The following is a 72,089-nucleotide window of genomic DNA, read 5'->3' on the forward strand; positions in this document are numbered from 1 at the left end:
AAAATCTTTAACAAAGAAGAGTCCATCCTGGTCTGAGATAGTTGGTGCTTGTTCTTATAATTTGAACCCATAGCTAGATAGTATCTGGTGAACTGACGCTGGTTAGCTATTGGTTGGGGGTTAGTCTGCCCTGCTGGAGTTGATGCTGGTGGTTAGTGGACTTGCCTCAGTCATTGATTTGTTTTTGCTCTTCAAGTCAAAAATGAAAGTAATTAATATTTGGGACACAATTTTAAATGCCAGTAGGAAAGGAGCAAAGGCATTTAAGGAAAGGAGCAAAGGCATTTAAGGAAGGAGTAGGGAAGGGGTGTGTGTATGTGTGTGTGTAAGACCCACTCTTGCATGTATTCAGATTTCATTTTTAAAGTATTTTAAGAAAATGTGTTGTGGTTACATTATAATATTCTTAATAATTATAGTGATGTTACCTACATCTGCCAATCCTACACTGTTTTTAAATGAAAGGATTATGCCTCTGGTATTCATATCTAGAGCATAAGCCAGTTTTAGCATTAAGAGAAGAACCAGAGAGTTAGCCAGAACTATAATGGATCTTGAGGAATTATTTGTTTTCTTCTTACTCTTACATCTCACCCTTCCTCCAAGGAGCTCAGAATGGCATTCATGATTCTTCTCCCTTTTTTATGCACACAACAACCCTGTGAGGTGTGTTAGGCTGAGAGACGGTGAATGACCCAAGGTCAGCTTCAGGGCTGAGGGAGGATGTGAACCTGGGTCTCTCCAATCTCAGCTAGACAATTAATGAGAAGCTCTTCTTCCTTGCTGTCCTTAAATGGCCCCTGATGGATATATCTTGGGCAAAGGTAACATAGATAGAACGGTATCTAGAAACCGTGGGTGCATCAAACCTCCCTCAGTGTTTAACGACTTTGTTTACGAGCATCCAGTGCCTTCACTAAGGAACAGCAGTAGTAAGTGCTGTGCCAACACTCATCACATATCATATCATTGACAGAGAAATGGCTATAGGGTGCAGCGCTAACACTTATCATTGAACTATTATAAGTGTTAGATGAAAAGTCCACCTTTTGGAAACTATAACAAGGAAGGATATTCTAGTTGCTATACACCCTCTAAGTGATTAATGTTATATAACGAGAAGCAGCACGTCTGACTTGCTCATACATGCCTCTCTAGTGTGCCAAAAGAAAGTGTGAAAGATCTCAAAACAATTAAGCTAGGGGCTAAAATTAGGTTAGATCTTTTTTTAATTGCAGTAGGGAAATTGTTACATATATACTCGAATAGGTAGTGCGGGGGGATATCTCCACCTTTGTGTTTTTCAGATGATCCTTATCAAAACTGACAGCTTTTCTGGATATGTCGGACCCATTCCTAGCATTCACAGACCAAAAGGAACATTATGTGGGTAGACTGTAGCCATAAATACCTCTGTACAATATAAAATGAGAAAGGAAACTGAAAAAGAACCAGGAAGATTGAAGAATGTCCTTCCACAGACAAATTACTGTACAGGCAGTGTTTTGTTTAAAGGGGGTGGCAGATGAAGGGAATGGTGGAAATCTGGATAAAAGAGTTCCAACCATTTGCAAAATGGAAGCAAGGGCTTTGCACAAGTGATTATAATATCGCACAACCCACAACATATTAGAAAAAATGAGATTGTGTACTGTATGTCACTCTAATAAATTCATGTAGAAATAAAGTGAAAATAATATGAACAGATCCCAAATTGAACTCTCCCGATATACCTTACAATGGCAAACTCGCCGGGGGAGGGGGGGAATCCCATGTTAGAAATTCATGTTAGAAGCTTGGCTCAGAAAGGAACATTTCAAAATGGGGCACAAACATGTTTTCTTCACTGGAGCAAATAGTTAGGTAAGGACAGTTTACATCTGGAAAATGGTGCAGCCCTTCCTGATTTCTGTGATCCCAGTTCAGTTTCACTGCCCCCAGGTCTGCTTTTAAAATAAATGCAAACAGATGAGATATCCAATTATCTAATTCAGCCTTAAGTGGGCTATTTCTAACTCTGTGGGTCCCAAGCTTATATTGCCCAGGAAAGCTGTTCTGATTGCTTTGGTCCTCCTCCTGCTTCTGGTTCAACATGTAATAAGGATGGGGGCAAAATTAACCTTGAAGAGCCAATAATTTTTTCAGGGATATGGAGAAATTCTAAGACCCTTCACAGGAATGGGTGTCTTACCCTTTACAGAACGGGTGGGGAAAATATTTTCAGTCCAAGGGCCACATTCCCCTTCTGGGCAACCTTCTAAGGGCCACACATGAGTGGTGGGCAGTGCTAGAGCCAAAAGCGGACTGAGCAACAAATGTAAATTTTACCTTTGTACAGTAGGCTAGCTTCTACACACACTCACATACCTCTCTATCCTCCATGCGGGCAAATGAGAAGCATTACTGTCGTTCAAGGGCACATCCCAGCCAGGTAAAAACACTCAAGGAGGATGGAAAGCAGGGCCAGTGATGGGCGTGGCCTGGGGAAAGAAGGTGTAGCCTGGGAAGAGTTCGGAGAGCTGGATAGAGAGACCTGGAGGGCCACATTTGGGGCCTGGGCCTGAGTCCCTCACCCCTGTTTCAGGGTACATATATGGTATGACTGGTGACATTTTTGTATATCAAGACTTAGGTGGCCATTTCAAGAATGGACTATGGAGTCAAACAACTTTGGTATTAATGATTTTTTCTTCTTTTCAAACGGTACAGCTTTCCATCTTCTTGCTGTTTCTTAGTCCCCTGAACACTAGGATGTAGCAGAGTCTTTTGTAGACTTGATTTCCCTGTGAAGGGAGGATATCGGAAACTTGTGGTACTTTTCTGAATTTTTTTAAAGCAGCCCATCCCAACCTGGTGCCTTCTGGATGTTTTGGACTACAACTCCTATCAGCCCCAGCCAGCATGGCCATGACTAACTTAGGTTCATTCATTTCTGCAGGTCAACTCTGAGTAAAAGTTAGCTGAATACAGCCTTATGTGTTGGGAAGCCTGCTTTGGCTAGCCAGTTGAACAGCCTCCAGAGCACTAGTTTAAAGGTTAAAGATATGAACCCAGTCAATTATACTGCTTAGATAGAAATTTGTCTCATTTTCCAAATTAAAGGAGGAAAGGTCAGCCTCTGATGTTTTGTAAATCAATCATTTAAAGTGGCAGATGGCTGTTAGGGTGATAATATAAAAGCCTCTAAGCGTTTTCTTTTCTTTTCTTTCCTCTGTTGGAATAGAAATCTGAAGATTTGGCAGGTTCATAAAAGAGGAAGATATCATTCTTTCCCAATCTCTCTCTCTTTAACACCTACTAAAAATTATTTTGCCAGTATCTCAAGTGCTGTACGTATTTTAGTGTGTTTCGTTTTCTTACATTGCTCAGATATGCTTGCTGCTCTCCCTAAACTATGTCCTATCTTATCCAAAGGGATATTATTTATTTATTTATTATTTGATTTATATCTCACCCTTCCTACCAGCAGCAGCCCAGGGCGGCAAACAAAAGCACTAAAAACACTTTAAAACATCATAAAAACAGACTTTAAAATACATTAAAACAAAACATCTCTATAAACATTTTTAAAAGCTTTCAAGACATCTTTAAAAAAGGTTAAAAACATACTGTTTTTTTAAAAAAAGGTTTAAAAACTTATTAAAAAGCAATTCCAACACAGACACAGAATATTGAATTTGTTTCAAGACATACTTTTGGGGGAGTGCAAGTTCCAGCTACACTATTGCAGATACTAGGGGTGAACGAATCTGTCAATTTCAGATTCTTCTCTCCTTTTTCCAATCTTAGATTCAGTTCTCCATATTTCCACATTGGTTTGCAATTTGTTTTTTTAAGAAAAAAAAAAGTCCTTATGAAAAGTCATCAGCGTTTTAGTGTGAATTTCTCCTAAAATACACATTTTTGCATGTGATTTTGCTTAATATACACCTTTTTACAAGAATTATAATGCATTTTGTAAGTAATTCTCACCAACATGGAGAAATGACAAGTTCAGTAAAATATTATACATTAAAAAAAAACATGGTCAAGCATTAGAGAATACAGAATTCTTTATAAGAATGAATAATAAGGGAATGCAGTGTTTTGAATATTTTCAGTTAAGGTACATTTGTTAACTTCATAATGCTTCAAAAGATAATTTAATAACAACTAGAGCCAGTGTGGTGTAGTGGTTAAGGTGTTGGACTACGACCTGGGAGACAAGGGTTCAAATTCGCACATAGCCATGAAGCTCATTGGGTGACGTTGGGCCAGTCACTGCCTCTCAGCCTCGTGAAAACCCTATTCATAGGGTCGCCATAAGTTGGAATCAACTTGAAGCCAGTACATTTACATTTAGCCTAGTTTGAAAAATTAATTTCACAATTGCAGAACACTAAAGGATGATTATCTAAATATATATTGGGCTTGATGGAAAGAAAAAAGTAAAAGAAATAATTCTAGATTTAAAACCTGGATGGAGTAATTACTGTGGGGTAGTGATTAATGAGAAGCTATTTTTGTAAATGAGCTTAAAGTTTCAGTTTCCAGCACTGTGAGGGGAAATCACTCTAACGTTTTATATAATTTACATTTAACTCCTTTAAAATTGAGCCAAATGAATAGCTAAATGACATTATACAGGAGATATGCTTTACTTGGAACATATTGTGATACTGGACTTTATTTGTTTAAGTTAAAATGCATTTTAACTTACTCTGGCTTGCACAGTAAACTTACAGTTAATTTACTTGTGTGTGTGTGTTTAACAGAAATGCTAATTTGCTGACTGGTATTGTTTGTAGAAAGCTGCGTTTGCAAAATAGCTGGGAAAATCAGGCTTTGTTGCAATATCCAGCTGTGCTAAAGAAAAGTATCAAACTTTGTTGCAACGTCCAAGGTGAAAATGGGAAAAACAAGTTGTGAATAACAACTCCAAATATGGAACTTGGAAGAGAGGGGAAGGTACCAGTGGGCATGGTTAAAGTGATGTAAGGAAAATGAAAGTGATGTAGTTATGATGATAATGATGCTAATGTAATTAACATAACAAAGCTGATAAAAAGGCCAGCAATGCTTGATTTTGCCAGAACTGGCCAGGCTACTTCTCCACGTGCACGTGTTAGCAATAAAGATACTCCTTCTCCATCATTGTTTCGTTGTTTCTGAGACTCTATTGGGGTGAGTATTGGGAGCAAACTCAAGCCACCAGGACCCCTAAAAGGGACTGGGGCATTTTGTTGGTAACAATATGACCTTCATATATGGTGGGGATACATATATTTTTATATGTAAAAATGTGTTTATAGCCCAACCTATTAGAAGGATCAAATGTTGGTTCCTTTAACTTTAAATTGCTTTTTAAAAATGTGTTTTTAAATTTGTATATTTGTTCTTAATGTTTTTAATTGTTGTAAACCACCCAGAGAGCTTCGGCTATGGGGCGGTATACAAATGCAATAAATAAATAAATAAATATCACTGAGATTATTAGGAGGATTACTTCACACACGTTACCCTTTTCACTGTAGGATATGTTAACGATGTAATACGAGTTGCTGAAAAACAAGTACTGGTGAATAGCTTAATCATTACAGCATGTATTGAGGTGGCAAAGTGATATAAAAATGCACAAGGTATGCAGATGACTGGTTAAACAAAGTAGGGAATACATGATGTATGATAAAACTTACTCATTTAGTACAGATTAGAGAAGGTGAGTAAAGGCTTACTAATATAAAGGGTTTTACTTTCAACTGGAATTTGTCATTAAAAAAAAATCATAGCCACTAGTATTTTACATTTTTGAGGTAAAATCAATAAAATGAAATGGAACTGTTTTTATTGTGCTATTTGTATGATTATTTTTTGGTTTTCTTCTTTCTGCTTCCTGTAACTTCTGTGTTTTCAATCTAATTTGCCATGTCATTTTCAGCTATTCTGCTACCCCTCAAACAGATCAGACCTGCCCAATTTCAGATTGGGAAAAGATCTCAATTTTATAGACAATTGCAAAGGTATAAATACTCAGATTATTAACTAATTTATATTTTCTAAACTACACACTAAGCATAACAGAATGGAAAAGGTAGGGAAACAACACTGGCGCCTGCACTAAAGTACATGTGACAGTTCTGTGTCAAATGAAAAAGCAGTCATTGTAGGAAGGGCCACCTGACTTGTTGTTCCTGTTAAGATGGCTGACTGTAGTTAGAGACAGGGTTGCCAGATCGAAATTTTAATGTAAAGCCAAGCAATACTAGAAAACAGCCAACAACAAGCCAAACAAATTTTAATATATTTTTCATACTAGTCACATCACATGAAGAGCTCTAGATCCAGGTCATTACTATCCTCCCCACTGGAATGAGTGGAACATACAGCATAAACCTTGTCCGATGTGAATTTTTTTAGCATTTCTGGAGATGCAGTGAAGTCTTTGCAACATTTGCTTGAAAGCAATAGTTCTGCCCTGATTCGCACAATTGCATCAAGAAGATTCAGCTGCATTCGTTTTAACGGAGGATACAAGAGAAAATATCCCCTCAACTACAGCATTGCTGACAGGGGTTATAAGGCAAGTAAGGGCAAAGGTGGCAAGCTCTTTAAATGCCTGATGCTGAAGTACACCAATCCAAAACTATTCAGTGTCTACAGGAAGTCCATCTTTCTTAAATGGAGCTTCTTCTTTCCAATCGACAAAAGGCATTTGTCTGTATTGTTCTTCAATTTTGCTGACGTTGACGTTGTTTCCTGCATGGTGTATAAAGGGTAACTTGGAAAACATAGGCCTTGAAATTTGATTTAAAATTATCACAGGGCTCAATTTTGATAAACTTTCAAATGTATCTCTCGCCGACGGAAGTCTACATGTAAGTTGCCTGAGAGCTTCTTCTAGCATAGACATACATCTTTCTTTGACATTTTTTATTTCTAGATGAGCCTCGGCACTGTTGTTCTGCTGTAGGAACTTATTACATGCTGTTAAGAATTTGACACCAAAATCAACTTGATGAATATTTTTTTCTGTCTTTTGGCATCATACAGTCTGTTCTGAAGACTCTTCTGATGTAAGAATATTTGTTGGTACAATTCATGAGGATCAGCTTTGGTTTGCTGAAAAAGGCTGTTCAGTCTTTCAAATTCCTGCACAACAGGTGTCGCAAACTCAAAGAACAAGTAGTTTTTGTAGTCTGACAACATTTCCTTTAAAAGTCTTGCTTTGAATTTTGTAGCAAACTGTGATTGGGCTGGTTCAGCAGAAGTGAAATAAGCCTTTAGCTCTTCCCAGTTCATCAAAATATTAAACATAACCTTTCCACATAACCTTTCCACGCACAAGCCACCGCGTAAATGAAGGTTTTTCAAAGGGAAGGGGGGGCAGTTCGGGTTGGCTCAAATTCTGTAGCTGTGTTCATCACTCTAAACAATTCTTTGTATGCTTCTCGTCTTAATTCACTATGGCGAAACCAATTGGGTATTTCTGACAGTAAAAATCCAATATTTGATTGTAGCTTGGATACTGCATATTGAATGCACAGTGCCAGCGAATGACAGATACATTTGAGTTACACACAGAAAGGAGATACAGCTTTTAGTCTAGACCACACAGAGTTGTTGCACCCAACCATGTTTGATGCACCATCCGTTGCAAAACCAATGCAATTTGCAAGACTCTGGCCACATCTTTTTATTTCTTCGTCAATCAAATTGAATATCTTTTCTCCTGTAGCCTCTTGCACCAGAATTAAACCTATAAATCCAGTTACAATTTCCTTTTTCCTATCGCTTAAAAATCGAAGTAACATACACAAGTGTTTTTGTGTTGAAATGTCAGTAGATTCATCTATATTGATGGCATATTTCTTGTTCTGAAAGGGATGTGACCATTCATAACATACTTTTCTATTTCCTTTTGAGATGGAAACTCGGTTGTGATACATCCAGTGTCAAGGCCTACATTATGATTACCCCTCTCATCTTCCAAATTCACTTCCACATGTGTCTGTATGTCTGTTACTTTCTGTTTTCCATTTTCATTTTCTGCATCTGCCCCTTCATCAAAATACTGTGCATGATTACCCAAATCAACTGCTCCTTGTTTGGGGATGAGGTTTCCAACAGTTTCTTCTTGCTCCAATTCTGTAGATGAGTTCAATGAAAATTTTTTTGAAGCCGCACTTAATCCAAATTGAAAGAGCGTTTGTTGACCCCTTTTTTCATTTTCCGCTCGTTCTTTCTTGTCTTTTCTTTTCTGGGCTCCTGATTTGTGAGAATACATTTTAGAGAGATGATTTTCTCATCGTGATAGGGTTTAAAGGTTCACACTGCTTACCTTATATGAGCCCTCAAACCGCATTTTTCCTTTCATACTAAAGGGGAAGGGTTGATTTAGCTTCCTAATGACCACGCCCTCTTAAGGTAAAAGTATCTCTTCCTCTTGTTACCTTGGCCACCGAGCATGCTCAGTTTCTTCCAGAGTAAGTTTCATAAAAAATGAAAAAAATCCTCAAGTTTGATTATTTGTATTTTCAGAATCCAACAGAAATACAAATATTTGTTTGAACAATGTTATGCTTTTTTGCACAAGTTAGGGGGGAAAAGAAAAAAAGCAACATTTGTAGTAGGCTTGCAGAATGGGATCCAGCAGGAAATGACATAACAAAGAGAGGAAAAGGGAGCTCCCCTCCTTTGGCTCCCGGGCCCCCTTTTTGACCCCAGGCCCAGGTAAGATGTTCCCCCTGCACCCCCCTGTCATGGGCCCTGCACCTGGGTACTACTTGGTACAGCACAACACAGGCAGGTGGGTCAGGGTGGGGGTGTTGCTCTGACGATCTATAAGGATTCCATCACCCTCACTAGGAAACCTCTTTGCCTTAAATTGGGATGGGAGGGACTGCATCTGGTGTTGGGCCACAGAATCAGCTTAGGGATGGGGTACTGCCCACTCCTCCTTGACCAAACTGGCAGAGGTAACCATTTTATACCTGCAGCTTTTAATTCTTGTTAGTTTCATGTTTTTAACCATTGCTTTACGATTGGTATTATGTTATTATGTTTTTAAAATGTAGAGCAGTTTATAAATTCTGAAATTTAAAAAATGCAGATTTTTTTGTGACAGTACTCACTGGTACAGAGTACCAGCACCTCTTTTTTTTTGCTGCCCAGCCATTTTGTGCTGGCATCCATGACACATTTATCAAAATATGAGTACCTGCACCTCATTTTTTCCCAAAAAAGTGCTGAATAAATGTATGATGTTCAGAATGCATTGACGACTCTAGCATTCATTTCTTTACTAGCAACAGATGAACCAAATAAACACCATTCATTTCAGTTTGTCATTCATTACAAAACAAATGCACACCCCTATTGCTCAGCACTGGCACAGACAGAGGAGTAAGGTGGTAGTGCGGGGTTTGCACAAGGCAAAAATATGGTAGTTCAGGAAATAAATATGTTAAAAGAAAATAAATGTTTTGGAGAGGAAGGGAGAACAGAATAGACATGGGGATGCTATTCTAGAATTTACCCTCAGTCTAATTCTAATTACAAAAACCTAGCCCTAACAAAAGTGTCCTCATAGCTTGACCGTAATATTTTCTGCATTGTTGAAATATCCAGGGAAAATTTATTCTGTAAAAGTGGAACATCTCTTGAGGCAGTTTTCTTATCACAGATACAGTTCAGCTGATCTATAAAACTGAATTGAATAGAATATAGAATAGAAATGCCAAACAATCCAACCAATTGATGCAAAAGTTCTACTTACACGCAATACACATTAGCTAGAACTGGCCGTGATGCAACACTTCTCCTCCCCCCCTCAAAACTGACTCACTTGCTTTAAGTGTAGGTAGCTGAATAAGCCCACGGGAAGAGACTGCAGTCATCAGATCTAATCCTCTTTTAAAACTGCTTGTGGAATGAAAAGATGTTATTCTCTTGGGGCAGAAGTGCAGTTCACCTTTACACTCACACAGAAGAAGAAAAGCTGAATGGAGGTGATGATTTATCAAGTGGTAACTTGCCATGGTGTGCACCAGTAAGCAGCTTTGCTGCCTGCACCATCCTACCATGCTGTGAGCATTTTTCCACACACAATTCAGTCAAAAAGCTATAAGAAAATAACAAGATGGCCCATCTAGTCCAGCATCCTGTTCTCACAGTAGCCAAACAGATGCCTATGGGAAGCCCACAAGCGGAGCCTTAGTGCAAAAGTACTTTCTCCACTCTTGAATCCCAGTAACTGGTATTCAGAGTCATACTGCCTCCAGCTGTGGAGGTAGAACATAGCCATCAAGGTTAGTAGCTTTGAAGGGCCGGTGCCAGAGGGTGGCTAGATCAGGCCCTGGCTGAGGGCCCCTGGGTCCCAAGGGCCCTGAAGGGCCCCTCCTTAGGGTGGGTAGAACTCCCTTCTGCGATCCACGACAGACACTGCCGCAGATAGCGGAAGGTAGGTAGGTATGGCGTGTGTGTGCCAGGGTCCGGGTCAGCCTGGTGCCCAAGGAATTTCTGAAATTGTCTAACCTCCTGGCACTTTGCAGTTCAGCAGAGATAACATACCAGGTATAGTCATTTTTTATAGATACAGAGAACAGGAGGGTGCTTGATCAAGGCCAAATCATACTTGATTCCTCTCACCAGTGTGGGACAGTAAAGGTAGAACATAGAATCAAGGGAGTGGTAAAAATTATCCTGATCACTTGGTAGAGTGGGCATGTGTCCTACTTTGCAGAGAGCAATTGTCTCAATGAAAGGCTGCCTAGTCCAAGTCCAATTTAAAGGTTAAGAACCATAAGTACTTTAGCATGTGTTTTTTAATTTTTTAAATTTTTTTAATTGTGTTTTTAAATTGTTTTTTGTTTTTTAAAATTTGTATATATTTTTAAATGTTTTTTAATTGGTTTAAACCACCCAGAGAGCTTCGGCTATGGGGTGGTATATAAATGTAAATAAATAAATAAATAAGTAGGGAGACCTCAGGGGCCTTGAAGGTGCTAATTTACAGCCAGCACCTGTACAGCAGACTGAGTACCCTGGTCACAGTCTTCCTCGCTATGGTGGGATGTATTGTATTTCTGTTTAAATTATAGCAGTTATTGCCTTTCTGGGCAATAATAATTGTTATTTCTAAATGTACATCTACACATATACAATTATTACTATTCTTCTTATTAAATAATAATACATTTATTAATAACCTCCAATTTGAACCACAAAAGGCTGTCTTCACCATGATATGATATTGACCAATAAAAAGGCTTTGAAATTAATAAAAATAAATTTGACACAGATTTCTAGGATGAATAATGAGGGAAATAAAATTTTCTAGATTAGATTCTTTGTAGAAACATTAGTAACATAGGAAAGAAGCAAAGTAAGAAGAACACCAACAAACATACAAAAATATAATTCTCCATATTTGGAGATGGCAGGTGTTGCCACCACTCCCCATATGCTCAGAGGCACATGTTACCAAATTCTTCCAAGCTACACAGCAAGTAGATTGGACTATGAAAGACCAACCCAAATGGTGTTTGCATTTTGACAACTTTGTAGGGCAGTACAATATCTCAGAGAGGAGGTCAGGTGTCCTGCTCCCCTGGTGCATTCACTATAGCTGCCCAATTTCCCTGATTTTTAAAGTTGGATAGAAATATGTGTGGGCTATAGGTATGTTCTTAAACCACAAGTTTTTTTGCCTATTAGTGAATTTCTCTGCTTTTTAATCCGGCAGGTAAGAAATGGGATCCTGTGCAAGTTTGCTGAGAATGGATTGATCATTTGCATGCTTATAGAGTTCAGTGGGATTTACTTCCCTGCAATCATGCTTAGGATAGATGAAACTGACCACATGGGATAGGGAGGGGAGGAGGAGGAGGAGGAGGAGAGGTGGGAGGAAGGGCAGAAGGGAGAAGGGGAATGGGAGCAGGCAGGGGTGGGGAGGAGAAGGACAGGTTTGATCATTTGCATGTTTATTGAGTTTAGTGGGATTTACTCCCATGCAATCATGCTTAGGATAGGTAAAACTGACCAGGGGGGAGGGAGTGTGGGCTGAAGTGGGCAGGGGATGGGGAAGAGGGAAGAAGGAAGGGGAGGAGGAAGGGAGAGGAGAGGAGAGGAGAGGGGAAGGAGGGGAAAGGCAGGTCTGATCATTTGCATGCTTATTAAGTTCAATGAAATAGGTAAAACTGACCATGGGGGAGGAGAAGGGGGAGAGGGAAGGGGAAGGAGTGGATAGGAGGGGGCAAAGGAAGGGGAGGGGAGGGCAGGTTTGATCATTTGCATGCTTATGGAGTTCAATGGTATTTACTCCCATGCAATCATGCTTAAGATAGATAAAAGTGACCATGGGGAGGAGGAAGGGGAGGTGGAGGGAGGGGCAAAGGAAGGGGGAGGGAAGGGGAAGAGGGAGGGAATAGGAGGGAAGAGAAGGGGGATGGGTTTGATCAGTTGCATACTTTTTGAGTTCAATGGGATTTATTTCTGTGCAATCATGTTTGAAAATGGAAATGGACTGCCTTCAAGTCAATCCCAACTTATGGTGACCCTATAAATAGGGTTTTCATGGTAAACGGTATTCAGAGGTGGTTTTACCACTGCCTTCCTCTGAGGCTGAGAGGCAGTGACTGGCCCAAGGTCACCCAGTGAGCTTCATGGCTGTGTGGGGATTTGAACCCTGGTCTCCCAGGTCGTAGTCCAACACTGACCCGGGGAAGGGGCAGGGAGGGTAGGAAGAGGGGGAGGAGAGGGGAGGAGAGGAGATTGGATGGGTGGGCACTGGGCAGAGGGGAAGCCCCTTTCCTTTCCAAAAGGAAAACATTTTGAACATTGTCATTTCTTTTCAGTGTTTCCTCCACCTTTTTATTCTATACCAGGCACATGAAGCCTCCCACCCAAATTTAAAGCAAAGCTGTCCCTGGCCACATCCACACCAGGCCTTTATTTCACTTTGGACAGTCATGGCTTCTCTCAAAGTATCTTGGGAAGTGTAGTTAGTGAAGGGTGCTGAGAGTTGCTAGGAGACGTCCTTGTCATGGCCCTGTCAGAGGACTCCTCCGATGAGGACGACTCGGGAGTAACAGCAGCAGACCCAGGAGCAGCAGACCCAGAAGGAGACACGGAGGAGACTCCTGAGAATCCAGCTCCTTCTCCTCCTCAGCTGCAGAGCACCCCAGATACAGCAAAGGCCCTGCAGCCAGACGCAGACAGTGAACAGGATACTCCCCCCTCACCTGCAGAACGTAGACAGCAGAAGGTCAGGCAGAAGAGAGGCAGGCCTGGCCCCTTAAGGCGCAAACGCTGAGGGCTCACACCTGCTGTCAAACCTGCTCCTTATAAGGCACACATTGGCCTCAGCTTGTTGCTGACTGCAACATCAGGCGTGGCTTCGTGTATTCCTTGTTTCCTTGCAACGTCTCTTGGACTGACCCCTTGGCACTTGACCCTGGACCTCTACTGACCTCGCTTCTGGACTTCTGACTCGGCAAGTAAGCTTTGGACAGGCCTGGCCCTTATCAGGTTCCCTCCTCATAGACCTGGCAGATTTACGACCAGACTGCCAGCTAAGGACTTTCCTTCCCTGCCAACGACCCAGGAATTTCCAGCCCCCACCGGCACTGCTGACTCAGTGCAGAGCTGACAGTCCTGTTCCCCTCACAGACCTTCAATCAGCGTGGCTGGCTGTTAAATCAGTCTGGCTACTGGAGCTCTGTCAGGGGAATAGGAGTCTCCTCTCAGCACCCTTCACAAACTACACTTCCCAGGATTCTTTGGGGGAAGCCATGACTGTCTCAAGTAAAATCAAAATCTGGTGTTGGTGGCCCTTGATTAGGCAACCCGGCAGCTGGGAGTCTGGCTTTTAGAACACTGACAGTTGGTTCTTATTGAGCATGCCTGACACTATCATTGAGTTCAAGCCAAAATTTCTTAAATTAATTAAAAATCAGCCAGGCATTTTTTAAACTTTTAAACTGCAGAAGATGAAGGGCAGAGTATGGGGCAAGGTCAGTAATTGGATTACAGGTACTCTCGTGTCTGTATAATTTGCAATTTGTTTTTTTAAGTCCTCGTGAAAATTTATCAGTGTTTTAGTGTGAATTTATCCTAATGTATGTTTTATGCAGTTCCTCCCCAATATAATACATTTATGTATGTTGTTTCCACTTATACATGCATTTTAATCACTTTTTACCCTAATATATGAATTTTCATACACATTACTTAATTGGGGACTTGTACTGCAAAATTCAGAGAAGTGCAAATTTCCAATGCTCACTGTGTTTTGGTTCACATATTATTTCAAGAAGTGTTATTTTGTAGGTTTGCCTTTAAATGTGAAATGAATCAGATTCCTCCCCCATCCCTAGCTCAGAATGCTGAGCCATAGAAAAAATTAAGGGGGGGGGCAGGCAGGCATCAGCAGTGGAACCTGGTACCTGCCAAAGGGTTCCAAATGCTGATGCCAGCCTCATTTTGGGTATAGATCACAGCTGATAGAAACGGAAGGTGGAAAAGAAATGCAGGAGGAAAACAGCATGTCAAAAAAACCACCCCACAATCCCTGCTTATCAATTAACTTTTAGTAAAATCAGCTGCAGTTGTGGTCACTAGAACAATTGTGAAATGTCATTATAAACACCAGCCACAAATAGGGAGCAAACTGCTTCAGTCACAGAAACAGAAGGTCTCAGATTTCATATCCATAACCTTGCCAAGTGACTGTAAATGCATCTTTCCTTGAATGAAAGGACGGAAGAGCCTATTTCCTGAAATACAAATTGCGCAACTGAAAATATAGATTACCTTTTACAGGCTATTATAATTAGATAAAAAATAAGAAGTGAAGTCAATAAGACAATAAAACAAAACTGGGGTTTGTTTCTGAGGCCACCCCCCCCCTGACAACCTGACACTTTCTTTATCTATAATCTTCCTGGTATAAGCAGTGTTTCCATATTTTTATCAGTGAGTAATGGCCTTACTCATTTCAGCTGTGAGTAATGATATTGTAGGATGTGAACTGAGAAACACTGCCCAAGGAAAAAGCAATGAAAAAAATATGAGTTATATTCACTGTAGAACATAACAGTACAGTTGTTGTGAATTCCAAATTCCATATGGAAACATGCACGATTTGGGTATTTAACATCCTCCCTCTAATTAAACAGTGATATTTTAAAAGTAAGTAGTTAAAACCTAACTAACATGAAGCTCTCAGAACAGAACAATTAATTAGTGCGCATGGTTAAGATGAACTGATAACACAAGACTGGTGAATGAAAACAGTTCTCATGTTGCAGAGTTTCTGAGCAATTACACAAAGTATAACCAAAGGTTTGTGCAATGCTCTACTGAAGGTTTCTCTTCAAGACTTTTGTAGAGATAAGCGCAAAGCTCCATTACTTTATTCTCAAGAGACTCAGAACAGGAGGTGGGCCTCTCTAAGGAGGCAGCGGTAAGTTGCTTGGATGAGCAAGCTCCGCTCTGACTCTCCCTCCCTGGGTGGGTGTTGTGTAACAGCAGGAACATAGGAAGGTGCCTTATACTGAGTCAGACCCAATATTCCATCCAGCTCAGTATCAGCTACACTGACTGGCAGTGGCCTTCCAGGTTTTCCAACAGGGAGTCCTGGAGATCCCAGGGATTGAATTTGGGGCCTTCTGCATGCAAAGCAGATGTTCCACCCCTGAGCTATGGCCCTTCCCAAATACTACACGTAGAACGCAGTAGGGGGAAAGCATGGACAGTTTTGGGTTGTTTTTCCTATTTGGCATTCCTATTTGGCACCCCGAACTGTGGAACAGTCTCCTCGAGGAGGTGCGCCTGGCACCGACACTGATATCCTTTCGGCGCCAGGTTAAAACCTTCCTCTTTTCCAAAGCATTTTAATTTAAATTAATCTGATTTTCATATTTGTTGTATTGATTTTAGATTGTTCTTATTTTATATGTTTTTATTCTATTATATTGGGTATTTTATTGTATTCTTTGTGTTCACCACCCAGAGAGCTATTGCTAGTCGGGCGGTATATAAGTCTAATAAATAATAATAATAATAATAATAATAATTCTGAAACTACTTATCCAATAGCTTCATTGATTGCTGATGGAACCACCACATGCTCTTTTAAGCTTGCTGGAACTTGTCATGCCCCCTTGAAGAGTCTAGAAGGGGCATAGATTTCTCTTTTATGGATCAATGAAACCTCCAGCAATGTACCTTTAAGAAAACTGCCTGGACTACTCCTTCCTGGCTGTTTCTTATGATAGGAGTGAGGAATATCATGGATATATGGATTATCCCTCCCACAAATGTTGGTCAGCCAAATTGATGGAAAGTATCCCTATTCCCCTCACAGAGCTACAATTCCCAGAGTTCTCTGGCAAGAGGAACTGAGTGTTAAACACTCTGACAATTGTAGCTCTGTGAGAACAGGAGTCTCCTAACAATTCTCAACATCCTCCACAAACTATGCTTTGCAGGATTCTTTGGGGCTTCCATGACTGTTTAAAGGGAATAATAGTGGAATAAATGCATGGTGTGAATGTGGCCTTAGAGTAGAATCTGGAAGAAAAGCCCTCCTCTGAAGCTGCTATCAGCAGTGGGAAGAAAGTTCCCCTTAGCAGGGGTGAGGAGATTTCCTCCAATGTAAGCCAGAAGCAAATATCATCTTCAGAAGCAGGATTTTACTCAGGACTACAGAAGGGGGAAAGGTATAAACCTGCTCCCTGTTTGTTGCATTCCTAATATTATCAGCCCCCATAGCTCATGCCATTTGCATGTTTTTTTAAAAAAACAACAACCCAACCTGGCACGTTAAACACAAAAATTTATTTGTGGCCTATTGCCGAAATAAAACACAAACACCATTCATTGGGTTGAATCATGGGCCACTTTATTAAACGGAATCAATTAGAATAATGAACCTGCAGAGGGGAAATCAAGTGCAGGAGCATTCTGATGATCCAGGCAAAGCCTGCTTGCAGCCATAGGGCGACTAAACCTTGCCTGAGCCCGGGGCTGCCCTATGCCAGACCCCAGCTCAGGCCACACCCTGAAGATGTGTAGGGGGTCCAACCCGCATCACCGCCCCCCGGAGCCGTGAAACTCCGAGCGGATGAGGCACGTTGGCCCCAAAGGTGGCCCGTGTTCTGCCCCCTGGGCCGTATAGCCCTGAGCTGCAGGCCCCCGGACCGCCAATCACCCCCAAAGGTGCCTAAAGGTGTCACCTAGCTGCCCTTTCCCTTCAAACCTTTTCCTGCACTTCTTTGCCACAAGTGACCATTGACATATTAAAGCTAGAAACAGACCAATCAGCCTATTAACCCCAAAGGCACCCGTGCTAACCCTTGACCCGTCCCCCCAACCACAGTGTGGAGTAGGCAAAAGAAACCTGCCAGCAAAGTGAGGCAGGCAGGCCAAAAATTCCTAGTCAGCCCTGTAGCGACCAAATGAATCACACTGCAGCAGAGGGAGGGTTGGGCGGGCGCCGCCAAAATTCAAAGGAGGGCGGGAGGCTGGCAGAGTGGCCTTAAATGGCCTTCAGCCGCCCCGCCTCCTTCCTGTGTGTCACGATGGCGCGCCGCGTGCACGCCCGATGGCGGCCTGAGCTTCGGCTGTGGCCACAAACTTGCCCCTTTGCCCGGAAGTACCGGGCACGGAACGGGATTGTGGCCTATTGCCAAAATAAAACACAAACACCATTCATTGGGTTGAATCATGGGCCACTTTATTAAACAGAATCAATTAGAATAATGAACCTGCAGAGGGGAAATCAAGTGCGGGAGCATTCTGATGATCCGGGCAAAGCCTGCTTGCAGCCATAGGGTGACTAAACCTTGCCTGAGCCTGGGGCTGCCCTATGCCAGACCCCAGCTCAAGCCACACCCTGAAGATGTGTAGGGGGTCCAACCCGCATCACTGCCCCCCGGAGCCGTGAAACTCCGAGTGGATGAGGCACGTTGGCCCCAAAGGCGGCCCGTGTTCTGCCCCCCGGGCCGTATAGCCCTGAGCTGCAGGCCCCCGGACCGCCAATCGCCCCCAAAGGTGCCTAAAGGTGTCACCTAGCTGCCCTTTCCCTTTAAACCTTTTCCCGCACTTCTTTGCCACAAAAGGGGGACAAGCCTCTGCTTAGTCTCCCTTTACTCCACACCCGATAAGAATCTCGTGCAGACCCCTCTGCAGGTCCATCTGGAAGATGCCATCGTTGCCCCACGAACTGCATGTCCACGCATGCCTACTACTGAGGGCCTTGCCCTCCATGTCTGACCACAGCAGATGACCCGAGGCTACCGAGGCCTCAACTGCATGTCCTCACATGCCTGCCACTGAGGGCCTTGCCCTCCATGTCTGACCACAGCAGACGACCCGAGGCTACCGAGGCCTCAACTGCATGTCCTCACATGCCTGCCACTAAGGGCCTTGCCCTCCATGTCTGACCACAGCAGACAAACAGATGCTATTGTGGCCTCAACTGCATGTCCTCACATGTCTTGCCCTTCAGTAACCAAGGTAATTCCCACCCAGGGGAATGACCACCACCTGCAGAACCTTCCGCCCTGAACCCTGCTGGAACAACATGGGTAGGAGACCATTCCAGTGCATACTCTGTCGACCCAGCCACCAAACTGTGGCCCACCATCCGAGGCCCAGCTGTGAACCAATGTGCGTTTGCGGCCCCAAGGCCAGCCTATGAGATCATGCCATGGCTGCAGAGTAGGCTGCGCGTCTGCTCCATCCCCATCCAGCAACCTGCCAAAACAGAAACAATCGTGAACAGTTGGGTCGCGGACCTTCAGACTCACCCCCAGGGTGAATGTATTCCATGCGCCCCCTACTTCCACCTCCTAATGGCGTGCACCTGCATATACCAAAACCAAATGGACCGTCCCGGGTAGGCAATTCCACTGCCAGGTAGGCAAACCCCATTCCGGAGGAGCATGTCCCTCAAACCCCCATGAGTCTGCTCCCAGGCACTGCGACACTAGACTGAAACTTTATAAGGGAAGATCCCTCCCCCTGAATATCAGGCAACCAGGCCTGTAGCTTCAGGCCAAAAACACTATGACGCCGTCATGGGGAAATGTCCAGTCCAGGGGGAGGGTAAAATAATGTGTACTAACTCTTGCACCCCTGGTCTGCCTGGAAGTCTGACCTGGCCCCCAAACACCCTCGCCCCCCATCCGGAAGGCTCCGAATTAAGTGTGAGGGCCGCTACCTGCAACTGCTGAGCTTTGAAGCATGATGGTCTCAGGGCACCTCCCTGATCAACCATCCCTGGCGGGTCAGGTGAACATGGAGGATGAGGATAAGGGGTATGGGGGTGTGCATGGGCCAGCTGGCCAGCACCTGACATATCCCAAGACATCTGAATGGTCCTAAAGGCCCCCTGCCAGCCTACCTTGCGACACACTGACAGACAAGCTACACTCCTACCATGTGATGAATTCCAGCACGTGATTCATAGGAATAGGCCACACTTTGCATAGCCCCTGCCAGCCCCTAACTCCCAGGAATCCCCTCCTGCCCTCTGATAGCTGGTGAGCATGCTGGGGCAGCAGATAGGCATATGGCCATCTCTGACTCCCTTCCCCCATCTCCCAGTATGCGGTATGGGACTAGCTGAGTCGGTCCTTCCTCTAACTGAAACACCATTGACACGTCGCAGGAAAGGAGGGGGCCACCAGAGGTTGGTGCACAAGGCAGCCAAAAACTTTGAACTTGTGGTAAGGCTGTGAAATCCCTGTTATGGCACCATCACCCCCACCGTAGAAGGCCCCCAACACCTGAAGGGGAGGAAGCAAACACCTTCCCCAGCCCCTGAAAACTGCAGGATCTTGATCTGCAACAGTTCAAGCTTTTCCAGGGGAGCCTGCAGCCCTGGGTCCAAAAGTCAGTCTTCATACCCTGGAAGGTGAACACTGGGGCAGGATCTTCCCTTTCCCCAGCTGCCAAAGGAACCCCCCAGCTCATAGCTATGCTATAAACTGTGCCATCAGGTGCTAATATGCACCCAAAGTCTGCCCTACCCGTAAACTGTAAATCATGAAAGTAGTGCCCCACTGCTTCTGAGCCCTCTCGTCTCCAAGAAGGGGCTGAAGTGCTCCATGCAAGAATACAGCAGCCCCTAGGTAATGCTCTGCTGCATAGTTGACTTAACAGGCAAAACTCAGCAGCTCAAAATCCACCGTGTGTAACGGCCGGCAATGCAGGCAGGTTAGCTGCCACACTTGCCCATAAGGCATCACTGAGTGACCCCACTTGTATGACAGATGGTGAATCAGGTAGACTTTGCCCACTGCCACTGTGGGCACTATACGGGGGGGGGCTGAGAGAGCAGAGGTAGGGGATGATGGGAAGGGGCCAATAACCCTGCCCAACTGTATGTCTTAATCAATTGTCCCCTGGACCAGTGCGTCCATAGGATCCGGAAAACCGCATAATAAAGAAAAACCACATCATAAAATGAGTCCCCCCATAACTGGGCAGTCTGCAAGCAAGGTCCATAGCCCTCGAGCGTAGCTGGGAAGGGACATTTTTTCCGAGCAGCCTCTGCTGGGGGCTGCCCTGGCCCCACATATCCTTCTGGGTTGTTGTTGTGCCTTTAATAGCAGGTTCGTATTCAGCAGTTATTAGATGGCATGGAGTTAAGCAATGTCATCTTCTAATGTCTGCAAATCAAATGACCCTTAAAGGCACAGGACTAGAGGCCTGTAAAAAGGTGGGCACCTTATCTACAGACCAGTTTGTAAACTAGCTAAAGTGAAGATGCAAGCAAATGTGCAGCCTGCGTGTGATTAATTCCATTATGTTTAAATAATTTACTCAGAGAAATATGAATTGGACCAATTCTATGCATACTTACTTGTGAGAAAATCCCCGAGTGTCTCGTTACTTCTTCCTCTGGAAGGGTGCATGTGATTGCACACATACAGCAGAATCCTATGTGTGTTTACTCAGAATATCACAGATTAAATGGGTTTTAGGACAGAGGTTTATGGGACTTAACTGATGGAAAGGTTCATATATTTTTACCTGGGTTTGAAGAACGTATTGGGGGGGGGAGAAGCTTAACAGTGAAAAAAGGGGGGATGAGTTCCCTTTGCATTTTGGAGTTGAGGTAGTTTTGGAGGTGAGGTTGCAGCACTAACTGAGGTCCCTACAGGCTCCTGCCGCCTCCCTTCTGTCTCCAGCTGCCCCCCACCCTCCTCAAAAAGCCCCTGCTCTTGTAATTACATTGCATTGCTCCAATCCAAATGGCCGCTACGTTATGACAGAGCATCTTTCTAGGTTATTCTGCAAAAGAAGTGGCGGCCACAGGCAGCAGGAGGCTGAAATTTGAAGGAGGATTAAATTAAAAGAGGATTAGACAAATTCATGGAGGACAGGGCTATCAATGGCTACTAGCCATGATGTCTGTGCTCTGCCACCCTAGTCAGAGGCAGTATGCTTCTGAAAACCAGCTGCCGGAAGCCTCAGGAGAGGAGAGTGTTCCTGCACTCGGGTCCTGCTTGCGGGCTTCCCCCAGGCACCTGGTTGGCCACTGTGAGAACAGGATGCTGGACTAGATGGGCCCCTGGCCTGATCCAGCAGGTTCTTCTTATGTTCTTAACCCATGGCTGCTAAGCTCTGGAGGAAACCAGGTTAGGGAAGGCTGACTTATAATCATAAGATCACCTAGCTTTTCATTTTCGTAAACAGTTGTGATACCTCAGTTTGGTTCTTCAGCTGAATCCCTTTTTAAACAGTATTGTCACCCATTGTATCACATTGATTACCATTCTGTGCAGTGAATTAAATAGGAATTAAATGATTGACAACAAAAATAAGCAGCTGTTTTTTAAACAAAAACACTCAACTAAATTGTACTGAATGGTTTTGATGTTCAAACAAAAAATCAACCACCTGAATTCCCACTATCCAGGGATCTGCAGTTCTGACTCATTTAAACTTCAGATGCATTTTCCATCTCCACTGCATATTAACATATCCTCCTGCTAGGATACTTTGAAAAACATGGATTAAATGCTAGCTTGCTCTTTATAATTCCATGGGTAGATCAGGATAATGAAGCAGCTGCCTTTTTATGAACAGCCACAGAGAATCAACAGGACTAATCAAGTAGTTTGGGGGGCAAAATCTTTATTAACCTCGTTGCCATGCTTGAAATTCTCACTGATGCACAGGATGGTGCTTTCAAGATAAACCAAGAAGCCAACCAAGTAATTAAAAAGAAGCTGGTAAATGTCCCTGGCTGGCACTCATTGCCTGATTAACAATCAAACAACCAAACAACAAAGCACTAGTTTAGATCTTATTTTACCGAGTGCAAGGGCTGAAAAAGACCTCTTGATGGTAACTGGGAAGATAAACCAAGAAGCCAACCAAGTAATTAAAAAGAAGCTGGTAAAGGTCCCTGGCAGGCACTCATTGCATGATTAAAAATCAAACAACAAAGCACTAGTTTAGATCTTATTCTACCGAGTGCAACTGAGAAGAATAGCATAAGCAGGCTGATCCTTTCTATGCTACTTAGGAGTAATTCTCCCCGTATTCAGTGGGCCTTATTTATTCTCTAAGTGTGCTTAGGAATGCAACCATAAATCTTCCTTACACCACCTCGCCGTGGCTGAAAGTCCTCCCGCGCCTCGCCGCCGCTGGAAGTCCTCACATGTGTCGTCGCAGCCGCAAGGCCAGCCCATCGCGGCCAGAAGGCCCCCCGCGTCCCGCCGCCGCCGCTGCCCCCGCAAGGCCGGCTCACCAAAGGCCCCGCCGCGGCCGGAAGGCCTCGCCCGCACCGGGAGGCTCCCCGCGCCGCGCAGCAGCCGCTGCCACAAAGCCTCAGCCACCAAAGGCCGGCTCACCAAAGGCCCCGCCGCGGCCGGAAGGCCTCGCCCGCGCTGGGAGGCCCCCCGCGCCGCGCAGCAGCCGCCGCCACAAAGCCTCAGCCGCCAAAATTCAAAGGAGGGCGGGAGGCTGGCAAAGCGGCCTTAAATGGCCTTCAGCCGCCCCGCCTCCTTCCTGTGTGTCACGATGGCACACCGGCGCGCCGCGTGCACGCCCGATGGCGGCCTGAGCTTCGGCTGTGGCCACAAACTCACCCCTTTGCCCGGAAGTACCGGGCACGGAACGGGATTAACATCACATCTGGGTTGGCCCTGAGAAAGACAGACTAGCAAGAATTTATGTCACATTGATTTTATTTGATTTTAATATTTCTACCCCACCTTTTGGCCAAAAGGCCCTCAAGGCGGCTTACAAATGAGCACCGATATAAAGATACACCAATAAAACATCAATAATACATCAATAGAACATCAGTAATACATCAATACAACAATAAAACCAATACAATTTGCAATACATTTCAAGGTTGGTGCACAAGGTGGGTGGCAGTCCCCTTTGACATGCATGCAGTCACAACTCAGGGGAGCCCCTGTAAACCATATTCATTAAGCAATCTGGGGTAATTACCACATCCACACTCACAATAGCTCACATATACAGCATAGGCACTATAATAAAAGAGTGGAAATGTCTTGCAATTCACACTTCTCTGTGTACAATGGTGGCTGCTGCCCATTGAGATGGATAGTGCAGAAGGCAGGGAGGCCATCAGTAGGTAAAGCCAGAGACAAGTAATTCTAGCTCTGTTCCCAGCCTCTTGTCTGCTAAGATCTACAAGGGGAAAACTGAGACGAAGGCTGAGAAAGCTGATAATCTGGGTCAAGGCAGGCATATGGGGTTTGGCTGAGGGCAGACTGAGGCTGGTGGGACAGTGCCCCCATTTGCCCTAATGGACCAACCTCCACTGTCTGTGTATGCACTTCTGCCATATGTTCTGCTCAATGCACAGCAAGAACAGTGGGGGCCAGTCTCCATGCCCTTCTTGTATATATGGTGCATATGTGAATAGGGCTTATAATGAACAGGAATTAAAGTCCCTGCTTCACACATAATTGTGGTTGAGAGAGGTGACCACTCTCTTACTTTTTTGTGAACACAAGAAGACGGTTAAAGGGTGGGTTATTAAGCTATTAAGTTAAATAAGTATGCACCCCCACAAGTTAGCACAGCATTTATTGGAATATAACACATGCATGTAATCCCTTATTTATTATTTATTTAATTTATATCCTACCCTTCCTCCCAGTGGGAGCCCAGGGCGGCAAATCATATATACACATAGTAGAAATCTAGCTCTTCATATCCAATTGCATATGTAATATATATTCACAACAATGCAGTGGATCTAAAAACTTCCATGTATAACTGGAAGGCAATTCTGCCTGTGTATGGAAAGGCTCCCATTTCAACTAGTTTTACCATCTCAGCTCATGTTGCAGTGCATGACACCATTAAAAGTACCATGAAACTCATATGTGGCTTTTTTCGGGGTGGTGGTAGTGCAAGGAGCTTAAGTGAAGGGAGCAGGAAAGCCCCATTGTACAAGCAGAACTTCACTCATGTTTCTTTGAATCCAAGCCATGGTACACAGAGGGCATATCAATTTCTACTATATTTGTCTAAGGATGTCATCGTGCAGTAACTTGCTTGGCTGGCAACAGGTGGCGCTGCGAACTACAATGTGATGACAGACTTCTGAGAGCTACTGGGGCAGTGGAGGAGGGAGATGGAGATGCAAGCTGGCAGGCAGGTATAAAGGGAGGGGAGTTGGTTTTGGCAACCTGTAAAGGGAGGGGGGTTGTGGCTTTTGTGACCTGTAAAGGGGGGGTTGATAGGGTTGGCAAGCAAAGTGATCAGGGGTGCAGCCCCTAATAACACAATATTTTTAAAATTGCAAATATAATATTGTTCTGAATCAATAGCAGCACCATCACTTATCTAACTAAAATAAGTTGTTCTTCATAAAATCAGTTACAGCTATCCAGGGCCATACTACTTTTAGCAATAACAAAAGCATCTCTTTTACATTCTTGTCAATTCAGTTTCAAGGATTATGAAGTGATTATAAAGCTGCTGATTTTTATGTGGGCATATTTTTAGAGCAGCTTCCTGAAATAAGCTCCTATAGCACCAATTTAAAAAGTCAAATGTTAATCTCCCAAGTATTTAGATATGTAGTTATAGACAGAGAGAAAATCAAATGCCTTGATCAAATGCAGTTTATGCAAAAAAGCAAGCAAGCAAGAAAAGAAAGGTAAGTATGCGCACTAATAACAGTCTCCGTTTTCTGACAACTGGCCCTCGTGTAGTCAAAATCATATCATTTACACACCAGAGGAAGCCCCAAGTGTGACAGTGCAAAAAAAGAAAATCTCTAAAAGAATAAAACCCTTATCTGAGAAGAAAATAATATATAGAAGGAAAACCCCCAAAGCAGTCCAAGGAGGAGTGAGTATGCCCAAGAGGTATGTAATATTGACTGACGGGGGAGGGGCAGCAATAAATTGCAGGGGGAAGGGTGGGGTGTAGCAGCTGGGGACCTGGACAATATTTTGCTGCAGGTCCTGCTTGTATAGATCTATCAAAGCAAGTTACCATTTCATACACCGACAATACCCTTGAACGAGTGGTTGTGGGCCAGCTCCAGACACTTTTGGATGAGACCGATTATCTGGATCCATTTCAGTCAGGTTTCAGGTCTGGTTTTGGCACGGAAACAGCCTTGGTTGACCTGTATGATGACCTTTGTCGGGAGAGTGACAGGGGGTGTGTGACTCTGTTGATTCTCCTTGATCTCTCAGTGGCTTTCGATACCATCAACTATGGTATTCTTCTGGGAAGACTGGGTGAGTTGGGAGTGGGAGGGACTGCATTGCAGTGGTTCCACTCCTACTTGGCAGGTTGGCTCCAGAAGGTGGTGCTTGGGAAACATTGCTCGGCACTCTGGACTCTCCAGTATGGGATTCTGCAGGGGTCAGTTCTGTCCCCCATGCAGTTCAACATCTACATGAAACCGTTGGGTGCGGTCAGCCGGAGCTTTGGAGTGTGTTGCCATCAGTATGCTGATGACACCCAGCTCTATTTCTCCTTTTCACCTTCTTCAGGTGCGGCTGTCAAAGTGCTGAACCAGTGCCTGGCTGCGACAATGGACTGGATGAGGGCTAATAAACTGAGGCTCAGTCCAGACAAGACTGAGATGCTGCTAGTAGGTGGTTCTTCTGACCAGATGGTTGATGTCCAACCTGTCCTGGATGGGGTTGGACTCCCCCTGAAGGAGCAGATTCATAGCTTGGGGGTTCTCCTAGCACCATCTCTGCCACTTGAGGCTCAGGTAGCCTCGGTGGCACGGAGTGCCTTCTACCAACTTCGGTTGGTGGCCCAACTACATCCCTATCTGGATAGGGACAACCTGGCTTCAGTTGTCCATGCTCTGGTGACCTCCAGATTAAATTACTGCAATGCACTCTACGTGGGGCTACCTTTGAAGACGGTTCGGAAACTGCAGCTTGTGCAAAATGCAGTGGCCAGATTGGTAACAGGGATCAGACGGTCCGAACATACACTTGCATTGGCTGCCCATATGTTTCCGAGCTCGATTCAAGGTGCTGGTTTTGACCTATAAAACCTTACACGGCTTGGGACAATACCTGATGGAACGCCTCTCCCAATACGAACCCACCTGTACACTACGCTCAACATCAAAGTCCCTCCTCTGGGTGCCTACTCTGAGGGAAGCTGGGAGTCTCGCAACAAGGGAGAGGGCCTTCTCAGTGGTGGCCCCCAAATTTAGGAATTATCTGTGTGACGAGGTGCGCCTGGCACCAACACTATTATCTTTTCAGCACCAGGTCAAGACTTTCCTCTTCTCCCAGGCATTTTAGCATGTGTTTTAAATTGTTTTAAATTTTAAAATTGTGTTTTAAATTGTTTTTAAAAGATGTTTTTAAATTTGTATATTTGTTTTAATGTTTTTAGTTACTGAAAACCTCCCAGAGAGCTTCAGCTATGGGGCAGTATCTAAGTACAATAAATAAATAAATAAATACCCAAGCAGTAATCCAACCAACAGTTAAACTGCATAATATTTATGGCTTAATTTCTACAGTGCTTTCAGTATACAACAAGCTTTACAGCAGGGAAGGAGTACCTCAGGCCGGGGGCTGAATGCAGCCCTCTGGGCCTCTCTCTCTCTCTCTCTCTCTCTGGCCCTCAGGACTCTCACAAGGTCAGGAATGTGGACACCAGATAAATCTGACACCACTTGAATCCCTACTGAATGCTTTAGGCTCTTTTCCTCTGACGATCCAAGCAGTAAAATTTGGCACTTCTCCCATCGCTACATTTCAACATCCAGTGGTTGCATTATGCCTTGGAGCGGGACCAGCCCAGTCCACCCTCCTGCCTGAGGTGGAGCAGCAAGTGGTGCCCTCCTCCCAAAGGGAAGGTACATCATACTGAAGTGCAGTCGAGTTATTTTTGGCCCCTGAGGAAGAAAAACCTCACAAGTGCCCCTCCCCTTTCCTGGTAATAAAAGTACCATCACATAAATGAAATAATAATTTGTTGCCCTTTCATGATGCCCAACATCAGCTGCCTGAGGATGCCCTCCACTCTGCATTGCCCTGCCAACAATGTAATCCACAAAAGGTTTCTGCTTTCCCCCTTTCCCACAGCCAAGCCTTTGGCAAACCCTAGGTGTTTGTCCTGTTTTGGAGTAGGGTCGTCATGCATCCTACTTTACAGAAGACAGTCACAGAATCATAGAATAGTAGAGTTGGAAGGGGCCTATAAGGCCATCAAGTCCAACCCCCTGCTCAATGCAGGAATCAAAGCATTCCAGACAGATGGCTGTCCAGCTGCCTCTTGAATGCCTCCAGTGTCTGACAGCCGACTACCTCTCTAGGTAATTGGTTCCATTGTCGTATGGCTCTAACAGTTAGGAAGTTTTTCCTGATGTCCAGTCGAAATCTGGCTTCCTGCAACTTGAGCCCATTATTCCGTGTCCTGCACTCTGGGGTGATTGAGAAGTCCTCTGCTTTGAAGGGCTGTCAGGGGACAGTCCTCTGGTGGTAAGTGTCCTCTATTTGAGGGATGTCCATCAAGTCTGCTGTAAAGAGAAGGAGGCATCAAAAGGGAGAGCAGAAGCCTTGAAGTTGCCCATCAGGGGTTAGCATCTGGTCAGTAGACTGTGCGGGCACACAGGCCACCTGTTGTCTTCCACCTCTAGGATGAAATGTATTACGTTTCTATTTAACTTATGGTAATTATTTCTACGAGAGCCAATGTGGTGTGGTAGTTAAGGTGTTGGACTTCGACCTGGGAGACCAGGATTCGAATCCACACACAGCCATGAAGCTCACCGGGTGACCTTGGGCCAGTCACTGCCTCTCAGCCTCAGCGGAAGGCAATGGTAAACCACCTCTGAATACTGCTTACCATGAAAACCCTATTCATAGGGTCCCCATAAGTGAAGGCAGTCCATCATCAATTATTTCTACATTTGTTTCTATGTCTATATGTTATCATATGCAGATTTTATGCAAATTGGCACCCTCTTTTGACCTCTTTTTTGGTGATGCATATCCTGTTTCTTGGCAATGTATAACTAGCCACACTACTAGCCACAAACTGCTTTATACATTGTCCATCTAACTCAGTATTGTCTACACTGACTGGCAGCAGCTCTCCAGGATTTCAGGCAGGGTTCTCTCCCAGCCTTACCTGGAGATGACAGGGATTGAAACTGGGACCTTCTGCATGCACAGCAGATGTTTCTACTACTGAGCTATAGCCCTTAACAAACAGGCCCCATGCTGGTGGTGTCCTATTCAGCGGCGTCACTAGCGGGAGTGTGGGGGGGGTGCGGACCTCCGGTGCGCACCCTCCCAGGGGCATGGACGAGGTGGCTGGGCGTGTGTGCGCATGTGCATGCGTGCGCATTCGAGGCCAGCCACCCTGTCCATGCCCCTGGGAGGGCGCGCGCCGGAGGGGCACCCAGCCGGAGAAGGCCTGGGAACACCGGCGCGCCTCCCTCGCCCCGCTGATGCTGCTCCCGGTCTCGCCCACCCGCCCGCCTCCGAGGAGGAGTTGGAGCAGCCTTGCCAGGCAACGGTGCGGGGTGGGGCGGCTCTGGGTGTCACCCCCCTCATGGTGACACACGGGTGCGGGCTGCACCCTCTGCACCCCGGTAGTGACGCCCCTGGTCCTATTCCTAGACAGGTGACTTTTTTGTGACTCTTCAGACAACTCATAAAACCTCTTGGCAAGAAATTTTATTTATTCATTTATTACATATATATCTCAGCTTTCCACCAAGGACACAAGCTGGCTTACAAACATGGTTCTTTCCCTCCCAATTTTATCCTCTCAACAAACCCGTGAGGGAGGTTAGGCTGATAAACAGTGAGTGGCTGGCCCAAGGTAACCCTGTGAGCTTCATGGCTGAGTGGAGATTTGAACCCTGGTCTCCCAGGTGGTCCCAGTCTGACATTCTAACCACTGTACCACACTGATGTGCAGCTGCCTGCACTGGGAGAAACAGGTGAGGATACAGAAGAAAAAAGTTTGTGAAGCCCAGCCTAGGTTGATATCCCAGGCTGCATTGTTTCTGAAAGGTGATGTTTGATACATTGAGAACTTGCACACACACAAAATAAATGGATGTGTTACCAGATGATCAGGCAAGATTAATGGTAATTTCTCTTTTCAAAAGGGGGAAAAAAGCTCACAAGATTTCCAGGCTGTCAGTTTAACTTCCACAGCTGGGAATATATTAGAGTCAGTGTATTTAAAAGCAATTACGTTTGTCAGCGACACACAGAGGAAAATTGAGTGTTTTATTACAAAAATAAGCATTTCCTTATTACAAAGATATAATTTCACACTAACCTCATTTCCTTTTAATACTGTAACATATTTGCACTGTAATTCATGAGAGTATTCAGAGTATTTCTTGTACATTATCTCTAATTATTACAACATCTCAGTAAGGTAAGCCAGTAGTATTATCCTCATGTTACAAATGGAGAGCTATGAGGTAGTCCCAAAGTCAGCTAGTGAGTTTGTGTTTTGAGTGGATTAGCTTTGAGCCAGGAACGTCTTGATTTATGGCTCAGTCCTTCCATTTTTTCATTTCATTCATTCATTGGCAATAACTCGTGGCCAAGTAAGATTGTCTTCCAGGGTAAGGTCTTTAACAATGGGTCTGTAAGTGACTGTGGAGGCCAATTCTGGATCCACACAGCCTCCCACAGTGAGGACATAGGTTTCCAGATGGAAGATGGTCACGATGAGGATTTGCTTGACGTGCCTTCCGCTTAGCTCGTTTTTCCCTTTCGCCCTGTACTCGTGCTTCTTCAAAGTCCATTGCACCTTTGATAATGGCCGACCTCCAATTGAGATGCTCATGGGGCAAGGCTTCCTAGTTCTCAATGCTTATGTTACATTTTTTTAGATTAGCTTTGAGAACATCTTTAAACCTCTTTTGCTGTCCACCGATATTCCAAGTTGGGAGTAAAGTAGCTGCTTTGGAAGACGGTGATCAGGCATTCGAACAACATGGCCGGTCCAGCGAAGTTGATGTTGGAGGATCATTGTTTCAACACTGGTGGTCTTTGCTTCTTCCAATACGCTAACATTAGTCCGCCTATCTTCCCAAGTAATTTGAAGAATTTTCCGGAGGCAGCGTTGGTGGAATCTTTCAAGAAGTTGGGAGTGGTGTTTATAGATGGTCCATGTTTCACAGACGTACAGTAAGGTCGGTAGTACAATGGCTTTGTAAATAAGCATTTTGGTCTCCCTGCGAATATCCCGATCCTCGAACACTCTATGCTTCATTCGGGAGAATGCGGCACTCGCAGAGCTCAGTCAATGCTGAATTTCAGCATCGATGTCAGCTTTTACAGAGAGATGGCTGCTTAGATAAGAAAAGTGATCGACATTCTCCAGCGTCGCACCATTAGGCTACATTGATGGTGCTACAGAGGGATTGGTTCACACTTCCTGATGAAGTACTTTGGTTTTTTTGATGTTAAGTGAGAGGCCAAGCTTTTCATATGCTTCTGCAAAGACATTTAGGATAGTTTGAACATCTTCCTCTGAATGTGCGGAGACTACATTATCATCGGCATATTGAAGTTCTACGACAGAGGTTGTAATTACCTTACTTTTTGCTTTCAGCCTACTGAGATTAAAAAGCTTTCCATCTGTTCAATATGTGATTTCCATGCCAGTGGGAAGTTTCCCTTCAACAAGGTGTAGAATCATGGCGATGAAAATAGCAAATAAGGTTGGAGGAATGACGCATCCCTGTTTTACGCCTGATCCCACTTTGAATGGATCACTTTGAGAGCCATTGTTATCCAAAATTGTCACCGCCATGTTGTCATGGAGGAGTCGCAAAATATTCACAAATTTATCAGGGCATCCAATTTTCAGAAGGATGGTCCAGAGAGCAGTTCGATTTACAGTATCAAAGGCCTTAGTCAGATCAATAAACACCATATACTTTTTAACTTGTGTTATATGTGGCTTTTTACTTGTATTTCAGATGTTTATTTGTTGTGAACCGCCCAGAGAGCTTCAGCTATGGGGCGGTATAGAAATTTAATTAATAAATAATAATAAATAAAAATAAATATACAGAGGTCGGTTTTGCTCCCTGCATTTTTCTTGAAGCTGTCGTGCAGTGAAGATCATGTCCACTGTCCCCCTGGAAGGGTGGAAACCATTTTGGGATTCAGGGAGGATTTCTTCTGAGTTAGGTAGGAGGCGATTTGCGAGGATCCTTGCAAGGATTTTACCTGCGGTAGCTAGAAGAAAGATGCCTCGGTAGTTCCCACAATCTGTTCTATCACCCTTCTTGAAAAGAGTGATAATTATGGCATCCTTCTGGGATCTCCTCCCTCATCCAGTTTTTTTTATGAGTTTATTAAGTTGTTGTGTAAGTTCAGGCCTACCTTCTTTAAAGACTTCAGCAGGAATCCCATTAGGTCAACTAATTAATTTGATTAATGGCTTTACTGACTTCATCCAAATTAGGGGATACTGCAAGCTCATCTCTAATTTGTTGTGGGATTTGCGAGAAGACCTCATCAGCCACAATAGAGTTACGATTAAGGAGGTCGTGGTAATGCTCCTTCCAACGCAGTGCAATAGACTCTTTGTCTTTAAGAAGTTTGGTACCATCTATTGAACGTAAGGGATTTGTATCATAATTTGTTGGTCCGTAGATGGCCTTTGTGGCATTAAAAAAGCCCCATGCATCACGACCATCTAGAAAATGCTGGATTTCTTGAGCTTTCTTTATCCACCAGGCATTCTTAAGTTCTCTAGTTCTTCTTTGGACCTCAGCCTTTGCACTGGCATAATTTTTTTTCTTAGCAGCACAGTTAATGTCTTTTTGCCATATCTGGAAGGCTTTCCTTTTCTGGTCAATGATATGTTCAATCTCACTATCATTCTCATTAAACCAGTCCTGATGTTTCTTAGTTTGGTATCCAATCGTTTGTTCACATGCTGCAATAATGGAAGTCTTCAGTTTAGTCCAGTGTTCCTCGACATTTTCAGGGAGTTTCGTAGGTAGATGTTTCTTGAGAGTTTGAAAGCAAGCTCGCTTAATAGGATCTTTAAGGGCGTGGATGTTCATTTTATCCCTTTGTTTTCTTCCTTGGACCCTACGTTGAGGAACAATATTAATGGCCACAGTGGATTGGATTAATTGGTGATTTGTCCAGCAGTCATCGGCACTCTTCATGGCCCTAGTGAGGAGTACATAATGACGATCTCTGGCACAGATAATTACATAATCCAAGAGATGCCAGTGCTTCGACCGAGGGTGCTTCCATGATGTTTTAAATTTATCTTTCTGGTGTGTTTGTAATAACAAGATTATGCTCTGCACATTTAGTCAGAAGTAGAATGCCATTCAGGTTGCTATTGCCAACTCCTTCTTTCCCAATGATTTCTGGCCGTAAATCAAAATCACGCCCAACTCTTGCATTGAAATCGCCCAGGAGGATAATTTTATCCTCCTTTGGTATCTCTAATAAGGTGGTGTCCAGCTGGGTATAAAAGTTTTCCTTGATGTCTTCATCAGCATCTAATGTTGGTGCATAAGCACTTAGAATAGTTGCTTGCTGGTTTTTAGTGAGTTTTAACCGGAGAGTTGAGAGACGTTCATTAATGCCAGTAGGAACTTCTGACAAGAGCTTCACAAGATCATTTTTAATAGCAAAGCCTACTCCATGTATCCATCGTTCTTGTTCAGGCAGTCCTTTCCAGAAGAAGGTGTAACCTCCTTTTTCTTCAATTGTTCCTCTCCTGCTCTTCGAGTTTCTTGGAGTGCTGCTATGTCAATATTAAAACGTCTCAACTTCCTCGCAATGATGGCAGTCCTGCATTCAGGATGTTCACTATCTGTATTGTCCAGCATTGTCCATATATTCCACATTCCGAAGTTCATCTGTCTTTTGCGACTGCTAAGTGGTGACCCCACTGGACGCAGTGATCCAGTTAGGGAGAGAGATGAGGCAGACTATGTTTAGGGCACCTTTTCTAGCCCCCTCCCCATATGGGGTGAGCAGAGTGGATCCTGAATAGGACTGCTGAGTCGTGGATACAGCTGCCGAACTACTCAACTGCCTCGGTCCTTGAGCCAGGACGACTGAGTATGTACCCACCGCCCATGTGCCGGTCCATGATTAGGGGCTTCCGAATTTCACAGACCTGCCCTCATTGCCATTCGCCGATCATCATGGGACTTTTGCTTTGGTTTGGTTGGAAGATGCCTGTGCATGAATTTGTTTTATTGGGGAGATCGATGCACAACAATCAACACACAATCTTGACAGAAAAAGGCTTTGATCCAATGGCATGGATACCATGACGATTGGAAGTTTTTTATCTGCTGCAGCCTTCATCTGCCTTCACAACCGTTGTAACATACACATTGTTATCCTCCGCCTGTTCTGCCATTGAGGACTTTCTTGGATCGTTCTTTGTCTGGTTCCACTCCATTGACCTTACTGCCATGGGTGACCCTGCTGGAAATACATGACTCCTGACGGCATCGCTCACAGAGTTCATTGGAACACACAAGCCCACTCACCACTGCAAGGTGACGATCCAGCAAGGGATAATAACCACTATGCTACCATAGCTCAACAATGAGTAGGTATGCAAAATCAGGGACCTAGTGCTACATTCTTTTAGGAGGGCTCAAGTGATATCGACAAAGATGCCGTTGGTTAAAAAAAACCCAACCCTCATAGTGCTGCAATTGAAGAATCAGTAGCCAATTGCAACAAGTAGCCCTTGCAACAAAACATTGCAGTGTTGAGTGATTTTTGAGCCACTTCATTCCAGTTTTCCCTCCCAATTTTCTATTCATCCCCCAACAGTCAGGCCCCATTCACTCGGAGGTTTAGTGTGGATCTGGTGCTATTTGCAGACCCTTTTAATTAGGACTGTTTACATGACTTTTTGCCAACATGAGTGCTTTCAGCTGCTACTGCCTTTAAATCGGGATTAAATCAATCCAATAAAAATCCAAAAATTGTTTGAAAACCTTCACCCACTTTGGTGCCCACCTGCCGTGTAATCACTTTTCTCTGCTGTTTTTGGCTGCACGGGTTGTTGGCCATTTTAGATCCTCCCTTTCTCTGCCCCCAACACTGTCTATGGATGTCATTTTGTTTCATGCTGATGATGAACAAACTTCTGGTCACTCTAATTTCATGTCAGTTGCACCCCCCCCCACTGTCTCCCGGCTTAGAGTGAAATTGACAGAAAACCCCTCCCCTTCTCAATTAGCAATGGGTTCAGAAGGGAGTTAACATGCAAATTTGGGGGTGGGGCCACAAGGAAACAGTGATACTAATAAACGTGAATGTGTGTGAATGCAAAACAGCAAAACAGCGAATTGGAAGGTAGGGAGGACGGACGTGTATGAACCATGCAACTCTATCTCGATGGAAAAAACTTCATATTCAATACAGATTTTAGCTCCATGTGAACCTGGCCTCAGTCAGCATTCTGTGCCCATTGAGCATGCTAGGCTGTTCTGCTCAATCCCCACACTTGGATTACTGTGCATAGTTCTGGTTATCTCACCTCAATAAGGATATTGTAGAGATGGGAAAGGTTCAGAAAACGGCAACCAAGATAATCAAGGGGATGGAGCAACTCTTCTATAAGGAAAAGTTACATCATTTGGGGTTTTTTAGTTTAGAGCAGGGGTTCCCAACCTGTGGTCCTGAGTTTCAAACAGATGGTCCACAGCATGTCCACATAAAATATTTGTACTGATTTTTGATTGTATTTTTATGGCTCCTTTTATTTCTTATATTTTATTTTAATGTATTCCAGTTTGGATTCTGATATGGAATGCAAACTGTGATACAGTTAATTTAATAAATAAATAAATAAATAAATAAATAATGAAAAACAATATAACAAATAAAAGAAGCAATAAAAATACTACTAAAAATCAACAGGCAGAAAAGTCATTAAGTGGTCCGCAAAAAGTTTGAAAACCTCTGGTTTAGAGAAAAATATAAAATTATACATGGTGTGAAGAAAGTGAATAGAGAAAAGTTTTTCTCCCTCCCTCACAACGCTAGAATTCATGGACATCCAATAAAAGCTGAATATTGGAAGATTCAGGACAGATAAAAGAAAGTACTTCATCACACTGTACATAGTTAAATTATGGAATTCACTCCCACAGGAGGCAGTGATGGCCATCAATTTGGACGGCTTGAAAAGAGGATTAGTCCTATTCATGGAGGGCAAGGCTATCAAAGGCAAGTGCTAGCCACAATGGCCATGCTCTTCCACCACTGTGGGAGGCAGTATGCCTCTGAATATGAGTTGCTGCAAATCACAGGTGGAGAAAATGCTGTTGTGCTTGGGTTCTGCTTGCAGGCTTCCCTTGGGCACCTGGCTATCTTCTGGGAGAACAGGATACTGGACTAGATGGGCCACTGGCCTGATCCAGCAGGGCTCTTGGTTTCCCCACATAGAGTTTTGATTGCAATGTAGAGTGCTTCTGTTCAACCATGCCCTCTTCCAAGATAACTCTTTCCACATCTCCTCTCCTCTGGTGTCCCCACAAACAGTCAGTCAACATTCCATGTCCAGTCTTCACAGGAGTGTTTTGGAGGCTTCCCTCCCCCCAAACTTTTTTCTTAAGATTTTTTTTAATGTCTAGCATACATCAAGACTAGCACTTGGAGAACTGAGATCACAAGTGGGAATTGCAATGAAGTATGTGCAGTGTGGAATGCTGCTGTTCAGGGTTTCAGACATGCCATGGAATTTCTGCCCCCCCATTTCTTTACTCCCAGCAGTAAATCAGCATTCTGTGTTCACTGAGCATGATCACTCCTCATTGGGCTATTTAGGAGAGTCCCTTGAGGGTTTTTCTGGTACTTCTGCAAATCATGGGGTTCCCCTAAGTCTGTACTTGCACTGCACTCTTGTGTGTGAATGGCACCATTTTGGCTAAATTAGGACTAGCAATCAGAGAACTGAGATCACTATTAGTATAAATGATGATAAGAACTTAAGAAGAGCTGTTTTGGTCCAGCCGTATGCCTCTGCAAAGCCTACAAGGAGGGCATGAAGGCAATTACCTTCTCCTGCTTTTCCTCCTCAGAAACTGATCTTCAAATATAAACTTCCTCTGAAACTGGAGGCTCCATATAGTAATGATGGTTAATAGCCATTAAGAGACTTTTCCTTCATGAATTTATCCAATCCCCTTTTGAATAAACACCATCTAAGGTAATGGCCATCACCACATCTTGTCTGTTTTGAATCTCCTGCCAATTGGTTTCATTGGATGATCATGCATTCTATCAAATGTTGATGAATTTTCATGAGGACTTTTAAACACACACACACACACACACACACACACACACACACACACACACACACACACACACACACACACACACACACACACACAACCTGATGTATAAATGTGGAGAACTGAAGATTAGAGAACCAAGAAACTGAGAACCTGAAGTGAACAGATTTGCCCATCCCTAGTTATGCGGGGGAGGTGGGAAGAAGCTTCTCTCTATCTACATTTTTTCTACACTGCATAATTTTATAAACCTCGCAGGCTTTCCCAACCTGGTGCCCTCCAAATGTTGTTGGACTCCAACTCCCACCATCCCTAACAATTGACCATGCTGGCTGAGGCTGATGAGAGCTATAGTCCAAGCCATCTCCTGGATACCAGGTTGGGGGAGGTTGCTCATGTTCCCCACTAGTTGTCATTTCCTTAACTAACCCTCACCCCAAATCATTTGGCCTTTCCTTGAAGGGAAGATGCTCTAATCCAGCCTTTGTGAACCTGGTGCCCTCCAGATATTTTCAGCTACAATTCCCATCAGCCCCAACATCTTTGAGCTATTTAACATAAGTGTGTATGGAAGCCACTTTGATAAAAATTTCCTGTGCACAGGTAATTGCCTCAACACCACCCTTGTGGTTGTAATATTCACACAAAGATACATGGGAAGGCTAGCGGCTTTAATATGTGCATTTTAAAATGTGCATTTTAGGATAAAATACATTTAGAAATGCATACATTGAAATAAAACACATATGGCTACTCTGGATACTGCATTACTTGGATTTTGTACTACCTTTTTATGTGGTTTTCATTGTTTGTGGTGTGATTTTATTGCTGTTGTGTAGACCACTATGGCATTTAAAAAAATATATATAAAGCAGCATATAAATGTTTTTAAATGAAATAAATCAATATTTTATTATAAAACATATTTAAATATATTTTTTGTGCAGATTTTAAATGAAATAAATCAATATTTTTGATAAAACACAAATTTAAATGTAATTTTTGTGGGGTTTTTTTTTAAAAAAATGCAGACATAAGTAGAAATGGAACTGAACAAACCTATGAATGAACACATGTGAAATTGACCTGAGGTTTTACATTCAAAATAGTAAGGTAGAAAATGGGGGCAATAATTTGGCTAAGTGGTGTGTGTCTGTTTGCTTCCTAAAAGAGGGGCCTAAATGACAGCCAACTTGTCATGCAACATGAATAGAAGGAACTTCTTGGAAAGCACTCAAGCATAAGACTGAGAATATGATACTTAAAACTTCAACACCATATTTAAACTGCCAAGTCCAAGTAGGTGGCAAACATTGCAGCAGGCTGATTGTCTAATGTTGAAACTGCTACTATTAGTCTTAGTTAGGAAGTTTGTATTTAGAATAAGACAGATAATTTAGCCTTGGTGAGAAAGTTGTGTTGAGAACTGGGTGATAGGTTGACATAAATACAAGCACTGTTTAGTCAAGCAATGTTCACTTTCCATGTTACCAAAAAAGCTACAAACACCATCCTTCTTAGGGCCCATCTGCCCTATACATTTAAACCAGTATTATGCCACTTTAAATAGCCATGACTTCCCCCACAGAATCTTGGGAACTGTAGTTTGTTAAAGGTGCTGAGAGTTGTTAGTAGACCCCTATTCCCCTCACAGAGCTACAGTTAGAGAAGAGGGATTGACTGTTAAACCACTGTGAGAATTGAGGGGACTGGATCCTGCTTTAAATCTATAGTGCAGATGGGGCCTAAGATTATGGGAAAGTTAGGGATGTGGGAGAAATTTGATTCAGTTCACATTTAAAGCAAAATCTACCAAATCTGCGTTTCCCAAAACAATGCACATACTGAAACACAGCGATCCTTCTGAATTCACACATATCTGCATTTAGTGATGTGGGTCTCCAATGAAGCAATGTTTACAAAAATGCATATATTAGGGGGAATTGTGCATAAAAATGAATATAGTGGTGAAAATAACATACACAATAATTATAATAGGAAAAATATAAAAATGCATTCTACTAGGGAAATTGCTTGAAAAAATGTTACATTAGTCAAAACTGCATACAAAAATGTGTTTATTAGAAGAAGTTTGCACTGATGAATTTTCATGACAATTAAAAAAAAAGAAATCACAAATTGCTGCAGAAATGCAGAGAATTGAATTTAAGATTAGAAAAATGAGAAATGAAGAAAACCAGAATTGACAGAACCTTCTACCCCTAGTGAAAGCATTCTTTTCTTATTTATCATTTCCACTATTTCTGATGTTCAGGCTTAAAATGATGCTGTTTATATAGCCAAAACAGCATCATCTATGCGTACAAGGGAAGTAGCAGCAGGCTAGGGGAACCTACACAGTTTGCAGAAGCACAGAAAAGTTTAGGGAGGAAAACTCTATTTTAAAGGCTTGTTTTCCCTCTACCATGCTTAGGCTGGCTCAGCTGGCAGTAGCCCCAACACTGAACATAGTGTGTAATAGGGGGTAAGTTACACTGGTATAATTTACCTTGGCATAAATAATTCTGGCTTCCTGTACTTTGGATTGCTCTGCCTGACATTCTTGTGCCACTTAGCAAAACAATCCTATACATGTTTACTTAAAAGTAAGACCCGCTGTGGGGCTTACTCCTAGATAAGTGGGTACATGACTGTGCCTTATACCCACTCAGCTGGGCATAAGGTCCAGTGAAATCAGTGGGATTTACTGCTGAGCAAACGTAGAATTGTTCCCTTCTATGTATCCAATGCATTTGGAACCCTCTATGTATCGAATGCATTTGGAACCAAGTTTTCTAAGAACTTAAAATGAAGGCCCTCTGATTGGTAGGAGAAACAGAGTTCTTTTGTATCAGCACAAGGCATCTTGACCAAGATGTTAAAAAATCTCTTTTTTTAAACGGCTAAAATGTCAGCTGCAGAAACAGTTATGAATATTCAGTTCAGACAAGCTTGTTAGTGCAGATGCTGGGGATTTTTTTATTTAAAAGGTAAGCTTTTAGGCACATATATTGAGGCTAAAATGGAATAATCAAGCCATTAAGAGGAAAGTAAGTTGGATATAAGAGAAAGGTCCTGCTAGGTATTAGGTTTATTATTGGGTGGGTGTGCATGTGCATGTGTGCACTGCAATTCCATAGGAGCACTGAAAAACTGCATAATGTGAAAGTTGAAGTAGAATTCAGCTTCCTGAGAATCTCTGCTTTCATTTCCCCCCCTAAAAAATAGAAGCAAGTTATTAGTCCTCTTAAATATTAGACAGGCATCATTTCTGTTATCTTGTTTGGGCACCTACTTAAGACCTTCCTCTTTCAACAAGCCTTTTAAATAGAGACCTTATTCCAGTCTGTGTCTGTGTTGGAATTGCTTTTTAAGATGTTTTTTAAAGTTGCTTTTAAAAGTTCAGCTGTACTTACCCCTAGGTAAATATGTATAAAGCAAAATTAAAATGAAAACTAATATCAGCCCAACTCACTCCCAGTGGGCAATTGGTGTTAGATGTCCAAGGCATCTGCTGCAAAGATTTGTTTGAAACTGTAGGCAATGCCTGATGGAATCTCAAAAGTCACCTCCCCCCAAAAATCTAAGTAACACTTGTAGTGGTTGGATGCAGTGTCCTAAATAACGTCTTACTGATCCCCCCAACTACGTATAAATAAGATCTATTATGCTAACATGCTAATTTGCATAATCATACCATTTATCCCATCCAGCTCTTCTTGGTGCCTAATGTGGATTGCCTGGATTCAATTGTGGATTTTTGCATGGAGTACCCAGAACATTGTCTGTTAATAATCCACATGCCTCAGCTACACTTAAGATGTTATTTTGAAGAGTAATCTAGATAGTGACTTCATTAGAAGCAGTAATTTAACTGCAAAGTGCAAAAAAGTATGGACAATTGATAAGCAATTGCATGTCATACATATGTCTTTTGTATGCAAAATATGTGCCCTTCCACTGAGCCTTTACAGCTCTCCTTAGTGAGAGAGTTCAAATAATAACAGAAAACAGAAATATCCTATGAAATCATTTTTAACAGCTCTCCATTCAAGAATACATTTACATTTGTGTGGATATGTAAAATACTATCAGGATTTTAACTATAAATACTAGTCACATTTTTTATTTTGGTTCATAGAACATCTAAAAGGGGGAACTGCCAAAGCAGCTTAATGTGAATAAAGCTCTTTGTAATTTTTGATTGCAGTAAATTGATTGCACATGTTATTTCTCATAGTGAAAATTACAGGCTTTGGACTGCAAGCAATGAAATCTAGCTATATTTATGATTAATATAAAGCATTTTAGTTTTGAAATCAAGATTTCTCTGATAAAACACACTTTAGAAGTTTAGAGTCAGTGGCTTCTAAAGCACAGCCACCATAATAGGGAGCGGAATACATATTCTGGGGCCCAATGCACATAAATCCCATTTATCTCTGCTCTGCCAATCCTATTTCCTTTAATAGGGTGGAGAACTGCAAATCACTTTGGAAATCACCTAAAAATAATGGAGTAGTTTCTACATACTCAAGACTCTCTAGATATGCAGAAGTATAAAGTCTGTAAATGAAAAGGCAACTTTTATGCATTCACAGGTTCTTGACAAGATGGTGAGCATTTGTCCTTCCAGCTTTGCAATATAAATCTTGGGCAGAGCAATCCAAAGTATAGGAAGCCAGCATATTTGATGCTGGGGTAAATTATGCCAGTGTAATTTACCCCTATTCCAAACACTGTTCAGCGATGGGGCTGCTGCTGGCTGAGCTGATTCAAGCCTGACAGAGAAAACAAGACTTTAAAACAGAGTCTGACTCACACCACCCTCGTTGCCATTATAACTCCTGCTGGGTTGCTAGGTCATTTGGAACAGGGGTTAGAAGCCTAATGGGGAAACAAGATCTGTTGGAATGTCAATGCTGTGAGTCCCTCCATCTTATGCTCAGGTAGTATATATGTGGAAATAACTGTGTACCCATAAAAACACCACTGACCTTCATTCCAAGCAAACCAAACCCTGAGTAAGCACAGGAACCCTTAGAAGTCTCGCACCGCTCAGAGATTGGTGCGGGTGCAACACTGTGTATCCACCCAGCCTGATTCTTCACTCCTGCATCTGAGGAAGTAGGTGCTAGCCTAAGAAAGCTGATGCCTTTTTAAAATAAATACAGTTCGTCTTTAAAGTGCCACAGACTCTTGTGTTTTTTTCTGATACTACGGACTAACATGACTACCTCTTTCCTATTTTTATATGCAATTTAAACAAAAAGAAACAATGTCAAGCTGTTTAAAACAGTGGGTATGAGAGAGGTTTTTTGTCGGCTAATGTGAGCTTGTTCAGCTGGCAGCTTGAGCCAATATGAGTGAGCCTTAACCCTGGTCTTAAACTTTTAAATCAATAAATATACAGGGGTCTTGAGTGGTTGCAACAGCGGGGTCTCCTCCTGCAGAACCTTAATGTTTTCCTTTCAACTTGTGTTCAGTCCACCATTCTCAACAATTCACCATGGACAGATTTGTTACTAGAAAGCAGAAAGCCCATTCTGAGGTTGATGCTTCTGTTGGTGAAAGTAAACCTACAACATCCTTCAGCAGAGATTTGAATACAGGACCAGGAGGAACCTCTGCTGCTTCTTCCTTGATGGGAAATTTAGCTGAAGGGGAGGGAGAGTCTTCCAACATTAGAGCTCCTAATGTGGACAGAAAGCCAGGGCGACAGAACCAAGACACTATGAGTAGCTCTCTGATGATATGGTAACAGAAAAAGCATATTGTGACATTTGCTGCTCAGCAGCAAATGACATGTTAAAGCCAAATGTGTTTTACATGTTGAACCTTTACTGAGTTTGATGGTGCTTACTCCCAGTTAACTGTGCACAGGATTGCAGTCATGCCCTATAAATTTAATTATGAGATTTAATTAAGAGTTTGAATGTCTGTGTTTTTAAGGTGAAAATTTTAAGCAGTGTGTTAGAAAAGCAAGATATATAAAATCTCAGTGGCATGACTTTGGATTTTCCTTGGGGGCATGGCTATAGGGGTGGTCATGATGCACATAGCAATTGTTAAGAATTGCCCCCAAATGTACTCATTTATAGGATACTTAACCAAGTCTGAAGTAAAAAGATTGCCAATACTTTGAACTCTGTACATAGCTCAGAAACTGAGTTAGTGCACAGCAACTGTTTTGCACTCTGCACTGGCTCAGAGACTACAATAACGCCTTTACCAAACAAAGGCACCCATGATGCTATAATTTAGTCAATTTCACATTGTGAAGTCACCCTTCTGAATGAAGGAGAATCAAGACTCCTGTAACTGAATGGCCAGGAAGATTAAAATATTCCCCTGCAGGCTTTTCTGTGTTACCTTTCTTAATGTCAGATTTGCATCCAATTATTTTCTTTCATAGAAACTGTTCAGTTTGTACTATGTACATACATGAACATTTGCAAATCTTAAAGTAACCATCCTAAAAGCAAATTTCAAAGACAGGACACAGTGGGAGACCATTGAGATATCACTATAACCTGCACCCACCGTTTCCTAGGTTTGCCCCCCCCCCCGGGATATTGGAAAGTCTATGTCCCTGCCTGCTGCACAACATACAAAGAAGAAAAAAAACTGTAGTTTGCCCCCAAAATATATCTTACTTAGACTTGATACAATCTCCAGCCCCCAGCCCAATTCAGTCTTGGAATCATTCTGTGGGCAAGCTGATACATTTTATCAGCCGTTGCTAATCTATCTAGTGGGAATAACAGTGATATTACCTCATTGTTACAACAAATGAGATGAAGATTGCAAGCTAAAACTCCTACATAGGTGACTTTGTGCATTATCTGTCATCTTTTTGTCTAAAAATGTAAGATATAAGATGTATTGTTTTTTAAAATGAGCCAGACACGAATAGGAATACAAATATGAAATCTTTATTTTGCATGGTTCTGATATTCAACTTTTTTTCTTAAGTGATCATAGCAACCCAGAAGATAATCACAGCAGGTGTGGGTAGCATTAAAGAGGACAAACAGAGACAATTGAAATCCATTAAAACCAAAGGGAATTTTACAATTAGTTGGAGAAAAATGAGGATTGTCTCAAATATCAACATGGACAATCATTCCACTGTTTATTTATTTATTCTTAGATTTCTATCCCACCTTTCCGGCAAGGAACTCAAAGAGGCATTCATGATTCTCCTCCCCATTTTATCCTCACAACAACCCTGTGAGGTAGGTTAGGTTGAGGTATTGTGAGTAGCTGAAGGTCACTCAGTGAACTCCATGGCTGAGTAGGGATTTGAACCCTGGTGTCCCAGGTTCCAGTCCAACACTCTAACCATTACATCACATTGGCTCTCTGTTGCATAACCTTTTTCAATGAGACTAATTTACAATGTGCTTAGGGCAGGACTGTTGCTCAAATATAACTCACATTATCCCTGACCATTGGCTCTGCTGGTTTGGAATTATGGCAGCTGAAGTCCAACATCCAGAAAGCCACAGACTTCCCACTCCTGGCTTAGGCTATAGCAGCCCTTGTCACACAAAACAGATCCATAATATACTAAAATAGTTCCTGAACTGCTCCATGTATGTTTACAAATCTTCTATAGTTAATCGCTATATATGTTTGCAAAGGGAGGGAACTGTGACATTGCCCAAGCTGACAACAGATTCAAAATAGTCCTGGCAAAGCAGCATTTACCACATTAACTTTACTGTTTTCAGGAGTTTTCCCCCCAGTTATTCTCCTGACCAGACTAGATAGATATGATTTACATAAATTTTGATAGTGATCATTCTGAATATGAATGTACATCTTTCTGCTACTATCTTGATGGGTTCTATTAACACCCTTTTATCCAGGAACATCAAATCATATCTGCTTTCCAAAGATTAACAACAAAGAGCCCTATAGGATCAGGTCAAAGGCCCATCTAATCCTGTTCTCACATTGGCCAACCAGATGTTTATGGGAAGCACACAAGCACAGCCTGAGTGTAATAGCTCTCTCTCAACTTGCGACTCCCAGTAACTAATATTCAGAGGCATGCTACCTCCATCAGTGGAGACAGAACATAACCATCATGGCTAGTAACCAGAACATAACTACACCATGGCTAGTAATATGAATTTGTCATATCCCCTATCATCATCATCATCATCATCAAGATTTGTTAGTCACTTACTACCTAAAGGTAGTAAAACAATACATAATGCCATAAAAAACAAAACAATAAAACAGCAACAACAACAACCCTCATATAGCTACAGAAAGCTTTAGCAGCATGCTAATAACAATCATCCTAGTCCATCTAAAGTGTGTGTGTGTGAGGGAATAAGTCTTTACCTTGCACCAAAAAGTTTTCAGTGAAGGCGCCAGGCAGACCTCACTGCACAGCACATTCCAAAGAGTGGTGGCTACAACTGAAAAGGCCCTTTCCCTTGTCACCACTCTCTGAGTCTCCCTCAGAGGGGGACCTGGGAAGGGTCTCAGAAGGAGATCTCAGGGTTTGGGTAGATTCATATCGAGAGGTGTTCCAGAAGATATTCGGGTCCTGAGCTGTAAATAACTTTATGGTCAAAACCAGCACTTTGAATTGGGCTTGGAAGCATACAGGCAGCCAGAACAGAACTGGTGTTATATTATCTGTTTACCTGAAACCTATCAACACTTGGGCACCCTCTTTCTGCATTAATGGAAGCTTCTGAACCATTTTGAAAGGTAGCCTCACACAGACCGCATTGCAATAATCCAAGCTGATGGCCATCGCTATATCTTCTGGGTTTAACTCAGAGCTTGGAAAAGTTACTTTTTTTGAACTACAGCTCCCATCAGCCCAATCCAGTGGCCATGCTGGCTGGGCCTGATGGGAGTTGTAGTTTAAAAAAGTAACTTTTCCAAGCTCTGGTTTAACTACAGAGTTTAAATGGGTTTAACTTCCAGAGTTGAACTACAAGTTATGTGACGATGTACTTTTTTTGTCTGTCCTGAATCTTCCAGTGTTCAACTTCATGGGTTGGCCCCAAGTTCTAGTATTATGAGAAAGGGAGAAAAACTCCTCTCTATCCTCTTTCTCCACAATATGCATAATTTTATACATCTCTACATGCTACCCCTTATTCACCTGTTCTCTAAACTAAAAAGCTGCACCTCATAGGGGAGTTGCTCCAACCCATTGACCATTTTAGTTGCCCTTTTCTGAACCTTTCCCAACTTTACAATTTCCTTTTTGAGGTGAAGTGACCACAACTGTACACAGTATTCCAAGTGTAGGTAGTGTAGACACCATATATTGAATTATGGTTGTCAGGTCTCTGGTTTTCACCTGGAGACTCCAGGTTTTTTGGGGTCCTCTCTGAGTCTCCAGGTTAGTCACCCCAATCTCCAGACTCTTAGCTTTCAAAAAAATTAAGTTCCTTGGTGGTCTGGTTCAACAGATATACACCAAATTATCAGACCCCTTCACAACTTCTGTTAGTAGCAACTGTTCTAATTCCCGCCCTTTCGGGTTTTTAGCCAATAAGTGAAGTCAGGGTTGTGATTGATAAGGGATTTGTTTACCTCCAGGCAATAGCTAAAACCCATTGCAAGTTCTGAAAATAGCTTCCTTTTCCTGCTTGTCTGCACATCAGGAATTCAGTAAATTTGTAGCTTTCAGCAGCATCAAAAGTACTTTCTCTGTGCAGGAGATCTAGAACAGAAAATCACAGCAGGATCTTGGTAGGCATGCACAATAAACAATTCCAGTTATGATTATAATAAAAGTGTACATACAGGTTTTTAAAATTACTTTCAACAATTGCATATTATACATTTTATCTTTCAAATAATTTTTGAACAGACATTTTAAAAAGTGTACATGCTGTAGCTTATGATGCTGTTACGATGTGTTATACTTTTCTAATTATAAGGAGTCAAACAAGTTCAAATTTTGCTGGGCTGTTGAAAAGGGGACTTTGTCAAATTCATATCCTGTTTTGAAATCCTTCCCAGGGTGAAGCTTTAATCCTATACTCATTTTTCTGGGAGTAAAGGTGCAATGCTAGTCTCATATGCTTGAATTCAGTAGGACTTACTTTTGAGTAGACATGGCTAGGACTGTGCTGTAAATCAATGGAACTTTGAGTGAACATAGCAAAGGATTGTGTTGTAAATCTCTCCCTCACCAATTCTTAAAAAAAAAAAAGCAATTAGGCAGGACTTAGGTGTCACTGCTTTTATTTGGTAGGAAACTAATACTGATTTTTTTTTAAAAAAAGTTCTGCAATGACCAACCAGTTTTGACAATAAACTATTATATGGGGTGTGTGTCTTTTTACATCTCCAATGTGTGTGTATGTGGAATCTTTCCAACAACCATGTGAGATAGGATTGGAAACCAAGGCAGCTCACAACAAGAAATAAAGCCATTTAAAATCCAGTAACCACAAAACAAGTATAAAACAGTTGCAAAACAGCTTAAAGTGGTGTGATTCTCAATTTTGGACTGGGTGAGTGAAGTTTCTTTCACTTGAGGTTGCAGTCCTGTGCACGCTTCCCTGTTTGAGTAAGCCCCGTTGAAAACATTGGGACTTGCTTCTGAGTCAACATGCATAAGATTACACTATAAATATCTTTACAGGTTGTGTAAATAATAAAGATCTTTGACATTCATGCTTATATAAATATTTCTTCATACTATGTCTCGTTATGTATCTCATTTCACACTATGGTTGTACATTATTATTTCCTCTACATTTTAAGTGTGCCCTTCTTCCTTGGGAAGGGAGTTCCTCTCTGTTGTTTTCACCCTGGGAGTAGATCAAGCTGAGAGATGGTGAGTAGCCCATGGTCACCCAGTAAACTAGGTAATTTCCATTTTTAAAATTAATTAAAATTGTTTGTATGCAGGGAAAGTTTATGAAGTAATGAAGATCCACAGAATACATTTAAAGGACATCCTACTCGCAGATGACCTCCTCCATAGAATCCTGGGAAATGTACTTTCCCTCTCACAATTACAGTTCCCATCACCCTTAACAAACTACAGTTCCCATGATTCTGTGGTGGGATTCATGTGCTTCAAATGGATGTTGAATGTGCTTTAAATGCATGGTGTGGATCTGCCCTAGGTATGCATTCATTACTAAACTGAAAAGAACAATTATAAAAGATACTTTTTAAACAGGGGGAGGGCTGTAGTTCAGTGGAAGGATGCATGCATTGCATGCAAAAGTCCAAAATTCAATCTCTGGAAAAGACAATTATCTGGAATCCTGGAGAGCCAATGCTAGTCCATGTCATCAGTACTGAGCTAGATGGTACCAAATGGCTTGAATCGGTATAGGGCAGATTCTTTTGTTCCTAAAAGAGGAAAGAGACCCAAGGGCCACAGTGACTCTGAAATTTATTTATGTATTTTGCTTACAATATTTATATACTGTTTATTGTGAAAAACCTCAAAGCGGTTTACAGAAGGAATTAAAACAATGAAATTATTGGCAAAAACAGTTAAAGACAGATATTTAAAAACATTCAAAATAATAAAACCAACAATGACAAAAACAGATAAAAAGCATAATAGCTTCTATGTGCCTGGGTAGGCTTACCTAAACAAAAAATGTTTTTAGCAAGTGCTGCAAAGAATACAATGAAGGCACCTGCCTAGTGTCAATATGTCAAGTTACTACTTGTGAAGGTAGACCAAACCTTGTGTGTTTTCCCTCTGTCAATTATTACTCACTGCAGTTGGGTTGGTTGTCCAAGTGAGTATATAGTAGTGCAAAGGGTAGGCAGGAAAAGGTAGAGAATCTTCTTAAGTCATACTCATTTCTCAAACCTCTCTGCAGTGAAGGGTCAAGTCTGTAAAGAGGTTTGGAGCAGCCACATTAAAAGGCAGGGGCAGGGCATTCCAAGCAGGGGGTTGCCGATCTTACTTTGATATGGATATCTTTGCAGAGAATCCCTAGTCAAGCCTTACCAACAGCACAATCCTAACCATATCTACTCAGAAGTCAGTCCTGTTGAGTTCTGTGGGGCTTAGTCTCTTAGTATGTTTACAATTGCAACCATGTCCTTAAAAATCTTCTAATCCTAAATTAGATGGCTTTGCCTTTAAATGTGAAGAGAACTGAATTTCTCTCCCATCGCTAGGTGGTGGTGAGGCTCCTCCCCACCCTTGAATGTGTTCATTATCCTCATAATGGATGGCTGAGTGGGGCTTTTCTGTAAGATATAGAACAGCTATTACTCACACAAGTAGCACAAGCCCCTTAGCTTCTGCAACAAGGTTAACAGGCTTGTATACTGGCCTCTGAATTGTATCAATAACATCTTGATAAGATGAAGTGAGACAAAATCAGGCAGGTGATCTGTGTTAACATAGCTTTGCCAATCTTCTGATGACAGGATAAATAATGGAAGATTAAGCAACAAATCAAAAGCTGAATATTAAGCTAGGGAAAAGAGCATCTCTTTAATGCCATAAAACATATCATAGGTGAGGATACATTCTTAATTAAGTAGTTTTCAGTGAAGACTTTCATGTGATCCCTAAAAAGCTACTAATTACAAACTCTTCCAACACAGCTACAGCAATAAATCCAATTGTAAAGAGGGTATTAAGAATGTTTCTCTCCGAAAAGCACACTGATGGAGAAAAAGGATGAATTATCAGTAGTCCAATATAGGATATGAAGAGCACATAATAGCCGAGGTTAGGCAGGTATTAGTACCTGTGCTAAATAGTAGTATGATACATAAAGCACAAACCAAGTGCTCCTTTAAGCACACAAGACTTCAAGTCAGCTCTAGTAACAAGCAAACAGCCCTATGCCACAGCAAGTTACTTGGGGGGGTGTACATACATGCACAAGCACACCCATTTACATCAAAGGGAACACCCGAGTAGGTTCAGTAGAGCCTTGATTAGGATCATGATGTAGATCACACAACAGCAATCTGTGGACCGCCAATGTTCATGCAGCCCATGACCTAATTTCCTAGTGGGTGATGAGGAGAGGGAAAAATGGGTAGAAAGGGAAAGACAGGAGGGACAATAAGTGAGGAAGGGAGTGCCTGAAATAAAAGAGAGAAAAGGGGTGTCTCTACCTGCCTTTGGCTCTGGCCCCACCCATTTTTGGTGCTGGCCCTGTCCACTTTTGACCCCGGCCCTGGTATGCAGCCCCCAAGAGATTATCCCAAGAGAATGCAGCCCTCAACACAAAGCTTGCCTAACCCTGATGTGGATATTTATTTATTTATTGCATTTGTATACCGCCCCATAGCTGAAGCTCTCTGGGCGGTTTACAACAATTAAAAACATTAAAAACAAATATACAAATTTAAAAACACATTTTTAAAAAGCAATTTAAAAACATATGCTAAAATGCCCGGGAGAAGAGGAAAGCCTTGACCTGGTGCCAAAAAGATAACAGTGTTGGCACCAGGCGCACCTTGTCAGGGAGATCATTCCATAATTTGGGGGCCACCACTGAGAAGGCCCTGTCCCTTGTTGCCAGCCTGCCAGCTTCCCTCCGAGTGGGCACCCAAAGAAGGGCGTTAGACGTTGAGTGTAGTGTATGGATGGGTTCATGTCGGGAGAGGCATTCCATCAGGTATTGTGGTCCCAAGCCATGTAAAGCTTTATAGGTTAAAACCAGCACCTTGAATCAAGCTCGGAAACATACAGGCAGCCAATGCAAGCGGGATTCACCTCAGGATTTCAGTAAATATATAGCTTTCAGCAGCATAAAGAGTACTTTATTCAGGATTGGGACTTGCTTATGAGTAAACATGCATAGGATTGCACTACAACAGAAGATCACAGCAGGATCTTGGTAGGCATACACAGTAAACAATTTTTAATAATTATAATAAAAGTGTACCTTTTCTTAAATTACTTGAAAAATTATACATTTTATCTTTCAAATAATTTTTGAACAGAAATTTTAAAAAGTGTACATGTTGTAGTGTTATACTTTTCTAATTAAGGAGTCAAACAAGATTAAATTGTACTGGACTGTTAAGACCCATCTACACTGTGTTTTAATCTCTTTTTAGTTTACTGCTGACTTTAATCATCTTTTAAATGTTTTTAATTACTTCTGTTTTTTTAATTGTAATATTTCATATACAAAATGGAAATAAATTTGTGATATAAATTTTGTTCCATAAATGAAAATACAAATACACTGGCTGCCTGTATAGGAGCATGATTCCATGTGGGGATCTACATTCATGCCAGGGCATGTGCTCCAGGAGTTCCCCAGATTCCCCCCCCCCGCCCCCTTAGAAGCTCCTCACGTTACTTTGGAGATCAGTGAGCTCTCAAAAGCCCTTCTTGGGTTAACTCAGAAGTGAACTGAATTTTCCTGGGCTGCAGGGAAAGAAACACAGAGACCTTGGGAAAAGGTCCCTGCTATCCCTTGAAGCCCCACATTAAAATATACACATGATACAGTCAACAAGTCAAAGTCCTTATATCTATTTATGCTTCACTGCACTTAGTTTGATGACTAATAGCATGTATTGTTTCTTCAAGACTTTTTACCATTACTATGCCTTCCTGAATCACAACAGTTTCAGCTTACAGTTTTGATGAGATTCTGTCTTTAGGTATTTGGGTCAACCTCCCTGTGCTTCTGAATGCTGATTTTGGCTTCCACAGTTTAACTCTTCAAATGATGATTCTTCACGCTATTTGCTTGACCAAAGTTCTCCAATCCCATATTATCCAATCCCACATCAGTTTCCTTACCTGATCTTCCAAAATCCGTATGTGGCAATATGTCACTAGGGAGGCGAGAGAATTTTGAATCAGTTCTCATTTTTAAAGGTGTGCCTACCAAATCCACACATTCCAAGACCATACATGGACCAAAACACAGCCATCCTTTGAAATTTGTGCTTCTTTTAATTTGGCAATGCAGTTCGCCAGCCAAGTAATGTGTACAAACAATGTATATACTGGGATAAAGAGTGTGGTGAAATGGGCAGAGTGTTGGACTAGGACCTGAAAGATGAGGGTTCAAATCCCTACTTGGCCAGGAAGCTCACTAAGTGACCTTGAGCCAGTCACTGCTTCTCAGCCTAACCTACCTCACACGGTTGTTGTGAGGATAAAATTGAGAGGGGGAGAACTATGTATGTTGCCTTGAGCTCCTTGGAAGAAAGGCGGGATATAAATGCAATTATAAATAAATAAAAATGCTTATATTTGTGAAAATAACATAAAAACGCATTATTTGAGGAGCAACTGCTTCACAAAAATTGTATATTAGGCAAAATTGCTTACATAGGAAAAAGTTGCACTAAACTATTATTTAATTTTCTTTAAGAACTTTTTTTTAAAAAATGCAAACTGATTTGGAAATGTGGAAAAGTGAACTTAAAATTGGAAATATGAGAAACCAAAACTGACAGATTTGCTCATCCCTTTACGTCACATGCCATGGTATGTACAAGTGGGTGCTTCTGTTATCATAATAGCAATAAAATGGCATTTTAAAAGGATGTTTCTGTCTCATAGAATCATAGAATAGTAGAGTTGGAAGGGGCCTATAAGGCCATCGCATCCAACCCCCTGCTCAATGCAGGAATCCAACTTAAAGCATCACCTTCTACCCAAATTGGATCCTCAGGGAAATTTACAGTCCCTATACCAGAGTGTAGGCCCCACAGCAACAGCAAGAGAGAAACAAACAAAGCAATAGCAAAAAGAAGCCAGGAACAGTATGTCATAACACATTCAGAGAAGGTTGCTTTAAACCAGGGAAGGGGGAGCCCTCCAGAACTTGTGGGCTTCAACTCCCATCTGCTGGAGCCAGTATGGCAAATTGTCAGGGATGATGAGAGTTGTCCAACAATATTTAGAGCATTGGTCTTCAACTTATATGTCGGGACCCCCAACAGGTCACAGCCTGATCTAAGGTGGATCTCAACAGCATCACTACCACCATAACAATAGATGGCAAAATTTATTTATTTATTAAACTTATATCCTGCCCTTTCTCCCAGTACGAGCTCACCAATGAGTCTACAAATGCATGCTTCAGTTAAAGATGGGTCCCAGGTCTGAAAAAAGTTGAAGACTACTGATCTAGAGGGCACCATGCTGGCTACTCTTCCTTTAAGCTGTCTCTGTACACACTCAATGATATGGGTACGCAGATCTTCCAGATAGTGAGTTCCATAATCAGAGCACTGTTGATGAGAAGACCCAATCCTACATGTTTTAATTTGATCTGGGGGTTGGAGGTACTGCGTGGCAGTAGTTCTACTCCTACTTGGCGGGTCACCTCCAGAAGGTAGTGCTTGGGGAGTTTTGCTCAGCGCCCTGGGCCCTCCAATATGCAGTGCCACAGGGGTCAGTATTATCCCCCATGCTTTTTAACATCTACATGAAGCCACTGGGTGCGGTCATCAGGAGTTTTGGAGTGCGTTGCCACCAGTATGCTGATGACACGCAGCTCTACTTCTCCTGTTCATCTTTTTCAGGTGAGGCTGTCAAGGTGCTGAACTGATGCCTGGCTGCGGTAATGGACTGGATGAGAGCGAATAAACTGAGGCTCAATCCAGATAAAACTGAGATGCTGTTAGTGGGTGGTTCTCCTGACCAGATGGTAGATGTTCATCCTGTCCTGGACGGGGTTGCACTCCCCCTGAAGGAGCAGGTTCATAGTTTGGGAGTTCTTTTAGAACCATCCCTGTCACTAGAGGCACAGGTAGCCTCGGTGGCACGGAATGCATTCTATCAACTTCGGTTGGTGGCCCAACTACGTTCCTATCTGGACAGGGAAAACCTTGCTTCGGTTGTCCATGCACTGGTAACCTCTAAATTGGACTACTGCAATGCACTCTACGTGGGGCTGCCTTTGAAGACGGTTCGGAAGCTGCAGCTTGTGCAAAATGCAGCGGCCAGACTGTTAACAGGGACTTGGAGATTCGAGCATATAACACCGATTCTGGCCCGCTTGCACTGGCTGCCTATATGCTTCCGAGCTCAATTCAAGGTGCTGGTTTTGACTTATAAAGCCTTACACGGCTTGGGACCACAATACCTGATGGAACGCCTCTCCTGATATGAACCTACCCATACACTGCGTTCAACATCAAAGGCCCTCCTTCGGGGGCCTACCCAGAGAGAAGTCCGGAAGGTGACAACCAGAAAATGGGCTTTCTCTGTGGTGGCCCCCGAATTATGGAATTCTCTCCCTGATGAGGTATGCCTGGCGCCAACATTGTTATCTTTTCGGCGCCAGGTAAAAACCTTCCTGTTCTCCCAGGCATTTTAATATATATAATTTTAAATATTTTAGCAATTTAATATTTACATCTTAACATCTTAATATTCAATCGATTTAATGCATTTTACATTTAATATTTTAGTACTGAGTTTTGTAGTTGTTTATATGTTTAATTATGTTTAGGTATTTTTGGTATAATTTTTAAGTTTAATATATGTTTTTAAATTGTATATTGGATGTTATATGTTGTGAACCGCTCAGAGAGCTTCGGCTATGGGGCGGTATAGAAATATAATAAATAAATAAATAAATAAATAAATTAGCATTTAATTAAATCCATTGATTTTTTTTGCCACTGGCTTTATTTCATAGAACTGGCAAGAGGAGGATTCAGATGCCATGTGGTGAAAGAGTATGTGATGGCGGTTGTAGGGTGACATGGGCTAGGATCTCCCCTACCACTACTGCATGCAGTGGCCACAGACCCCACAGTCTCTGTGTGAAGGGACTCCACACCATGTTGATGTACATACGTGTGAGGAAGAGATGGCTGATCTACATCAGGGGTGGGGATTCTGTGACCCTCCAGATGTTGCTGGACTACAATTCCCATCATCCTTGGCCATTGGACATACTAATTGGGAGCTGGAGTCCAACAACATCTGGAGTGCAAAAGGTTCTCCACTCCTGCTCTACATACTTACATGCAGATGTATGTAGAGCTCCTTCAAGTGGTGGCTAGTTGTGTGGGCAATGGACAGTCTCTATCACACTGACATGTTTTGTCAATTCATGGTGTGTGTGTGGTTATGTGAACCCTCTTAGTATGGCCCGTGATTCAGGAATGAATCTGAATTAGAAGTGTGTGTATTTAAATATAGGTATCAAGCTTTCATGTTTGTGGGATGCAGTAAAACATTGTTGTGTCTTGTTGATTCTTCTTAGCATTTCTTTTCCTAAGCAAAGAGAGAGAATTCAGACTGAGATACTGGCTGCCGCTGTTCATGTCACGCTTGCTCATATCTAGAATCTGAATAATCTACCATAATCCATGTGTAGAAAGGTCAGCAGAATTATACCCATTGACCTCATAATTGGCCTCCACATGTTAATCTGAAGGTCTGAATAGTGCCTGCCATGTGCGTATGCGTAGCATAGAGACCACGCTTTTAAAAATTTATACTTAATTCTACTCACCCTTCTTCCATGGAGCTCAAGGTGGCATACGTGGTTCTCCCCCTCCCCATTTTATCCTCAAAATAGCCCTGTGAGGAAGGTTAAGCTGAGAGCTAGTGAATGGCCCACAGTCATTCGGGAAGCTTCGTGGCTGAGCTGGTTTCCCAGGTCCTAGTGCAACAGCCTAACCACTACACCAAACTGGCTTTTGCAGCCAGGGGTGTAGTCATCCAGGGTCTCGGGGGCTCTTAGACCCCTTACTGGAATCAAGGTTCCAGCAGGGTCTCTATGTCTCCAGCATTTTATGATCCAATCAGCATGAGTGTGTTAGTAACTAAGAAGAGCCTTCTAACATGCTTCCTTGTCCTTTCCTGCCATTGGAGGCAATCATAGTGAAAGGAAGTGAGTCGGCCACTGAGAACGCTTTCCTTTTTCATGCTTATTGGCTCCTAAGGATGTCTGTTGAAGAGGGAGAAGGCATTAACAAGGATCTTATTCTCAACCCCTCAAAAAGCGGGGAGGGGGCAGGGCTGTAACTAACATGAAGGGACCCTGCACTTCTGAATTTGCTGCTCCCCCACTGTTTTCAGAGGTCCCCATCACTATACAATGCTGCAAAAGCTCAGGCTCTGTTGATTCTTTGGATCCATGTATGGATCAGCAGGCACAATCTGACTCCCTCTTCCATGCATTGGTCATCTACTGATGCCAAAAGTCTAAACAGGGCTCAACTCCATAGATGAACTGTGATTATTCATAAACACCAACTCACTACCCATGTTAGATTGCATTGAAAAATTGCAAGATTTTACTGTGACTGCACAGTCTTTGTTACTTAGGATTTAAAAATAGCAACGCTGAATCTATCATTCAAGAACTTCTGTTGGGTGAGGAAGAGAGCTTGCATAAAGGTCACAGCTGCAGTGAAGATCGACATGATAAAAAGTGTGCTTGTCCCTCTTTAGTAATATGCATCATAATGGCATTTACTGAATGACAGGGCTTCCAAAGAATTCAGAATAAGTAAAGGCTTTTGCAGACTATCCCGGTGAGCAGGCTCCAAATTCAGCAAGGCAGATTATAGTTTTATTGCACAAAAATATACATGTGTCCTTTCCTAAGATAGGTCTGCTTGTTGCAGGCAAATTGCATTTTTCTACCATTTAAACTGCATTATATTTCCAATCATTTAAGCTGCACATATTTAAACTATGGAATTTGCTACCACAAGATATAGTGATAGCCACCAATTTTAATGGCTTTAAAAGGGGGATTAGACAAATTTATGGAGATTAAGGTGAGTGTCAATGGACCTATATTACCTTCACTGTCAATAATCTGAATACTTGTTGCTGTCACAAGTGGCAAGGACAATTATGCTCATGTGGAGGTGCAGGGAATGCTTATCAAATTTGCAGATGTCACAAAATTGGGAAGGACAGTTAATTCCCTGGAGGATGGAAACAAAATTCAAAGTGATCTTGAGAGGCTGGAGCACTGGGCTGAAAACAAGAGAATGAAATTTAATAGGGATAAGTGCAAAGTTCTACACCTAGGAGAAAGAAACCAAATGCACAGTTATAAGATGGCGGATACTTGGCTCAGCAATGCTGCATGCGAGAAGGATCGTGGAATTGTTGTTGATCACAAGCTGAATATGAGCCAACAGTGTGATGTGGTTGCAAAAAAGGCAAATGCTATTTCAGGCTGCATTAACAGAAGTATAATTTCCAAATCGTGTGAAGTACAATTATTTGGCACTGGTTAGGCCTCATCTTGAGTACTGTGTTCAATTCTGGACACCACACTTTAAGAAAGATGCAGACAAACTGGAACAGGTTTGAGGAGAGCAACAAAGATGATCAGGGGACTGGAAACAAAGCCCTATGAGGAGAGACTGAAAGAACTGGGCATGTTTAGCCTGGAGAAGAGAAGCCTGAGGGGAGATATGATCGTGCTCTTCAAGTACTTGAAAGGTTTCCCACACAGAGGAGGGCCATGATATCTTTTTGAGAGTCCAGGACAAGGACTAATGGGCTCAATTTACAGGAAGCCAGATTTTGGTTGAACATCAGGGAAAATGTCCTAACAGAGCAGTGCGGCAATGGAACCAATTACCTGAGGAGGTGGTGGGCTCTCCAACACTGGAGGCATTCAAGAGGCAGCTGGACAGCCACCTGGTGGGTATGCTTTAACTTGGATTCCAGCATTGATCAGGGGGTTGGACTAAATGACCTTATAGGTACCTTCTAACTCTACAATTCTATGAGTCATGTCCTGCCTGTTGACTTCTCATAGGCATCTGGTTTACCACTATTAGAAGCAGGCTTAGGGACTAGATGGGCATTTTGTCTGATCCAGCAGGGTTCTTATGTTCTTAATACACAACATCATCATGGGAGCATCAGTGAGGAACAGAACAGCTGTGAGATGGAGGAGAAACAGCCACCTGCAATGCAGAGTGTCATTACAGTATTTCGGTAGCATTCAGACCTGAAATACCAAACCCTGCAATGCTGATTCCTGGGTGGCATCTCCCCCACAATGGCTCAAGAGCAACATATAAGCAGTCCGTGGATTGCAGCAGGCACATGCAAGAGAGGTCAAGCTGAAATAGTAATGTTCTGAAATACATTGTTGAGTTTTTTGTGGTGGTGCTTTATATGGACTTGGATGGCATTTTAGTGTATATTTTACATGCGGCTTGCAAACCGCTTTGGAGTAACTTTTCTTGAAAACTGGTGTACACACACTCTCTCTCTCTCAGCCCCCGCCCCCATTAATACTTACCAAACAAAATGGTGTCTTCATTACTTTCCTACATGATTGGTGGCCTCTGTGCAGTGCCCAATGGAGCATTCAAGTGGAATATAAATTTTGTAAAATAAAAATAAAATACCTTTTAGTCTGTTCCTGTATGGATTGTTTTTTTTAAAAAATGTTTTAATTACTTGTTTTTAATGGTTTTATTGATAATTTCAATTTTTTTAATAAACCACTTAAGGGGGGGTTTTTTGTACAGTCAAGCAGTATATCAATTTTGATGCATAACCAAATAACCAAACAAATAAATAAATACTGTGCTTTGGGAGAATCTGTGGTGCTTTGCCTGACATCCCCTGCACCTGGGACAGAAGAGAGGAGCCCAGGTGAGGGAGGGAAGAAAGAAATGGGATAAGGAAAGGTCAAGGTCAGGAATTGCAATCTCTTTTCACTCTGTTCTCCCTCTAAGTTAATTCTCCCTTCCAAGCTCTGCAACCCAACAGCAAGGCAGACGAGCGAAAGGATCTATGGGCTAGGGATTGCAACCCAACACTGCAATGAGAAGATGAAAATGGAACATCTCAGATTCCTTTCTAAAACCAACCAACAAGCCAAGGAAGGAGGCAGGTGGGCAAGATGTAGCCAGAAGTTGTGGGAGAGAGAAATGTGATTCATTTAGCATTTAAAAGCGAACCTACCAAATGTGCATTGTTCAAAACAATACGAGAACCAAAAACATAGCCATCCTTTGAAATTTGCACATCAAAGTCATGTGTACAAAACAGCATATAGGGTAAAGTGTGCATAAAAGGTATATATTAGTAGAGACAGCATACAGAATCCATTATATTAGTGAAAATGGCTTTCTAAAAATGTGTATTATACAGCCACAAGAGTGGCTGTATACTATAACCAGCATGGATTTTTCATATTGCATGTTAAATCAAAAATACCTCCCACGCCATTCTGCTGCTTCCCATAAGCTCCTTTCAAAACAAAATCTTACAAAACTTATAGTCTTGAATTCAGAAACACTTCCTTAACAACCCCCTACGTTTTCACAAAAAGCTCAGAGAGAATCCAGAGTTCAAAGTCTAAAACGAGTAAAATAATCCAGACCCCTGTTGGACTTTTCATTCAGTGGTCTCATAATTTGTTGAAATTAATTAAAAATCAGCCACAGAGTGCCTGTAACCCTATTACTGACCTTGCCCCATACTCTGACCTTCACCTTCTGCAGTTTAAAAGTGTAGAATGCATGGCTGATCTTTAATTAATTTAAGGAAATTAACATTGAAATCTATGATAGCACAGGCATGCTCAGTAAGAACCAACTGTCAGTGTTCTAAAAGCCAAGTAACAGCTGCTGGGTTTGGCTAATCAGAGGGCCACACCCATGCCAGACATTAATTCCACTTTAAATAGTCATGGCTCCCCCAAAGAATCCTGGGAAATGTAGTTTGTAAATGGTGCTGAGAGTTGCTTGGAGACTCCTAGTCCCCTGACAGAGCTCCAGTGGTCAGACTGGTTTAATAGTCAGCCCCTCTTCCCAGATAATTCTACGGATTGTAGCTCTGTGAGGGAAATAGGGAAATTACAGGCCAGTTAGCTTAACTTCTGTCCCTGGAAAACTGGTAGAAAGTATGATTAAAGCTAGATTAACTAAGCACATAGAAGAACAAGCCTTGCTGAAGCAGAGCCAGCATGGCTTCTGCAAGGGAAAGTCCTGTCTCAGTAACCTATTAGAATTCTTTGAGAGTGTCAACAAGCATATAGATAGAGGTGATCCAGTGGACATAGTGTACTTAGACTTTCAAAAAGCGTTTGACAAGGTACCTCACCAAAGGCTTCTGAGGAAGCTTAGCAGTCATGGAATAAGAGGAGAGGTCCTCTTGTGGATAAGGAATTGGTTAAGAAGCAGAAAGTAGGAATAAACGGACAGTTCTCCCAATGGAGGGCTGTAGAAAGTGGAGTCCCTCAAGGATCGGTATTGGGACCTGTACTTTTCAACTTGTTCATTAATGACCTAGAATTAGGAGTGAGCAGTGAAGTGGCCAGGTTTGCTGATGACACTAAATTGTTCAGGGTTGTTAAAACAAAAAGGGATTGCGAAGAGCTCCAAAAAGATCTCTCCAAACTGAGTGAATGGGCAGAAAAATGGCAAATGCAATTCAATATAAACAAGTGTAAAATTATGCATATTGGAGCAAAAAATCTTAATTTCACATATACGCTCATGGGGTCTGAACTGGCGGTGACCGACCAGGAGAGAGACCTCGGGGTTGTAGTGGACAGCACGATGAAAATGTCGACCCAGTGTGCGGCAGCTGTGAAAAAGGCAAATTCCATGCTAGCGATAATTAGGAAAGGTATTGAAAATAAAACAGCCGATATCATAATGCCGTTGTATAAATCTATGGTGCGGCCCCATTTGGAATACTGTGTACAGTTCTGGTCGCCTCATCTCAAAAAGGATATTATAGAGTTGGAAAAGGTTCAGAAGAGGGCAACCAGAATGATCAAGGGGATGGAGCGACTCCCTTACGAAGAAAGGTTGCAGCATTTGGGGCTTTTGAGTTTAGAGAAAAGGCGGGTCAGAGGAGACATGATAGAAGTGTATAAAATTATGCATGGCATTGAGAAAGTGGATAGAGAAAAGTTCTTCTCCCTCTCTCATAATACTAGAACTCGTGGACATTCAAAGAAGCTGAATGTTGGAAGATTCAGGACAGACAAAAGGAAGTACTTCTTTACTCAGCGCATAGTTAAACTATGGAATTTGCTCCCACAAGATGCAGTAATGGCCACCAGCTTGGATGGCTTTAAAAGAAGATTAGACAAATTCATGGAGGACAGGGCTATCAATGGCTACTAGCCATGATGGCTGTGCTCTGCCACCCTAGTCAGAGGCAGCATGCTTCTCAAAACCAGTTGCTGGAAGCCTCAGGAGGGGAGAGTGTTCTTGCACTCGGGTCCTGCTTGCGGGCTTCCCCCAGGCACCTGGTTGGCCACTGTGAGAACAGGATGCTGGACTAGATGGGCCACTGGCCTGATCCAGCAGGCTCTTCTTATGTTCTTATGTCTCCTAACAACTCTCAGCACCCTTCATAAACTACTCTTCCCAGGATTCTTTGGGGGAAGCCATGATTTTTTAAAGTGGAATAAATGTGTGATGTAGATGTGGCCAGGGACAGGTTTGGTTTAAATGTGGGTGGGAGACTACATGTGTCTTCTGTAGACTAGAAAGGTGGGGGAACCCCCCCCAAATGATACTTAACAATGTTTTCCTCTGCCCAGTGCCCGCCCACCCAATCTCTTCCTTTCTGTCCCCCTACTCCTCCCCTCCCTCCCTCTTCTGTCCACCTTCCTCCCTACCCTTACCCCTACCCTTCCTTAATAAGCATGCAAATGATCAAACCTGCCCTCCCATCCTCCTCCCTCCTATCTCCTCCCCTTTCTTCCCTCTCCCCCTCTTTCTCCCTCTCCCCTCCTTTTCCCTCCCCTCCTCCTTCTCTCCCCCTCCTCTTCCCTCCCCCTCCTCCTTCTCTCCCCCTCCTCTTCCCCTCCCTACTCCAGCCCTGCCTCTCCCATTGTCAGTTCACCTATCCTAAGCATGACTGCATGGGAGTAAATCCCAACTGAACTCAATAAGCATGCAAATGATCACACCTGCCCTCCTTCTCCACCCCTCCTGCCTGCTCCCACCCCCTCCCCTCTGCCCTTCCTCCCCTCCCCCTGCCCTTCCTACTCCTCCCCTCCCAATCCCCTATAGTCAATTTCACTTATCCTAAGGATGATTGTAGGGGAGTAAATTGAACTCAGTAAGCATGCAAATGATCAATTCATTCTCAGCAAACTTGCCCAGAATCTCATTTCTTACCTTCCGGATTAAAAAGCAGAGAAATTCACTAACAGGCAAAAAAACCTCTTGCAGTTTAAGAACTACCTATAGCCAAGAAATACTTTAAAACTTTAAAAAGCAGGAAAAATTGGGCACTTATAGTGAATGCACCAGGGGAGTGGAAGACCTGACCTCCTCTCTGAGATATTGTACTGTCCCATAAATTTGTCAAAATGCAATTTGGGTTGGTGTTTCACAGTCCAATCCACTTCCTGAGTAGCTTGGAAGAATTTGGTAACATGTGGCTCTGAGCATATGGGGAGTGGTGGCAACACTTGCAATCAGCCCAAATAATAGAAAGAAGACATGTGCTGTGCTGATCTTGTTCAAATTGTGTTTGCATTTTGACAAATTTGTAGGGCAGTACTATATCTCAGAGAGGTCAGGTCTCCTGCTCCCCTGGTGCATTCACTATAGCTGCCCAATTTCCCTGCTTTTTACAGTTTGATAGAAATATCTTTTGGCTATAGGTACATTCTTAAACGACAAGGGTTTTTTTTTGCCTATTAGTGAATATGTATATATTTGGAGAAATTCACAGTGAAATGCTGATGAATTTACATGAGGACCTTTTTAAAAATACCCCCCCAAAATAAATATGTGGAAATGTGAACTTAAAACTGGAAAGATGAGGAACAGAGAAGGAAACCAAAATGGACCGATTTGCCATCCCTAGCCATGTGTCCTGCCTCTCTGTGGCTTCTAGCTGTTTTAAGGTATACAACATGGAGCAACTGGTGGGGAGTTTTAGGTTACCAACCCACACATTCTCCAAAGGTTGGAATTACCATGATGGAATGCTCTCACTTCCTCTCTCTCGCTGTTTCCATTCCAGCAAATCATTATAAGAACTACAATGTAGCCTCAAGAACTGGTCCCTGGTTTGTTTCTTTTCCTTTCCCCTCCTTGTCCCTTGTCCCTTTTGTGTTATAGAATCGTAGAGTTGGAAGGGGCCTTGTAGGCCATCGAGTCCAACCCCCTGCTCACAGATTATGTCTCTCAGATTGTGAGCCCGCCAGCAGGTGCTTTCTTACTTTCATTAATGTTTATGTAAGGTGCTCTGGGAGCCTTTTTGACTGTAGTGAAGTGTGATTTTTTTAAAAAAGGCTTTAAATTAATGAGTAAACAAATCTGTTAACATAGTGGTTAGAATACTTTTGTTTTCATGGCCAGCAGCTCTCAATGCCAGGGGATGTGATGAAACTATTTTTTGTCAAAGTTATCTCCTTATCAGAAGAGATAACATACTTTGGCAATCATTCTTGTAATGACATATCGATCTAACCAAGTCTTTAAGGGAACACAGTTGACCTTCAGCTGATTCAGCATACTTTAGGAGGAGAGCTGGTGTACACAAATTATCAGGGCATCTTCTACCCATCGTATATCATAGTAGATGTCCATCAGATTCTTTTTTCTTCTCCTTGATGTGCAGGGATGACTTCTGAATATGAGCCACATCTTAATTTCTTTCCATTGAACATATGATGTCAAAGCAATGTTCTGGCAATGCTGGGATAATATCAAAGTTCATGAAGCAGTGAAACTGGAGCCAATACTTCCCATGAATTGTCTGATTGAGCAAGGCTATAGACAATTTGAGTCCCAGAGTAACGTACAGTCCATCAGCGTTATATTGGAGCTATATGGAAGCAAGCAGTCCTTCAGAAATGGAGATCCTGGGTTGTATACAGCTTTATATGTCAACAAAAACACCTTGAATTTGGCTCAGTAGCAAACTGGCAGCCAGTGAAGTTCCTTCAGAATTGTGGGACTGGGATCACAGCAGGCCTTCCTGCTCAGCAGTACAGCTGCCACATTGTGCACTAGCTGTACCTTCTATACCTCCTTCCAGGGCAGTCCTATACTGCGTGCATTACAGCAATCCAGTCATAAGTTACATGCATGGGTCACTGTGGCCAGGCTATCCCTGTCCAAAAATAGCCATAGCTGGCTTGCAAAGCTGGTAAAAGTTGCTCTTAGCCATTGAGGTTGCTTGTGCCTCCAGCAGTCATGATGAATCCAGGAGCGCTCACAGAGTACCTACTTGCTCCTTCAGAGGGAGTGCAACCCTATCCAGAATAGGCAATCTACCTAATTTTCAGATCCAGGAACTGTCTATTCGTAAGGTACCCATCTTGTCAGGAGTCAGCTTATTGGCCTCGATCCAGCCCAACACAGGGTCAAAGCACTGATCCACGACCTGCACATCTACACCTGACACGGATGTTAACAAGCAACAGACCTGGGTGACACCCTGCTGCAAATCCCCTAATGATAGCTTCATATAAATGTTAAACAGCATAGAAGACAGTATGGAACCCTGAAGCACCCCACAGCATGCCTGCCAGAGGACTGAGGTTCAGTCTCTCAGTGCCTCTTTCTAGAATTGGCCCATAAGTAGGAACTAGATCATTGTAACACAGTGCTTCCTACCTCCAACCCACTCCATGAGGAAGTCATAGTCAATGGTGCCAAAACCCACAGAGAGATCAAGGAGAAGCAACAGGGTCCCACTCCCCTGTCCTTCTACCATTAAAAGTCATCTACCAGGGCAACCAAGGCCAATTCAGTCCCAAAACCAGGCCTGATCCAGAACCTAGACTGGAGTGGGTCCAAGTAATCATAGAAATATGTCCTTGGATGTGTTAACGTTATAGGTGCCAATGCTTGATAGCATCCATATTGGCCCTATTTTGGTCCAGCACTTCTAACAAGGATTTGTATCCAAGCAGTTCCCTCATCAGGGACAGAATAGGCTGTGCATTGCTCTCTGGGTGCTCTGTAGACCTGCCCTGAACAAAAATGGAGCTGAGGTAAAAGGCCAAACAAGAATCTCAGAATTTGTGAGGAATGATTTTGTTTTACATTTACAACTGAAGCCTTCCTTGCAGGCATTTAACGGTAAGAAATATTTAAAAATGGGCAAAACATCCAATCAAAGAACATACCAAAACAACACATTAGGAAATGGCTGAAAAATATCCAAACCTCTAATCAGTCTATTAATGATATAACCACAGTAACAGAAGAACATTAATTCAGTCTAATCCAACTCCTCAGCGGCTTTATACCAGATCAAGCCATAAATCCATCCACCTCAGCATTGTCTGCACTGATTGGCAGCCACTCTCCAGGATTTCACGCCGAGGTTTTTGCCAGCATGTAACCTTTTGCATGCAAAACATTTGTTCTAACAAGAAAGTCTTGCTTTCTAAAAAAAATTGGTAGAACTCACTTGCATTGTGTTTGTGTATGGGGGGAGAGAGGGGGATCTTGGGCTAGAGCATTTCAAAGAAAAGGAACAAACACAGAAAGGGGAGGGCAGTGGCAGAGCATCTTGCTTCCATGCAGAAAATCTCAGGTTTAATCCCTGGTGTCTCCAAGTAGCGTGGGGAAAAGCTCCTGTCTAAAACCCCCTGCCAGCCAGAGCAGACATACTGAGCTAAATGGACCAGTGGCCAGTATAAGGCGGCTTCCTACATTCTTATGTTTGATTCTTGTAGATAGCTTTCAGAAACAAAGGTAATTTGGAGCAGATCCTCATCAGAATCGTAGGTATCTCTCTAATCCTTGCCACAGAAGGGGAGGTAGTGCTACCAGTGGTAAATTAGTGGGAGAGTAGTTTTAAAAAATAAATCATGGTTTATACACAACAAGATGATAATTTACATTCACTCTTTTTTGGCTGCATTTGGGCAATCATTTTGTGCTGGCTGGTACCTACAGCACTTTTATCAAGACATGAGTACCGGCATCTCATTTTTTTACCAAAAACAAGCACTGATTTTAAGTAACCTAATATTTAAGTCTAGAGAGCAACATTGGAAAGTGGAAACTAGTTGGGAAAAGGTGTATGACACACAATGAATTTCACAACTCAGTAAAGACTGCCTTGGTTCTGTAATAACACAGGGAAGAAAATGACATGTTCTTTCATGTATGGATCATTTCAAAAGGCAGCACCTTAAGATCCCCAAACACATCTGCTTCCTGGAGCACACACAAACTGATCCTGCTCATATTTAACTAATCCCTGCATGACTCACAATTCTGTTTGTTTTACATTTGATGCAATGGGGGAGGGGGAGAAGAATAAAGCATTTTCTCTCTTTTTTCTACAATCATTAGGCAAGAAACAATGTTATTATGAATTATGCTTCAGCCTTCTGGCCTATCAAAATTTGCCAGAATCATACTTGCACATCACTTTTCTGATAGATCATTGTGTTATGGATTTTAACTGTTTGATAGGTTTTTCTGTATTTTTATATTTTGCAGGTTGCTTTGAGATGTTTTGTAACAGGTGATGAACAAATATCATCATCATCATCATCAACAGGGCTATTAGATTTCCACCACCACCATTGTGCACAAAAAAGAAAACATGCATGCACCTTATACAGGAAACGAACAGATGACACCTCTAGGTGCACTGAAATATGTTTGATTGAGCCTAGGGATGTTGCCTGCAGTGCTGTTTCCATTCTGCTGCAGTTTGGCTTCTAATAAAAACTGCATTATTCATCTCATCATCTGCTGTGGTGAAATTTTATGTAATCAGTTATGCTATTATTATGTTATTCCACACCATCGAATTCAATCCAAAGGAAATGCAATGCAAATAGCAGCAGCGGGAGTCATAAAATATGCATTTTAAATTATGTATTTTTGGCTGTGTTTTGTATTTTATTATTTTTGGGCATTGATTTGAAATTATATGTAGAAGTTTACTTGTGAGTTTATACTGGTTTTTATGGTTCTGTAAAATATTTACATTAAATTATGTTCTAATTTTAATTCCGTTAGAAGTCTGCTGTTCCCCTCACAAAGCTAGAGTTCCCAGATTGGCTTAACAATCAGTCCCTCTATCCAAGGAATTCTGGGAACTGTAGCTGTGTGAGGGGAATAGGGGTCTTTCAACAACTCTCAGCACCCTTAACAAACTACAGTTCCTAGAATTCTTTGAGGGAAGCCACTGACTATTTAAAGTGGCATAATACTGCTTTAAATGTATAGTGCAGATGGGGGCCTGAATACCAGTTGCTAGGAAACATGAGCAGGTGAAGGCTATTGCGCTCATACGCCACTAGTGGGCTTATCAGTGGCATCTGCTCCCTCCCTGCTGGTTTTCCAGAGACTTCTGAAAACAATCTTGTTCCGGAGAGCCTTTGGGAGGGATTGAAGGTACAGCCTGACTCTGATTTTATGCCATCTGCATTAAATTTTACCTTTGTAGTCCCTTTAGTACCAATCCCTATATATATTCAACTCATTTGAAATATGGTGTTGGAGGAGACCTTTGCGGATACCATGGACTGCAAAAAAGACACATAATTGGGTGTTAGAACAAATTAAACCAGAACTGTCACTAGAAGCTAAAATGATGAAACTGAGGTTATCATACTTTGGACACATCATGAGAAGACGTGACTCACTAGAGAAGACAATAATGCTGGGAAAAACAGAAAGGAGTAGAAAAAGAGGAAGAGATGGATTGATTCCATAAAGGAAGCCACAGACCTGAACTTATTATTATTATTACTCTTTGTTTTTATCCTGCCCTTTTTCCAAAACTGGAACTCAGGGCGGCTTACAAATAAAAACTACACATAGGTAAAAAACATACAAAAATATACAATTAAAATAGAATTAAACTATTCGTAACATTAAAACCATGAAACATACACTTAAGATACTAAGACAATTTAAAACATTAAGAATAGGACCATAGAACAATACAACAGACCTTATGAGGTCCTATCTTAAACATCTTCTAGTCCAAAAGCCTGTCGGAATAAAACTTACAAGATCTGAACAAGGTGGTTCATGAGGGATGCTGTTGGAGGTCACTGATTCATAGGGTCGCCATAAGTCGTAATTGACTTGAAGGCACATAACAACAACAACAATTGTATTGTATGTATTTTAAATTTATTTTAATGTTTTTGTGATTTTACTGTTTACAATTTTATTATGTACATGTTTGATTTTATTTTTGTAAGCCGCCCTGAGTGCCCTGTTATAGGGTAGAAGGGTGGGATAGAAATATTTTAAATAAATAAATCTAGCTGGCTACTGTGAAAACAGAACAATGGACTAGATAGACAGTTGGTCTGATCCAGAAGGGCTCTTATGTTTTTGCAAGAAAGAAAGGATCAAAGGAATTTTCAGAGGATGTTCAATAAACACAAGATTGCTTGGTCGGGAAGTATGTTCAAATAATTCCCAGCAATCAATGAAAGACAAATCAAACATTTATATTCCAGACTTCTTTGTGTTTCTCATAGTTTCGCATCAATGAACTGGAGCTTCACTGAGAGTAATGGATACACATTAAAGAATGTCGGCACAGCTGGCTTTGGGCGCTTGGTCTACTGACTGCTACCCATGTGTGTGTAGAAGCTTATTTAACATTCTGAACTGGAGAACATTCTCTGAGGCAGAATGGTGCTCAGTTAGTAATACGGCTGAACACTACGAGCTGGCAAATTGATATACTGAACCAGGTCATTATGAATTTCTACACCATCATAACCAGAAACTAGTGAAATATATGATGACCAGGAAAAATAAGACTCTACTTTGGGCTCCTTTGGAAGGAAGGGCAGGATATACATTTAAATAAATAAATAAGCAAGCAAGCATGGCAAGCATTCAGCAGCATATCAGCCAGTGGTCAATATCATCTCCAAAAGCCATTCTATTTGGTAGCAGGACAAGATTTTACAATATAAGGGCATTGAATGGGTGCAGAAATGGGAATTTAATTGGTAGCTGTATCTTCTTGAAAAGGTAGGTAAATAAATGAATATTGATTAACCCAAGGGTTATGCTTGGCTGCTACCTTAAAGCAAAGTTTGACTAAAGCAGCAATCTCCAAGCCTCTTCAGCAAAAATATTTTGACCAATGCAGTCTTACAGAAGTTAGCAAAGGACAAGATACTTCATCAACTTAAGCTGAAGAGTTATAATTCAATTACTTTGTTGGCAGTTTTACCAGCATTTTTGTTGTTGTAGCACCAGCTCCAGGCAATGGGCACTCACTCTTATGCCAATGGACCAGCTTAGGATCCAATGGAGCCACAGGTGGCCTTGCTCCACCCTCCCCGTCCCTGAAATGCCCCATTTTGCAGTCTTACAATGAATGATGCCAGTGGGAACACCACCAGTGGGAACACCACCAGTGGTAACACCACCAGTGGTAACATTGGATCTGCCGCCCTGGGCGCCTTCTGGGAGGAAGGGTGGGATGTACAGGTAATAAATCAATAAATGATAATAAATATGCCGCACTACCCTGCAGAGGGATACTGCTGACTTTTTTAAACCCTCTCCAGCAGCTAGAAGGTTAGGACTGCAGCCTCATAGTCATACAATCATAGAGTGGGAAGGTGCCTATAAGGCCATCAAGTCCAGCCCCCTGCTCAACACAGTCAAAGAAGGTCACACCGAGTTCAGTAAATGTGTATATATTTATTTATTTATTTATTTATTTTGTTGCATTTATATACCGCCCATAGCAAGTAGCTCTCAGGGCGGTAAACAGAATAGGATAAAATACATACATCATAATAATAAAATCACAAAACATATAAGACACAATGAAAACAAAATACAATTAAACAAAATATAAGATGATAAAAGGATTAGTATTACAAGATTTAAAAGATTAAAAGATTAAAATAATTAAAATGCCTGGGAGCATAAGAAGGTCTTTACCTGGCGCCGGAAAGATAATAATGTAGGCGCCAGGCGTACCTCTTTGGGGAGGCTATTCCACAACTCGGGGGCCACCACAGAAAAGGCCCTAGATCTAGTAACCACCCTCCGGGCTTCACGATGGGTTGGTACCTGGAGGAGGGCCTTAGATGCTGAACGAAGTGAGCGGGTAGGTTCATAGCGGGAGAGGCGTTCCACCAGGTATTGCGGTCCCACGCCATGTAAGGCTTTATAGGTCATAACCAGCACCTTGAATCTCGCCCGGAAGCAAATCGGTAGCCAGTGCAGGCGAGCCAGAACAGGAGTTATGTGCGAAGACCGACTGGTCCTCGTCAATAGTCTAGCTGCCGCATTCTGCACTAGCTGAAGCTTCCGAACTGTCTTCAAAGGCAGCCCTATGTAGGGCGCATTACAGTAATCCAATCTCGAAGTTACCAGAGCATATAGGGTTGCAACCTTATCGTACAGAAGCAAATAATGCTGGAACATGTTTGTCATTGTACATTTATTTATTATTATTTATTGACATGGATTACCAACACATATATTCTAAAAAAAGCTACTATATTGCAGTCATAAAATCATTCCATTTGTGTGTTTCATCCTTTGGTTTTCATTCAGCAGCTTACATACCTCAGTTCAAATTTCTATATGCAGAGGACTCTTGAAAGTCCCCCTTGGCACAAGGAACAAAAATATGGTCCAACGATCCTGAGTAATAATCCTTCATTGTAATAAATGATGCTTGTCCCTCCATCTGGCTTCCATAGGCTAAACATATAACAATATGAATCTCATATGTTGAAACTTTGGTCCACTGGGGGAAAGTATAGATTTAATCTATCAGCTCACAGTCGCTGAAAGTGCCTTGATATCAGCTTCTACCTCTATATAATCTGCAGCTACCCCTTGGATTCCTGCTAGTGTATTTAAGACATTCATTCATTCATTTAAGGCAGCTTTGCTGCTGAGTGGCAATTTAAACTCCTCCCACCAGTGGATCTGCCTAGTGTTTTGTGTACAGTTGGCCTTGAGATCAGGACAGGAGGAGTTGCATAGCATGTTGCCACAACATTTATTGATTCTTTATCAAATTTCTGTCCTACACTTCCTCCCAAAGGAGCTCAGGGCAGCAAACAACAAAATAATAAAATAATTTTAAAAAACAACAGCAGCCAAAACATTTAAAAGCATTTAAAAGCAGTTACATATCCTCATAGTTAATAATTTCATGGTTACCAGGAACGGTATCTTTTCAGCTACCAAACGCCTGGGCAAACAAGAATATTTTTAAAGCTATGATAGTGCGAGCAATGCTCAAAGGTAAAACAACGTATGCATGCAAAAATTAAATTTTTAGTGGTGATAGATTATTTTTTTCTGTGTTCCATGGCAGCCTTTGCCAACCTGATGCCCTGAAGACGTTTGCTATGCATGTGCTGGCTGGGGCTGATGGGAATTGTAGTTCAAAATATGTGAAGGGCACCAGGTTGGCAAAGGCTATTCTGTGGCCATCTTATGTTTGCTTTCCCTTTCTGCCTGCATCTCCTTCCCACAAGTATAGAAAAAAATACCCCACAAAATACCCCACAAAACCCACAAAATTATAATGTACGATCAAGCCTTTGGTCTTTCTGATAATCATACAAAAGAAATGAGAATCTGAGATTATATTTGGATCTTGTAGAGCTTCCGCTATATTCTGCATTGTACCTTATAAGCAACTTACTTCCTGGGAGTTCCCATTTGATCTCAAACATGCATTTCCTTCTTATTTGTCGATGTTGCAACAATTTTTCTACCCGTTCCAACCTGTTGTGCAACAGAAAAAGGAAAGTGGAGAATAGAGAAAGGCATATGGTTTAATAACAATCAGTGCATAAATTCCTGGATTGCATAGTTAATCAGTTGTTTGCATTTTTTTTACAGTGTAATCTTCTGTGCGCTCATTCAGAAGAAGAGATGCATAAATCTGCTTTGAGTCCACGATTTCTCCAAGGAGATCAAAAATCTAGCTTCTAAAACTGGAATGTAAAATCTGTGGCCTTCCAGATGTTGTTGGACTACCTCCCTTCATCCCTAGCCAGTCCAACCACAGGTTCCCCATCACTGGTCTAAATGGCTTTCCAGATGATAAAACAAAAGGAATAAAAATGTGAGTGCTTTACTAGCACCAGCCCATGCCACAACGATCACCACAACGTCTCGCCTCCCCATGATGCTTACATGAGAGACGATGTAGCTTTGTTCAGTCCCTGGAATTTCCTAGTAGGTCTGGGAGAGACCCTTGACTGAAATCCTGGAGAGCCACTGCCAGTCAGAGTAAATAATGTTGGTCTGGCTCAGAGTTACTGTGTTCTACCCTGCCAGCCCCCCCCCCTTATTTTCTTAATTGCACATAAATATACTCAATTGTTTCAAGGAACATTAATGTCTTTGCCTGAGAGAGTATGCCTGTTGAAGGGAAATTGCATTCTAACAGTAAAGGTGCAACAGTGTAGCGGTTAGAGTGTCGGACTAGGAC

The sequence above is a fragment of the Rhineura floridana genome, chromosome 7, assembly GCF_030035675.1.
Source record: "Rhineura floridana isolate rRhiFlo1 chromosome 7, rRhiFlo1.hap2, whole genome shotgun sequence".
Classification (NCBI taxonomy): domain Eukaryota; kingdom Metazoa; phylum Chordata; class Lepidosauria; order Squamata; family Rhineuridae; genus Rhineura; species Rhineura floridana.